Source organism: Acanthochromis polyacanthus, chromosome 3 (genome assembly GCF_021347895.1).
Source record: "Acanthochromis polyacanthus isolate Apoly-LR-REF ecotype Palm Island chromosome 3, KAUST_Apoly_ChrSc, whole genome shotgun sequence".
In the NCBI taxonomy this organism is placed as follows: Eukaryota; Metazoa; Chordata; class Actinopteri; family Pomacentridae; genus Acanthochromis; species Acanthochromis polyacanthus.
This window is the reverse complement of record NC_067115.1, coordinates 39,370,587-39,425,857: the sequence shown is the minus strand read 5'-3', so window position 1 is coordinate 39,425,857 and position 55,271 is coordinate 39,370,587. Positions and strand designations below refer to the sequence as shown.

Genomic DNA, 55,271 nt, shown 5'->3' with positions numbered 1-55,271 from the left:
TTTTTTGTTTAAAATTCGATGTTATGAATCTAGCGTTCCTAGCAACTTACTGCAGTAATTGGTGGGTTAGAATACAGCATCTGATTGATCTAATAGCCCTGATTTATGATGGAACTATTTTTGTTGTAGACAATTCTTTATCTCTGGCTACTTTTCTCACATGTTTAAGCTTTCCCAAAGAACGTGATTTATACACGTGATATAATAGTAATAACAGTAATAATAATGATAAAAATAATAGTAATAATAGCAGTAATAATAGTAATAATTGATATAATATTAAGAGTAGTAATAATAATAATTATTATTATTATTAACAGTAGTAATAATAGCAGTATGGCAAAACCTGCATTGTAAAAAAAATATCCGAGCACCTTGTATAGTAGCTACACGTGTGACGTTTCTAAAAATCACACAGTTTGGCAATCGGTCCAAAATTCGGCGAATAATTCCACTTTTAGATTCAGCAGTACCTCTCTCCTCCATAGATTTCTATGCACCGCTGCCTCGGCTGGCCCCGGTCCAAGATGGCGGCGCTGCAGGCACATCGCTCGAGTGGGCAGCCGCAGTCAATGAGGCGTCTACGTATATATGTCTATGTCTATGACCACACTAGTCATACTCAACCGCCCCATAATGCTTTGCGAGCTATCCACCGAAATGCAAGCCTCCGCGGGATCTGTGGCCGGACCGCGGCGATTTTTACTTTATGTGGTTAAGTAGTCATACTAATCACCCCACAGATTTGAGAAACAGGCGTTTTCTGACCAACGTTGTAAATTTGTCAGACGCCTCACAACGTGCTACTGAATGCTAGCAGCTAGTTGCAGCAGCTCGCTTTGCATACAGAACAAGTAGCAGCTACCTCCAGTAGCCTGCAGCTACAACTGAAACGATTCGCATAATCTGGCTAATAACTGCATGAGGAGTGCCGGCTTGAAATTGCCACATTAATTATGCTACTGTTTGTTAGCGTAAAATCGACCTGAAGCCAGCATTCAGCCGAGATATTTGATAGCCGTACTTCCGGTTTTTGTCGTCGGAGGTTTGAAATGCATTATGGGAAACGTAGTAGTATACTACAGTGTGAACGGTTGGCATTCTAATCATACTTATAGTACGTAGTATACAGTATATACTCATTGAGAATGTAGTATGTAGTACGTTAGTATGCCATTTCGGACACAGCCAGGGACTTCTCCCTGCCGCTGCATGTGAATCACGTCGTAACACTTGCGGTCTCGCGGTCTCCAATGCGTGTGCCTGTCTTCCAGCCCCTTTAGCCCGGTTGCGATGTGGCTTGGCATTTCTTCGCTGCTCCCGGCATCTTGCTCTCGGCGTCCTTGGCGCCTCTCCGCTGCTCTTCCCTTGGTGTCGGCCTCTCAACGTCTCAGCGTCCCTCTACTACTCCCATTCAGCTGCTTTATTCTCCCTGGCTTCAATCACGCACAGCTGAGAGCGACTGCCGATTGGGGAAAAACATCATGTGATTTGGGGTGGTCATGGCAACGGCAGGTAGGTGGCAACAACTAATTACACATGCAAATAACCCAAAAACACACAGCAACCCAACAAATCAGTACATGCACAACAAACCCAATAAACCATAAATATATGCAAAACAAACAAAGGTATAAAGAAAAACACAAATTAAATGCCACATCCCCTTGTGCCGGCTCACAGGACCTTGGTGTCTGCAGAAGGTGCAGAAGGTAATAGGATTGTTACTTCTTTTTTTTCAGCAAGTGAAGTACAAAGGTATTCGGTGAAGAAGTGGTTTTTAGTCTTTTTTTAGGACTGGGAGAGATTCTGCAGATGAAACTTACTGTTAAACAATGCAGTGAGATAATCTTATTTGGTCTCTTTTTATTATTTCTCATTTTATTGTTTGCATGTCTTGAATTGTGAGATTGTGTTGCTTGTTTGAAACAGCAGCTTCTGAAGGCAGGAATGAGAAATCGTTGGTTAAAATGTGGGTCAGATGGTTTATATAATTTCGTTTATATAATCGCGGCTGCAAACGCGATTATACAAACACTATACGCCGATGGAAAGCTTAGATTCTCATGAATCTGCCGGTATAAACCACTTTCAGATGTGATTACCACAGCGGGTAATATAAACACATTTGTCCAACAAACAACGAATATCCATCCATCCGTTCTCCATACACGGCTTCAACGTACACAGCGCGACTCACATTTCCGGGTTCATTATTACACACAGATGAAAATATTCCACAAAAAACGGCCATAATCCAACCTTGGACATCCAGACGACACAAGCCAGTAAAATACTTTGTCCAAAACATGTCTTGAAGTCGGTATATAATCCACGAATCGGTCGTTTTCAAGGAAATGCACCTCGCGATGCGCATCCAATATTTCCTGTATTTCTCATCATATTTTTTATTTACAAATAGAATATTAGCGATTTTTTGGTACTGAAAATGGCTGGAATTAACTGCAGCTTAAAGGGTTAAACCTGGTGCTATGTCTATTTCCTAACATTGGGTGGCCTCCAGGGCTCATGATTTGGCTCATTAGTTCCCACCCGTCATTGTTTATGGGGACACATTAGCCTAACGGAACTCCGGGGCTGCTGATGAATCCATTCAGAGATGTTCTTTGATCCATTCCGTACTGACGCAAAGCCGTGAGTGCATGTTAGACGCTATTTAACACTAGATTGACTATAGCGCATCAGTAGACTTGTTTTGTTTGATTATGACGGGTGTACGATAATTTCCCTCAAAATACGATAATTTTATGTCTCTGGTACGATTATCCTACATTTCCCACCTGGCAACACTGCCTCCACCATACCCAGTGCCCGGAGACGTTGTTCATGTGATGGACGCGGCATGATGCTGTTCACTGGACTAACAATAGTGACCTTTTTTGGGCCTTTATATAGGCCTTCAAAACCCATTCTCAAATTGTGCAGATACTCACTGAGTATTGCTTGCTGTGTATTTGGTTCACTTTTGCAAAGTGACCAACCCATGTGCAATGAATCATGACAAAATGACAACTCATCATTATCTTAACTACCAGGGCACTAGATCATCAGTAAATCCACAGTGAATTAAAGCGACAAGCAGCGATGGACGGGTCCTCGCATCCACGCTGGTCGGCGAATCCACGCACGTCCACCAGGTGGCGCTGTGACTGAGAGTGTATGTCGGCCTCTGAATCGCATCTGGACCAGAGTCTGATCATACATGTAAAATTTCAGCCAGACTGGAGCATGTTCAGAGCAGTGATAAAGCATTTCCTCTCTATCCACCAGGTGGCGCTGCGACTGAGAGTGTATTTCAAACAGTGGATGTGATGAGGATTGGACTCTGATCAGTCATGTAAAGTTTTGCCATTTTGCCACACACATGCGCAACTCCCATAAAATATCAAATTTTTCGCCAGTCCTGATGTGCACGCCAAATTTCACGTGTTTTGGAACATGATAAGGCCGCCAAAAAGGCAATTCATTTCCCGAGGAGCGATTAAGTTTGAAAAATTTACAGCAAATTGAAGATGGCCGACTTCCTTTTGGGTTCAGGGCGTGGCTGTGATTGACTTTTTGGTGTGTCCTGATGTTCTGCATATGCCCACCAAATATTGTAGCTGTACATGAAACATTGTGGCAGTTGGCCTAATGACTACTTTTTCAAGTTTGCAGGTGGCGCTATAGAGCCATTTTGCCACGCACATGCACAACTCCCATGAAATATCAAATTTTTCGCCAGTCCTGATGTGCATGCCAAATTTCACGCGTTTTGGAGTATGATAAGGCCGCCAAAAAGCCAATTTACTTTACGGGAGAAAAAAAAAAAATGAAAGCTGCAAGCAGCGATGGACGGGTCCTCGCATCCACGCTGGTCGGCGAATCCATGCACGTCCACCAGGTGGCGCTGTGACTGACAGTGTGTGTCGGCCTCTGAATCACATCTAGATCAGAGTTTAATCACACGTAAAATTTCAGCCAGATTGGAGCATGTTCAGACTAGTTATACAGCATTTCCTGCCCATCCACCACCAGGTGGCGCTGTAACTCAGAGTGTATTTCAAACAGTGGATGTGATGAGGGTTGGACTCTGATCACTCATGTAAAGTTTCAGGCTGATTTGACCATGTAGAGTCCAGTTATACAGCATTTACTGTCCATCCAACAGGTGGCGCTGCAACTGAGAGTGTCTGTTGGCCTGTAGATGTGATCAGGATTGGATTGTGATCACACATGGAAAGTTTGAGGCAGATTGGAGCATGCAGAAGGGAGTTATACAGCAGTTGATGTTTCTTGGCGAAGCATCAAAACTCTAATGGTCGCCATGGCCACGCCATTTGGCTTCTGGTTAAACTTTTGATAATTTTTCATCACCAAGTCCTGCTGTGTGGACCGACAAAATTTCAGGTCTCCTGGAATTATCCCCTAGGAGGTATTAACTCTCAAAAATGAGAAAAATCATCAAAAATCTCACAATTAATCCAAGATGGCCGACTTCCTGTTGGGTTTAGGACATGGCTCCAAGAGGCTTTTTTGTGCGTCCTGATGTGCTCTATAAGCCTCCCAAATTTCATGGATGTAGGTGAAACGTGCTGGGGGGGCTGTTTGTTAAAAATACTGTAGGGGGCGCTATAGCATGTGCAGTGCCGAGATGCACACGATGTCGTTCCTTGGGTCGATGGTGATGTGTGTGGTAATTTTAGTGAGCACTGGAGTATTCCTAACCTGTCAAACAGCACTTTGTTTTGCATGGCGATATTTGGTTGCTATGGCAACAGCGTTGCATGAAATGTCACACCCTTGACAGTGTGGGATTGTCAAGAGGTGAAGACTCGACTGACCAATTTTCAGCATGATATCACCACGTTTGGGGCCATTGTGCCTGAAAATATAAGGCCTTAAACTTACTATTACCAACAGGTGGCGCTATGACCTTTGCGGAATTTATGAGTGTGGATGTGTTCAGACTGGACCTGGTGTCCATCATGTGAAGTTTGGGGCAGATAGGATCTTGTTCAGCCGAGATATGAATCGTTACATTTTCATGGCGAAACATCGAAATTCCTTTGGCCGCCACAGACACGCCCTTTGATGACAAGTCACCATTTTCACTGGGATGCATCATCAATGTGTTCAGCCTGTTGTCACCGCATTTGAAGTGAATATGATCAACCGGGTAACATTAGGGCATGAAAGTGTAAAAGATGTCTGTTTCCTGAAACCACAAGGTGGCGCTATGACTGTCAATGAATATCCCTATGTGGATGACATCAGGACAGGACTGTCATCATACATGTAAAGTTTCAGGCAGATTGGAGCTTGTTGAGAAGAATTAGACACCACTTCCTGTTTCATGGCGAAGGATCAGTTTTTTGAGGCTCCGCCATGGCCACACCTTTTGGCTTCTGGTTGAGTTTTTGATAACTTTTCATCAGAAAGGTCTGGTGCATGTACTGGCCAAATTTCAGTTCTCTCAGACTTACCCCCTAGGAGCTATTAATTTTGACAAATGTACAGCAAATTCAAGATGACCGACTTCCTGTTGGGTTTCGGGCGTGGCTGTGTTGACTTTTTGGTGTGTCCTGATGTGGTGCATATGCCCACCAAATATTGTAGCTGTAAATGAAATATTGTGGAAGTTGGCCTAATGACCACTTTTCAATTTTGCAGGTGGCGCTATAGAGCCATTTTGCCACACACATGCGCAATTCCCATAAAATATCAAATTTTTCGCCAGTCCTGATGTGCACGCCATATTTCACGCGTTTTGGGATATGATAAGGCCTCCAAAAAGGCAATTCATTTGCCGGGAGAAATTAATTTTGACAAATTACAGCAAATTCAAGATGGCCGACTTCCTGTTGGGTTTCGGGCGTGGCTGTGATTGACTTTTTGGTGTGTCCTGATGTGGTGCATATGCCCACCAAATATTGTAGCTGTAAATGAAACATTGTGGAAGTTGGCCTAATGACCACTTTTCAATTTTGCAGGTGGCGCTATAGAGCCATTTTGCCACACACATGCGCAACTCCCATGAAATATCAAATTTTTCGCCAGTCCTGATGTGCACGCCAAATTTCACGCGTTTTGGGATATGATAAGGCCTCCAAAAAGGCAATTCATTTGCCTGGAGAAATTAATTTTGACAAATTACAGCAAATTCAAGATGGCCGACTTCCTGTTGGGTTTCGGGCGTGGCTGTGATTGACTTTTTGGTGTGTCCTGATGTGGTGCATATGCCCACCAAATATTGTAGCTGTAAATGAAACATTGTGGAAGTTGGCCTAATGACCACTTTTCAATTTTGCAGGTGGCGCTATAGAGCCATTTTGCCACACACATGCGCAACTCCCATAAAATATCAAATTTTTCGCCAGTCCTGATGTGCACGCCAAATTTCACGCGTTTTGGAATATGATAAGGCCCCCAAAAAGCCAATTTACTTTACGGGAGAAAAAAAAAAAAAAAATAATAATAAACCCTAGGGTTTCAATAGGGTCCTTGGCACCGCTGGTGCCTTGGACAGTCGGTGCCCTGGCACCGCCTGTCCTTCGCACCCTCGGTGCTCGGACCCTAATAATTAAAGCTGCAACCAGCGATGGACGGGTCCTCGCATCCACGCTGGTCGGCGAATCCATGCACGTCCACCAGGTGTCACTGTGACTGAGAGTGTGTGCTGGCCTCTGAATCACATCTGGACCAGAGTTTAATCACACGTAAAATTTCAGCCAGATTGGAGCATGTTCAGACTAGTTATACAGCATTTCCTGCCCATCCACCACCAGGTGGCGCTGTAACTCAGAGTGTATTTCAAACAGTGGATGTGATGAGGGCTGGACTCTGATCACTCATGAAAAGTTTCAGGCTGATTTGATCATGTAGAGGCCAGTTATACAGCATTTATTGTCCCTCCAACAGGTGGCGCTGCAACTGAGAGTGTCTGTTGGCCTGTAGATGTGATCAGGATTGGATTGTGATCACACATGGAAAGTTTGAGGCAGATTGGAGCATGCAGAGGAGAGTTATACAGCAGTTGTTGTTTCATGGCGAAGCATCAAAACTCTAATGGTCGCCATGGCCACGCCATTTGGCTTCTGGTTAAACTTTTGATAACTTTTCATCACCAAGTCCTGCTGTGTGGACTGACAAAATTTCAGGTCTCCTGGAATTATCCCCTAGGAGGTATTAACTCTCAAAAATGAGAAAAATCATCAAAAATCTCACAATTAATCCAAGATGGCCGACTTCCTGTTGGGTTTAGGACATGGCTCCAAGAGGCTTTTTTGTGCGTCCTGATGTGCTCTATAAGCCTCCCAAATTTCATGGATGTAGGTGAAACGTGCTGGGGGGGCTGTTTGTTAAAAATACTGTAGGGGGCGCTATAGCATGTGCAGTGCCGAGATGCATACAGTGTTGTTCCTTGGGTCAATGGTGATGTGTGTGGTAATTTTTGTGAGCATTGGAGTATTCCTAACCTGTCAGAAAGGGCTTTGTTTTTCATGGCGATATTTGGTTGCTACGGCAACAGCGTTGCATGAAATGTCACACCCTTCACAGTGTGGGATTGTCAAGAGGTGAAGACTCGACTGACCAATTTCCAGCATGATATCACCAAGTTTGGGGCCATTGTACCTGAAAATATAAGGCCTTAAACTTACTATTACCAACAGGTGGCGCTATGACTTTTTCAGAATTTATGAGTGTGGATGTGTTCAGACTGGACCTGGTATCCAGCATGTGAAGTCTGAGGCAGATAGGATGTTGTTCAGCTGAGATATGAATTGTTAAATTTTCATGGCGAAACATCGAAATTGGTTTGGCCGCCACAGACACGCCCTTTGATGACAAGTCACCATTTTCACTGGGATGCATCATCAATGTGTTCAGCCTGTTGTCACCGCATTTGAAGTGAATATGATCAACCGGGTAACAATAGGGCATGAAAGTGTAAAAGATGTCTGTTTCCTGAAACCACAAGGTGGCGCTATGACTGTCAATGAATATCCCTATGTGGATGACATCAGGACAGGACTGTCATCATACATGTAAAGTTTCAGGCAGACTGGAGCATGTTGAGAAGAATTAGACACCACTTCCTGTTTCATGGCGAAGGATCAGTTGTTTGAGGCTCCGCCATGGCCACACCTTTTGGCTTCTGGTTGAGTTTTTGATAACTTTTCATCAGAAAGGTCTGGTGCATGTACTGGCCAAATTTCAGTTCTCTCAGACTTATCCACTAGGAGCTATAAATTTTGACAAATGTACAGCAAATTCAAGATGGCCGACTTCCTGTTGGGTTTAGGGTGTGGCTGTGATTGACTTTTTGGTGTGTCCTGATGTGGTGCATATGCCCACCAAATATTGTAGCTGTAAATAAAACATTGTGGAAGTTGGCCTAATGACCACTTTTCAATTTTGCAGGTGGCGCTATAGAGCCATTTTTCCACACATATGCGCAACTCCCATAAAATATCAAATTTTTCACCAGTCCTGATGTGCACGCCAAATTTCACGCGTTTTGGAATATGATAAGGCCGCCAAAAAGGCAATTCATTTCCCCAGGAGCGATTAAGTTTGAAAAATTTACAGCAAATTGAAGATGGCCGACTTCCTGTTGGGTTTCGGGCGTGGCTGTAATTGACTTTTTGGTGTGTCCTGATGTTGTGCATATGCCCACCAAATATTGTAGCTGTACATGAAACATTGTGGCAGTTGGCCTAATGACTACTTTTTCAACTTTGCAGGTGGCGCTATAGAGCCATTTTGCCACGCACATGCGCAACTCCCATAAAATATCAAATTTTTCGCCAGTCCTGATGTGCATGCCAAATTTCACGCGTTTTGGAGTATGATAAGGCCGCCAAAAAGCCAATTTACTTTACGGGAGAAAAAAAAAAAAAAATAATAATAATAATAAACCCTGGGGTTTCAATAGGGTCCTTGGCACCGCTGGTGCCTTGGACAGTCGGTGCCCTGGCACCGCTTGTCCTTCGCACCCTCGGTGCTCGGACCCTAATAATAAACCCTAGGGTTTCAATAGGGTCCTTGGCACCGCTGGTGCCTTGGACAGTCGGTGCCCTGGCACCGCCTGTCCTTCGCACCCTCGGTGCTCGGACCCTAATAATAATAATAATAATAATAATAATAAACCCTAGGGTTTCAATAGGGTCGTGGCACCGCTGGTGCCTTGGACAGTCGGTGCCCTGGCACCGCCTGTCCTTCGCACCCTCGGTGCTCGGACCCTAATAAACCCTTGGGTTTCAATAGGGTCCTTGGCACCGCTGGTTCCTTGGACAGTCGGTGCCCTTGCACCGCCTGTCCTTCGCACCCTCGGTGCTCGGACCCTAATAATTACAACCAATAATTACAAACAATAATTATTTTGAAATCGGACTAAAATCTAAAGACATTCAAGCAGTGCTTAACAAGAGGCACGGCTTTCACATAAAAGATTCCGCTTTTCGAGCAAGCTGGTTCCAGTGCAAGTTCGGAGCCGGTGTATGACTTAGCACCAGTTCTTTGCGTTTCCACCAACTAACCACCGGCTCCTGGGGATGCAGCCATAGACTTTCAATAACTTCACTCTTACACACTGTACAGTCACCAAAGTCTCTGCAGTCATCAAATGGCTCCTGCTGGTCATACTAAAACTCTTGCTTTGGTGCTAAATTAAAAATCTGACTTTTAAGGAATTTTCATTTATTATTATTTTATTAGTAATAAAATTCAATAACTTCACTCTTACACACTGTACAATCACCAAAATCACTGGAGTCATCAATGGGCTCCTGCTGGTCATACTACAACTCTTTGTTTGTTGCTAAATTAAAAATCTGAATTTTAAGGATTTTTTTTTATTATTATGCTATTAGTAGTACAAAAATACCCCTTGGTCTTGTGTGTTGTGCAACAGCCAAAGCTGAAGAGGCTGTACACAAGTTAGGCTCTTATCAGATATAAGAGGGTTTTGGTCTGAGGTAAGGATCCAAAACTGTTTGAAAAATAATTCCAGAAAAACTGTTCATTGTTTTGTTGTGACAAATTTTTTTTAACAGATAAAAATGATCACCCACTGTTTTTAGGTACTCAGTTTTATTACATTTGAGTTGTTTACAATATTTAGTGTGTGTGCTTGTATGTGAAGTTTAAGGATTGAGTAAACTAGCTTGATGGCACTTTTCTTGATGTATGTGGTATATTTCATATAACACACAGGAAAAATGGCAGAGGGGCATAGTGCACTTGTATGTCCAAATACATAATTCTGTATAGTAATGGAATTTACAATCCTTAGCAAAGAGAGTATCAGTATTAATTTAGCAACAAAAAAAGAGTAGTATGACCAGCAGGAGCCCATTGATGGCTCCAGAGACTTTAGTGACTGTACAGTGTATAAGAGTGAAATTATTGAATTTTAATACTAATAAAATAATAAAAATTCCTTAAAATTCTTATTTTTAATTCAGCGCCAAAGCAAGAGTTATAGTATGACCAGCAAGAGATAATTGATGGCTCCAGTGATTTTGGTGACTGTACAGTGTGTAAGAGGGAAGTTATTGAATTTCATTACTTATAAAATAATAATAAAAAACATTAAAAATCCTTAAAACTCTGATTTTTAATTTAGCACCAAAGCAAGAGTTGTAGTATGACCAGCAGGGTGGAGGGTATACCACAATAAAATTGTCAATGTCTCATGACGTTTGGACAGAACAGCAGCCTTCAGCTGAAATATGGTGTCAAACTGTGTCCAATCAGGAGCATGATCACGGATGTGCCCAGGCAACAGCTGACCTCTTCCTCGCAATTAATCTTAAGACGGTCTATAAAGATAAACATAGATATTATCATCAGCTTATTGCGTTTGTTAAACCGCTATGTAATGGATGCAAACGTAGTTGAAACTAAGTAGCTCAGCTAACGCTAACACGTTCACTGTTAAAATCAAAACATCTCTGATGATTACCTGTCTTCTCAAACGTAGTCAAAGCTAAATAGCTAAGCTAATGCTAACACATTCACTGTTGAGAATCAAAACATCTCTGACAATAGACCCTGTGCATGATAGCATGTGCTCGTTCCGGTTGAAAAACTCCGGGTGCTACAGTTACTTCCAGTCCCGGTTACAGCGCTGTCAAAATGGAAGAAGCCAGCAGTACACTTTACTTTTCCAGATGCCTAGGCAACTTGCCTAAAATTTCTGTTGACGATGTTTATCGTCTCGTTGATGATTTTTCGTCAGCTCCTCAAAGCAAACGGGAAAAGGGATTCAGATTTTTTATATCTCAGTACATATATAACTTTGAAAGTAAGTGGCATCGCATCCTACATAATTAGCGCTAGCTTAACTGTAGGGCTTGCCAAACATGTACTTTATTATTTTATTTTCTATTATTTATACATTACTATTTTTTGCTTACTTAGCTACTAGAATCCACTTTACACTTTGGTGTTTGGTACTTAGTTGCGCTTCAGCGTCCCGCCCGCGGTACACTTTGAGATCTGCATAAAGCAATTTGCTAAATGTTTGAAACTGCAAATGCGATTATACAAACACTATACGCTGATGGAAAGCTTAGATTCTCATGAATCCGCCGGTATAAACCACTTTCAGATGTGATTACTACAGCCGGTAATATAAACACATTTGTCCGACAAACAACGAATATCCATCCATCCGTTCTCCATACACGGCTTCAACGTACACAGCGCAACTCACATTTCCAGGTTCATTATTACACACGGATGAAAATATTCCACAAAAAATGGCCATGATCCAACCTTGGACATCCAGACGAAACAAGCCAGTAACATATTTTGTCCAAAACATGTCTTGAAGTCAGTATATAATCCACGAATAGGTCGTTTTCAAGGAAATGCACCTCGCGATGCGCGTCCAATATTTCCTGTATTTCTCATCATATGTTTATTTACAAATAGAATATTTGCGATTTTTTTGTACTGAAAATGGCTGGAATTGACTGCAGCTTAAAGGGTTAGTCGAATTCAGCAAAACATTTTATATTTGTAGTTTTGTTTGAACAAAATGACAAATGCTTGGATTTCCTCTATATTTGATTAGATGTCAAAACGGAATAACAAATGATTGAAGAATGCACGGATTGTTGTTATAGTTTATCAGATATTTGCTGTTTGATCAGTGACTATGCACTAATATTCCCGATCCTCAGCTCAGTGTGAAACATTTTTTTTCGTCTAATTTTGGCAATCCACTGAGCCCGCAAATGCCGGTCTTTTGGAAAACGGTGAAGGCTTATAGAACCGTTATAAACACCAGAAGCCGAACATAATGGTACACTACAGTACCTCCCATATCGACCTTGAACACGCTGAAATCTGATTTTATGTTTTGCCGAGAAAACAATGTTTTTCTTTTTTGATTCCATGTTATCCATGCTGCGAATTAGCCTCCGGAAGGACCTGTAAGCCCTCCCGGTCAGAACCCGGAAGTTAGCATTTTGACGTGCACAGGGTCTATTGCCTGTCTCCTCAAACGTAGTCGCTGTTGCCCGTGACTACAATGAAGACAGGTAGATAATGAAGAGCAAATATCCAATAAGATCGAAGTGACTTTTGCGAGATCCCGAGAACGTTTTGCCAAACTGCAAAAACTTTTTCGAGATCCCTTCTCACAAAACTTTGCGAGATCTCGCAAAACTTTTTCAGGATTCGTCCTGTTTATTTTTTTGTTTTTGTTTTTTTTTCCTCCATGTCCCTTCCGGGGCTCTGTATCTTTCTTTCTTTACCAACAAAGTGAACCAACAAAGGGACTTTTCATGCACACTGTGGTAGGCTAGACACCAAAGAAATCAGTCACTGTTACTTACAAGTGCATACAAGCACATGAAAGACCTTTCTTTCCAATGAAAATTACATTTCAATATACACAAAATGGAATTTTCTGCTTAACCAACACAGAGAGACAAAGTGAGTTAAAAGTCTGAATCAGCTGTCACTGTCTAACAGATAATCATCTCACAGAAGAACTGTTTGCATGACTGTTGCATAAACACTTAAAATAAAAAGAGACTGTCAATTATGTGTGTTGTCTGTGGCAATACAAAGGGAACGTATGTAATAAAGTTTGCTGCAGAGTAGTATATTTAGAGCATTTTGATATAAAGATGTAGTGGCCAAACTCCTTCAAACAATATAACTACATTGACACTTTAGCAGGAAACGTTAATACGGGAACGTGCATACAAACAACAAGGTACAGTACATACAAACTCAAAAGGTGAAAAAATGGTATAATTTCACACTAAGCATGTGCCCCTCATCCTATGTGCTCCAGATAGTGAGTGACCCTGGAAGGAAGAGGTAGGAAGGGGAGCAACGTCAGTCTGGATTGTCCAAGCAGCTTCCTGATTTGGAGACGACACAACTGGCAGAGACTCCTTGGAGAAACTAGAGAGATATAGCGTGGGTTCTTACTGTTGCAATATAGCTCATGTAACTATATTTATAATAATTTCAGCAAAAGCTATTGCAGTACCTTCAAATGAAAGAAGCAGCTGTTGGGTTTTTCCACCAAGAGGAGCTAGCTCCACTGGCCGCTGACTGTTACTGTCTCTGAGGTTTACATCTGCTCCATAGTCCAGTAACTCAGACACCTGATCTGCACTGCCCTGTCTGACAGCTGCATGCAGAGGACTGTCACCTCCTCTGCCGACATTAACATTGGCTCCTAGACAAGGCAAGGAAAAACAGAATGGAAAGAAGAATAAAATGTAATAAATTCTAATGTATTGAATGTAGTCATAGTGTAGATATAGCACAACAAACTAAAACATTATTCATTTGCCCTCCATGCAGGGTCCCAAGATAATTCAGATGGATCGCAATATAATAACAGAGATAAGAAAGAAAAAACATGTACTTCTGTTGCACAGACATAAGTCTCTAACTTTGCTGTAACTCGAGGTTCGATTAGCAAAAATGGTGGAAATAATAATTGTTATTCTTTTATCAATATAATTTGTCTCCACTAAAAGTGTTTTTGCAGCAAAACCTCAAGACCTCATAAAGTACCAACTGGTTTTGAAATTTTGCAAACTATTTAGACATAAAATAGTAGTCATTGACCTCAAGGTGCTGCTTTAATAATGAAATTTACATTTTCATAATCATCTTCAAAATTCTACAATCAGTGTAGTCTCTCAATTTATCTACATCTTTCCTTGATCAGTCTTCACTTCCAATTTTTGATTTTTTTTATTCTGATTATTTTTCCATTTTCTTAGAAACCTATTTTCAGCAGTTGTCTCAAAACTGAGTCAGTCTTATCAACAGTTGGTAAACAAAATTCAATGTGTCAATCTATGTTTATTACATAAGTCAATCAATTTTTTAAATCAAAATATGTTTTCACAAATTTGCAATGACTAATGAATGTTCTGAAAAAAGCTTTCACATAAAAGTTAAATGCACTTTACATCTACACTCAACAAAAATATAAACACAACACTTGTTTTTGCTCCCATTTTTTATGAGATGAACTCAAAGATCTAAAACTTTTTCCACATACACAATATCACCATTTCTCTCAAATATTGTTCACAAATCTGTCTAAATCTGTGATTGTGAGCACTTCTCCTTTGCTGAGATAATCCATCCCACCTCACATGTGTGCCATATCAAGATGCTGATTAGACACCATGATTAGTGCACAGGTGTGCCTTAGACTGCCCACAATAAAAGGCCACTCTGAAAGGTGCAGTTTTATCACACAGCACAATGCCACAGATGTGGCAAGATTTGAGGGAGTGTGCAGTTGGCATGCTGACACCAAGAATGTCAACCAGAGCTGTTGCTCGTGTATTGAATGTTAATTTCTCTACCATAAGCTGTCTCCAAAGGCGTTTCAGAGAATTTAGCAGTACATCCAACCAGCCTCACAACCGCAGACCATGTGTAACCACACCAGCCCAGGACCTCCACATCCAGCATGTTCACCTCCAAGATGGTCTGAGACCAACCACTCGGACAGCTGCTGAAACAATCGGTTTCTACGCAAACTGTCAGAAACCGTCTGAGGGAAGCTCATCTGCATGCTTGGCGTCCTCATCGGGATCTTTACTGTGGGCAGTCTAAGGCACACCTGTGCACTAATCATGGTGTCTAATCAGCATCTTGATATGGCACAGCAAAGGAGAAGTGCTCAAAGATTTGTGAACAATATTTGAGAGAAATGGTGATATTGTGTATGTGGGAAAAGTTTTAGATCTTTGAGTTCATCTCATAAAAAATGGGAGCAAAAACAAAAGTGTTGCGTTTATATTTTTGTTGAGTGTAGATGCCATCATAAATGGGATGGAAAATTCCATGCTCTTGATGTGTTACAAAAGTTTGGTTCATTTTTTTAACATACACAAAGTCAAGTAAAATACATATCTCTACAAGTTTTCATACAAATGCTGCTGACAATTCACATCCACAATGAAGCCACAGCCTGTGATGAGAGGTAACAAATAAACATTGCTAAATTTTAAGAAGGAACAAGCCAAGAGGAAAACTATCAGCTTAGCATTATGTGTATTTCATTCATCATGCTAACCATTCAATACTATAAAATTAACAGCATTTTTTTTATGTGAAAGGCTTGCTAGTACCACATATTGAGAGTCATAACCCACTCTGCAGTAATTCACATTAGGTGAAGCTACTCTTTTCTGGATCAAAACAGGCCAAAAAGCCATGGACACCTGCTAACAGCACAAGATGTAACGCAAGTACGGTATTGGTTGAAATGTGAAAGTTGCAGTAACTGAAACACACCTCTGTGTAGCAGAATCTTTGAGCAGGCCGTATGCTGGTATAGACAGCTCACATAGAGGGGAGAGCCCAAGTGAGACACTTCATAGTTTGGATCTGCTCCATTAGAGAGCAGGGACTCTACACATTGGCTGTTTCCTGCACAAATGCAGACACAACGTGGAAACATGCATAAACCTAAAGTTAAACAATAGAGTACAAATTGCACCTGTTGCTTTTAATTAAATTTACACTATATTATTCTTTATTTTATAGGAGCAATATTTAACTTCCATATAAGTATTACGGCCGTATTTACCTCTCTTGCAGGCTTCATGCAAAGCTGAGGGATAGTGCGTATGTGACGAGCATGTGTGTGCGCCATTCTGCAGCAGCAGTTCCATACAACCAACACTCCCAGAGGTACAGCTGTTGTACAGAGGAGTGACACCATCGATGGTTGCTGCATTTACCTAGACACAAACAGAAATGTGAGCAATACAAAACAGTTGCTATTTATCCTAACATACAAACACATTGACATGTAAAAGTTTGGACATGCAGTGATTGAATGAACAATACTTACATTAGCTCCAGCATTTATTAATAATCTCACAGATGCCACATGTCCCGACAGACAAGCTTCATGGAGAGGGGTCACATGATCAATAGTCACAATGTTAGCGGAATAACCCTAAAAAAATAAAAGCACAGACATTGTACTTAGATTCGTTTAAGGTGCATTGTAAACTGCCTTGTTTGAACAAGGCTTAATGTCAAAATAAAGGTGTGTGTCAACTGCAAAATGTCCATGAATGCGGGTAAATAAAACAAATTACATAATGTAACCCAAGAGGCCTCTATCTCATTTCCATAGACAACACTATAGATAGATTAGATAGACAGACAGACAGACAGATCTATGATGATGGAGCTGCCTCACTGACCCAGCAACACTGTTATTAAAGTCTAATTGAGTGCAGCATCTGGAAACAACAAACATTCATAGAAAAAATGTGTAAACATTAATCTAACAAATGCAACACATGATGTGGATGTAATGTGAACTGCAATTTTGATAGAGGGACAATTCATTGAGTGATTTCAGAGGCACTGCAGTCCAAACTGAGAGCTTCTGCTTTGGAAAATTGCTCCACAACAAATGAGTGTCACTCCACTTCATCTGTCAGACCACTATTTTATTCAGTTCACTGTATCCTTACCAGAGGACTTTCCTGTTGTTCTGCAAATGGTCTCCTTCTGCCGCAATCTTTGGTCCCTCACACTGACCCAGCTTTCTAATAAGGTCTTGGCCTCCTCAAAACACATTCTCTTCACTCCAGGTTGACAAGGACACAGACACTCTCTGTTCCTCACTAGCCTCCCCTTTGAAAAATCTCTGCTCTCAAACATCAAGATCTGTTCGTATCAGAGTATGGTGCAAATCCAGAGAGCCCACTGACCTCAGAGCCTATCAAAATCTACTAACATTATTCTCCTCCAGTTTCATAATTGCTACCACCAAGTTCTAGCAGAACAAGATCCGTGTCACACCAGATGCTTGAAAAATATTTTCTGCGTATAACTTACTCCTCCACCCACCTCCTCCCCTACTGTCCACTCTGCTCACTGCAAGCATATTCGCCTCATTCTTCACAGACAAAGTCTCTGCAACCAATAACCAGCTATCTGAGCCTGACCAACTCACTGTGAACCTGTCACACTAATAGGGCCACACTGTCCTCGTTCTCTCCTCTGACTGCGGAGGAAGTCTCTATACTATTGCTGGACTCTCGTCCCACTACCTGTCCACTGGACCTGATACCATCCAACCTCCAACAAACCATTTCAGCAGCACTTTACCCTGTAGTAACACACATCATAAACTCCTCATTTGCTACGGGTGTGTTCTCTGCTGTATTTAAGCAAGCTCGAGTCACTCAAAAACTCTGTTCAATCTGCAGTCTTCCTCAGTCTTTAGGAAAATACTTAAAACCCAGCTCTTCACTGAACACCTTTGCATTTGACAGACTGCAACAACAACAAAATAGAATAGAATACAATAGCATATTCTTTATTATCATTATACAATACAATGTATAATGAGATTGCAGAGCTTATCCTTTTCAGTGCCAGGAAATCTTATAGAGATAGAGTGCAAAAACAGTCTATTTACATACATACAGTATAAATAAGGAGTGAATATAAATAATAGTGAATGAGGTAGTGGTGTATTTTGCACAGTTACACTACATTGTTGCTGGGTGCGAGACGTGAGAGTTCAGGGTCGTGATGGCTCTCGGAAAGAAGTTGTTTTTGAGTCTGTTTGTCCTCGCTTTAATGCATCTGTAGTGCCTTCCAGAGGGCAACAGATCAAAAAGGTGAGAACCAGGATGTGAACTGTCCTTGATAATGTTCTGAGCTCTGCTGAGGCACCAGGAGGAGTAGACGTCCATGAGGGAGGGGAGAGGACAGCCAACAATCCTCTGTGCTGCTTTGACTATCCTCTGCAGCCTCACTCTGTCTGCCTCAGTGCCGCTCCCATACCAGGTGGAAACAGTAGGTCAGCAGGCTCTCTATGGATGAGTGGTAGAAGGCCAGCAGCAGCTTCCTGTCCAAGTTGTTCTTCCTGAGGCTCAAGAAGTGTCGCCGCTGCTGAGCATTCTTTATGACAGCTGTAATGTTATCTGTCCAAGAGAGGTCATCGGAGATCTGGACTCCCAGGAACCTGAATGTGTGGACTCTCTCCACACACTCGCTGTTGATGTAGAGGGGGGGCGGGTTGGTTCTGTTCCTCCTGACGTTCAGGATGATCTCCTTTGTTTTTGCAGTGTTTAATGTCAGGTTGTTTTCTGAGCACCAGCTTTCAAGTTTCTGGACCTCCTCTCTGTAGGCTGTCTCGTCTCCCTCTGAGATCGGACCAACCACTGTTGTGTTGTCAGCGAATTTGACGATGATGTTGCTTCTATGGGTCGATCTGCAGTCATAGGTTCAGAGACAGTCCAGGAGGGGGCTCAGCACACAGCCCGGTGGTGTACCGGTGCTCAGTGTGCAGGTGGAGGAAAGGTGGGGGCCAAGCCTCACAGACTGGGGTCTGTTGGTTAAGAAGTCCTTAATCCAGTTGCATGTGAGAGGTGGGAGGCCCAGGGTGTCCAGTTTGTTGATCAGGATGTCCGGAATGATATCACGATAGCGTCCTCTGAGGATCTGTTCGCTCGATATGCGAAAAAAAATCCTATTACATCTGCACTGCCTATAGGTACCACAGTCCTATTATCACACTTGAACTTGTTTTATGGCACTTATCCAGGTTGTTTTCTCATGACTAGATCCTTGCTTGTGTTGTATCTACTCTCAGATGTGCATCACTTTGGATAAAAGCATCTATTAACTGAAATTGCAGAATTGTAGAAATGTTACATTTATAACCAGAGACAGAACCATATTGTTTTAGAAGTGCAAGTGCATACACCAACAAGCATTCTGGGGTGAACAAATACACTAATATGTCACCAGCAAACAGAGTTGTTCTGTTCACTATATTTTTTCTTTCATGTTTATGTTCTGAATAATCCACTGACTCAGGGTTTCGATAAAAATTGCACGCAAGAGAAGGCTAATACGATTAGGGTTAGGGTTTAATAGCCCTGGTCTCTGTCTCCTTGCAATGCAAAACATTGGGGCACTATTCCACAATAATCTTTATCTCATTTCTTGTTTTAGGCTTATCAACGAGGGCTAATATTTTAATAAAGATGCTATGAAAGCCAAATGTGTCCAAAACTCAAAATAGAAACAACCAATTCACACATTCAAAGGCCTTTTCTGTGTCCAGACCCACAGGTATTGCTTTTGAAATAAATTCTGTTATATGGTTTATTGCATGTAATGTTTGTCTGATGTTCAGTGGTCCAAGGAACACCTCCACAAAAGAGGGAAGAAAGACATGTACTTGTAAATAGGAACAATGAACTGTCTGTTGGACCAGTAAGAGGAAAACAACTGAAGAGCAGTTCATCTCATTTGCATTTATACGTAGCCCAATTCACAAAATATATAAAATCACAGGGCACTTCACATTGTAAGTTGAAGACCTTATAAAATTGTACAGAGATATCAAGCCAGTTTTATAGTTCATGAAAGGCAGCGGACAAGTAAAGTAAAACAATCAAAATCAAATAGAATTTTATCTTAATCTTTATGTATAAGAATGCTGTTTTTGTGTAGAAACATTTCAGTGGTATGTTTGTACAGAAGGGTCATTCCTTCCCCCAAAAAAATCAGCCTTCTGCTTGACCATCCCTGATTTACTGAAAACTTTTCTATTATTAACTATGTATATTTAGTTGGACCACAAAAACTGAAGTATTTACAGATAGCCTAATATAAGTTGAAGTCGTTCAGGATAGCTCAACTGGTTGTGTGGGCAAACCATGAACAGGAGCTAGTCTCCGATGCAGCAAGATGGGTTCAATTCCCGCTCAGGGCCCTTTACTGTATGTCTTCCCCCACTCTTCTCCCTACTTTCCTGGCAGATCACACAGGCGAGACCACGGCCCGGAGGTTGGTCGGGCAGGCGGGGTTGCTCCAGAGGATGGTCCGGAGGCTGGTCAGGCGGACGGGGCTGCTCAGGATGACGGTCAGGCAGGTGGGACCAAGGGATGAAGCCCTGCAAAAGGCCAGGTTGTGGCCTACAGCAGCGGAAGCAGAGCCCCTCGGGAGACTGGCGACAACGGAGATGGAATAGACCCTGTGCATGATAGCATGTGCTCGTTCCGGTTGAAAAACTCCGGGTGCTACAGTTACTTCCAGTCCCGGTTACAGCGCTGTCAAAATGGAAGAAGCCAGCAGTACACTTTACTTTTCCAGATGCCTAGGCAACTTGCCTAAAATTTCTGTTGACGATGTTTATCGTCTCGTTGATGATTTTTCGTCAGCTCCTCAAAGCAAACGGGAAAAGGGATTCAGATTTTTTATATCTCAGTACATATATAACTTTGAAAGTAAGTGGCATCGCATCCTACATAATTAGCGCTAGCTTAACTGTAGGGCTTGCCAAACATGTACCTTATTATTTTATTTTCTATTATTTATACATTACTATTTTTTGCTTACTTAGCTACTAGAATCCACTTTACACTTTAGTGTTTGGTACTTAGTTGCGCTTCAGTTGCGCTTCAGTGTCCCGCCCGCGGTACACTTTGAGATCTGCATAAAGCAATTTGCTAAATGTCTGAAACTGCAAACGCGATTATACAAACACTATACGCCGATGGAAAGCTTAGATTCTCATGAATCCGCCGGTATAAACCACTTTCAGATGTGATTACTACAGCCGGTAATATAAACACATTTGTCCGACAAACAACGAATATCCATCCATCCGTTCTCCATACACGGCTTCAACGTACACAGCGCGACTCACATTTCCGGGTTCATTATTACACACGGATGAAAATATTCCACAAAAAATGGCCATAATCCAACCTTGGACATCCAGACAAAACAAGCCAGTAACATATTTTGTCCAAAACATGTCTTGAAGTCGGTATATACTCCACGAATAGGTCATTTTCAAGGAAATGCACCTCGCGACGCGCATCCAATATTCCCTGTATTTCTCGTCATATTTTTATTTACAAATAGAATATTTGCGATTTTTTGTACTGAAAATGGCTGGAATTGACTGCAGCTTAAAGGGTTAGTCGAGTTCAGCAAAACATTTTATATTTGTAGTTTTGTTTGAACAAAATGACAAATGCTTGGATTTCCTCTATATTTGATTAGGTGTCAAAACGGAATAACAAATGATTGAAGAATGCACGGATTGTTGTTATAGTTTATCAGATATTTGCTGTTTGATCAGTGACTATGCACTAATATTCCCGATCCTCAGCTCAGTGTGAAACATTTTTTTTCGTCTAATTTTGGCAATCCACTGAGCCCGCAAATGCCGGTCTTTTGGAAAACGGTGAAGGCTTATAGAACCGTTATAAACACCAGAAGCCGAACATAATGGTACACTACAGTACCTCCCATATCGACCTTGAACACGCCGAAATCTGATTTTATGTTTTGCCGAGAAAACAATGTTTTTCTTTTTTGATTCCATGTTATCCATGCTGCGAAATAGCCTCCGGAAGGACCTGTAAGCCCTCCCGGTCAGAACCCGGAAGTTAGCATTTTGACGTGCACAGGGGTCTATTCCTCGGGAGGCTGGCTATGAAGGAGGCGGAACCCCTAGGGAGGCCACCGACAAAGGAGACGTAACCACTCTGGAGGCTGGTGGTGGGCAAGACGAAGACCCATAGGAGGCCGGCGTCGGACAAGATGTGGACCATTGGGCAATTGAGCTGGAGGCCAGCAAAGGCAGGACCCCTCTGGTGACCAGACTGGGAACCAGCAGAGGCCCTCTGTTGCAGGGTTGGCCACTGTGTCACCGGATTATGGCCCAACCAATTTATCTATAATCGGCCGATTAACTCTGCCGATTATAGTCCTTTTCGCAACAATCATCATCGGCTAGAGGTTTGCCGATTAAACAGCAATATATTCTTAGTTTCTCATAAAACAGTAAATGCTGCTAAGTGTCGGAGTCATGCAAAATGATGTCCTCATTTGTCCAATACATGGAGTGCTGAGTCTAATCAATCCTCAGTCCTCACCTCTGCCTTCTTAGTAACGTACAGGAGTAAGATAGAGCCAGGCAACATGACAGGAGAAGGCTGAGCAGAGTTTGGCGACAGATGAGTTTACAATGACGTTGTGAGATTAACAATGATTCAGCATGTCTCTCATTTCAGTTTAACTCAGAGTGGAGGGGTTTATTCAGTGCAGGCCCAAAAAGTTAACATGATTAACATTACTGTCTGTCTTCAGCAAGTGTCATGATGTCATATCATTTTACTTGTCGGTGACTGTGTTACTGTCAGAAATACTAAAACATGACAGACTGTAACAGCAACTGTGTCGTAAGTAAGTAACATTACTGTCATACTATTTGTGACCATTATATATTTCAAAAGCAACTTTGTCAAAGATGGCATGTTTTGACATCTGAGAAAGGCGTCTCTGGTTTTGATTTTGGTTAATGAGTCATGACTTCATGGCAAAGAAAATAATGGAGTTGAGAAAATGTGATTTAATGTTAAAGGGCATCAGATTGCTGCATAAATAATGTTTTGCCAGTAACTTCACTCATTATATTGTTTATATATAGCATACACCTATGGCTTAAATCAAAAGATGAATTCATTAGTACAATTGGTAGTCCATGCTCCATAGAAAGAAAAATGCACAATGCAAATTTAAAATAAAAGACCCCACATTACAGACATATTTGTTTGGAAAACATGTTGTTTTTACTGATGCTTATTATGTTTCTCTTCATAAAATCATACTTTTTAATTTTTTTTTCAGGTGGCACAACGTGGACAAAGCAAGGTGTGAGACTACAACACTAAGGACATTTCTGGTGATGTTGTCTGTAATATTTGTGCAGCTTCAGTAAGACAAGCATCAAGCCAACTAAATCAAATAACATCACAGACCTGTGGCAACACCTCAAACCAAAACATAAAGATGCTTCTGAGAAGCACAAGAAAAGGCAGCACAAATGTCAGAGCATTCTTCCCATGCTCAGACAAGTGTTTGATCGAACCACAAAATGGTTCCCAAATGATCCATGATCAAAAGAGATGGACCATACTGAAAATGGAAATGACTGCTACAGATATCCTGCCCTATGTGGTTGTGGAAGATGAAGGTTTTAAAAGACTACTGGCCAAGGCAGAACACCGTTATACTCCTAAAAGCGAAAAGTACTTGTGCACTCAGCTGATGCACGACATGTACTTAGAAGTTGCAAGAGAGTAAAGGAACTTCTCTCTGTGGAAAATGCAGGAACAGCATTGCCTTCACCACAGACTGTTGGTCTGGATCAACTGAGGCTCTCATGAGCTTGACTGCACATTTCATCGTCAAAAACTGGAAAGACTCCAAATTGTGCTGAATGTAAAGGCCATGTTTGGGTCTCACATAGGGCAATATTTCCTGACCTTACTGAAAAAATTAGACATTGTATGCTCAGCACATTCACCTGGTGCTGAGGGACATCGATGCATTATGATCAAAGGAATGAAACTTGCAGAGATGTCTGCCTGTGCTGTACTGCACCTACTCTCAGCTAACGATCGATGATGGCCTCACCTCCCAGAGGATGGTGGGTGACATACTGGGGGGACAACTGCCCAAAATGAAGAGTCCAACTGCAGAGAAGTGGGACATGGCAGCCAACCTGGTGAAGACACTGACACCACTGGAAGAAATAACATGCGAGAATGAGTAAAGAATTCCTCTACCTCCTGCATCATCCCATGTGTAGCATGCTCAAGGCATCTGCTTGAGTCAGAGAGAGCAGCTGCAGAGGAACAAAACACTGAGGAAGACCATGCTGAAGAGCCTGGAAAAAAGATTCTCCCATGCGCAAGAGACAAAAGAGGTGGTGCTGTCATGTCTCCCTCGATCCGCACTACAAGGAGCTCTTCCTTATGGCTTCTCACAAGAGACACTGGCCAAAGCTAAAGCCTGGCTCAACAAAGAGGTTGAGACTAACCTGCAGCAATGCAAAGCAGATACAAATGCAGCAGAAATTGCTAGTGATGATATGGGCCCAAAAAAACCAAGGGTGGAGGAGGGCAGAATGCCAAAGAATTGCACAGTCTTATGACACATGCTTCCTTTAACAAATTAAGATAAGTACCCATGGGGATCCTTGAGAGCTGAGCAGTACTTAAGTAGCCTATGATAGAAAGAAAAAGGGACCCACTGGGTGGTGGAAGGTAACAGTTGCCGCTTCAGTGGATTTTTCCCTTGACAGGAAGTACCTCTGTTGTCCAACAGATTAACTTTTTTTAAAGTACAGTTATTTATCTTTTCTCCACTGATTTAATTGCAACTTTGCACATAATTTTGCCACTTGATAAATTGTACAAAATACTATTGAAAATATGTTGATATCCTCACACACATTACCCCATGTTTACAATTCCATTAAAATGGTACTACCTGCATTGAAATTAACTTTTGATTGCACTAATGAGAGACTCTAAACTCAAAGGCAGATGTGATGAGATAATTCATAATTCATCTATGTAATTATATTTTAAATATGGTTATTTCTTTTAGTTTTGCAGATGTTACGGCAATTTTGTACATTATTTTGGTACTTGAAAGTTCTTTGTTCCTGAAGTTGTCGAGTAGAAAAAGAAAGGAGGCTTGTGAAACGGATGTTACCTGAGTGTTTTTGTTGCTTTCCCTTCACAGTTACCTGTTTACCACGTTTTTTAAAAAGTTTTTCGACCTGAACTGTAACCTACGTCTAATTTGCAGTAACACAAAGTACAACGCAGGCTGTATTCATAACTCATTTAGAGACTGACTCTTTTTTAAGGTAATATAATTTTTACAGTGTTTTAATGCTGCCCTGCGACAGACTGGCGACCTGTCCAGGGTGTCCTCTGCCTTCGCCGAGTCAGCTGGGATAGGCTCCAGCACCCCCGCGACCCATAGTGAGCATAAAGCGGTGTATAGAGAATGGATGGTTGGATGGATGGATGGATGGTTTAATGCTTTGTTGCACGTTTTTGTACTTGGAAATTCCTCTCTGTTGGAAAGCAAGACAAACATTAAAGGAAAAAGTATTGTAAAACAGTAACATGTTCTGCCTGTAATTCCAGAGGTGGGTAGAGTATCCAAAAATTGTCCTCAAGTAAGAGTAATGTTACTTCAAAATAATATCACTCAAAGTAGAAGTTAAAAAGTAGTCATCAAAAAATCACTCAAGTAAGAGGAAAAAAGTATTTGGTGAAAAGACCACACAAGTACTGAACAGCTGTTTGATTGTAATGTCCAATTTATTTTTTTAGAAATGATGTGATCAGATGGACAAAAATGGAAAATAATGTGCAAATTTGGTATTTCCAAATAAATAACAAAATGACAAGTTAAGCACAAGAAACACAAATTTCCAAATCTCAGTGTTTTACAATATAAAGCTTTTGAAACAATACTGTTAGTAAGGTAATAATTTTTATGTTTAAACGGTGCAAACTACTTCCAGTGACAAGATATACTGCATGCTCATAGACTGCATGTGCATGCCTCTATTTCACTCCCTTTTTTTCAAAAAAGTTACTCAAGTAAATGTAACGGAGTAAATGTAACTCGTTACTACCCACCTCTGTGTAATTCATATCTTTGCTAAGCATTAAGGGACCAAAAAGTAAGTTATTTTATTCTTTTTTGGAATTCATCAAATGATTCATTGGTTTTCGGAATTTTTTCTGTCAATTATCGGAAGTCGCTTTAGCCAGGGTATATGTCAGCACAACTCTGGCAACACAGTCTCTTAGCCCAGGGAATGGCCAGCTGACCCAGGTCATAGTCTCTTGGTCAGAAGGTTTCATCAGCTGACTTAGGCTTGTTTATGCTTGATGGTGCTGCTAGGTCCGCGTACTCCGCACAGACGAATTATGTAATTCAGCAACCACGCTCCCTCAAGCGGAAAATTTCCGCATCGCATATCTCCGAATTTTTCTAACAATTACAAATTAACCTGAGCATGTTTTTGGACTGTGGAAGCTGGAGTACCCTGAGAAAACCCACACATGGTGAGGCATGCACAGACAGAGAACATGCAAATTCCATGCAGACCCAGGCCGAAACGCAAATTAGTGGTGTGCAATACTGCAAAATTTGGTATCGATCCAATACCAAGTAATACAGGGCCAGTATCGCCGATATCGATACGATACTCCAGACTAACTTTTGCAGTAGTAGATTTTTAAGGCAATTTTTTTGCACAGTTACTTTAGTAATGTCAAATATGATGTTTTAATTCTCCCCCGGTTATTATCTTTGATTATAAAGTGTGACAGACTTCGTCGCACCCACCTGGTCCCACCTGGTAATAGGTGAAACAATCTTACGAGCTCAATATTTGCTTATCGAGGGGACATTTACCAATGTTCCCTGAATGCCTCACAGCGCAGACTGCGGTAGACGCTGCTCAGTGGCTGGGTGATCAGATGGGTGTGAGATAAAGTGTCCTCATTTCAGATTAGTCCAAGATGAAAGCAATTGATTTTATCCATGTGTTGTTCTCTGTGAGCGGAGAAAACAGCACACGTAAATGTACGTCTTTTAAGAGCACAGCCCATTTTTAAATTTTAAAGCCCACAGTCAATTGTTTTCTTATAGTGGTTAGAAGCTAAAAATCATGATTGTGATGAATGATTATTTAATTTTGTACAGCAATAGTCTTTATAATTGTCTCTGATTTAGTATCTTCCTGCCTGCAGTCTGATCTGAGCTGCAGGGCGTGGACCTTCTCCATCCAACCATAGATATGAATATATATGATCCACCCCACCGCAGAGAGTAATATAACCACCTTCGTCAAAACTGACAGCTTCCAATCAGAAGCTGCCACTTTGACAGGTGGCCCCGCCCCTTTTTTAAACCGGAAGTCCCGCCTTACCACGTGCTCTTTTACAGGAAGTCCCGCCTTATGACGTGTTATTTTTTACCACGTGATCTTTGTTTATTCCGGGAGACCCTTCCCCTTGGACGCCAAAGTCAGGTCTAAAGTGTCTCCCTAACCCTCAGCGGCTTATCTATTCGGCGCAGATGCGCCCCCCCCTCACCCTCCCCTCCCTCCCCTCCCTCCTCCTCCCTCCCGGGTCCTAACAGTCAAAAGTATTTATCTGATCTGGAGCAGTGCTGTCCGTGTAAAAACAAATTTCGGCGTTCTCATCCCTCCTATGACAGAGTTTTAGCATTCTTTGACAGAGAAACCCCGTGAAAATCAAAAATGTTTCTGTATTCTCTCTGTAATACCGTTCTCTGAACCCCATGCTGTTCTCCGGTATGTCTTGCATGCTTGCCGTCATGACTGCTGTCTGTGTGTGTGTGTGTATGTGTATGTGATCGCCTATCTCTCCCCAAGCCCCTCCTTAATCACCACAGGGTTATCAGAGACGCAGGGGGAGAGAAGTGGAGAATGTTAAACAAAACATTCTTTTTTTTTTACAGTCTGTTAATTCATAAACACAAGACACTCAACAAGAACTACCAAAAAAGAATAAAACTGTGCAGTCATCTGTTGAATATATACCGTTCGGATAAATAAAACCGCGCGATGTAACTGCTTTGAAATATACCGTACGGGTAAATAAAACTGAACAATGTAACTGTTTGAAATATATCATTAATAAAAACATGAACAGTTTGACTGTTTAAAAATAATTCAATCAGAAAAAATAAGTTCCATCAGTCTTTTTTAATCGGAAAGTTTCAACAATGTAGAAAAACATATAGTTTTGAAAAACTGTTTGTTAAACATTTTAAATGGAAACGTATGCAGATGAAAACTGATAGGGGTGTGGGATGAATGACCTCAAAGTGTGGAAAAAAAAAAACCTCCAGGGGTCGAAAGTCGCATCACACTTGTTTGTTTGAACAGATAAAGACGAGTCGGTGTTTTTTTTCTCCAACGTCCATTCAGCAATGCTGAATTTTACTCAAAGCTTCTGAAATTTTAAAAATATGGAAACGGTACGTGGTTTATTCATCTCGTTTGGCAATTTTTAGCATTATTTTTACACACTTTTTTTCTGATGATCTGTTGTTTCTAAAAAAAGCTGTGTTTTATAGGCGATGAGATCAACTTTGACTTTCTTGAGGCCTGTGAGTATTTCTTCTTCTTCTTCTCCTTGTTGTTATTCCAATAATTATTCCTAGAATTAAACAATTTACTTAATCATTCTGGGTTTTTTTTGTTTTTTTTAAGTTACCGAGGAAGAACTACGAGAAATCGAACTTCACATTGAGAACGCAGCTCGGAACGAAGCATTTAGCAACCAAGAAATTTGGAGCGAACATGGCTGGGATATAGAGGGCCAGGACGCAGCTACGTTGACACGACAAGTGATGCGGGATTTATCCAGCTTCAGAGCCAGGCAGTGGCAGACCGCGCCGAGTGTCTCCGGAGTTCGGGTTCTCTACACTCCGGGCGATTTCAGCTCCATCACGTTCCATCTCCCTTGACTCTACCGCCGGCGTCTCCTCTCTTCTCCATTGGATCATCACCTCTGACGTCTCCCGGTCCTCCAGCTCCTCCTCCTCCGTCTCCCGAGACCGAGGCAGAGGTGCCGGGTTCCACAGGTCCAGCAACGTGCCAGACCTTCGCCCCACCGCAGCTCCCCTGATTGGGAGCAGCAGTAGCAGCAGCAGGACCGCTGCAAACGCGTTCCCCGAGACCGATGCGACGGTTCCGGGTTCCACCATTACACACCTCCTGTACCACCACCACCACCAGCGCAGCAGCTCCCCTGATTGTGAGAAGCGGCAGGACCGTTGCAACCGCATACCCCGACACCGAGGCAGAGGTGCCGGGTTCCACAGGTCCAGCACCGACCCGGACCTACGCCGCTTCCGCTCGCACTCCCCCCACCACCTCCCTTGATCGGGAGAAGCATCAGGACCCCCGCACCAGCCTCCCCCGAGAGAGCCGCCACGGTGCCGGTCTCCAGCACCCCCTCTCCTCCGACACTGGGCCGGACCTACGCCGCTCCAGCGGCGGTGCGTGCTCATCCCAGGATCCTGACAAATAGAACCGCCAGACGGAACGGTAAGCACGTCTGAATCGTTTATGTTACAGGGTTAAAGTTTCATAACGATTCTAATTCTTTTAAAAATGTGGTTTAATCATGCGTGTTTTTGTTATTTTTATTCTCTCTCTCAGGCGCCATAAGAGGCTCTTTCACCAGACATCGCAGGAGGAGAAGGGACCGCTATCTGCTTGATACCCTCAGAGACGAGTTGACGTGTGCAGTAAATGAACTTTTATGCGCAGGATCAGCATATTTGCGGAGCTTACAAGAATGCAATTACATCGAAGAGGATTTCTGTTTTTCGCTGTTTTATGAGGTTTGTTTGGTTTTTTTTCTGTTTTTTTTTGTTGTTGTTGAGGTGAAAATATTGTAAAACAAAAAACAAAACCCTAAAAAAATCTGACATTAAACCCAGAATGGCTGAAAAGGCAAGCGACCGATCTAATGAATTACCGACCTTAAACCCTCAGCCAAACGATTTTTACAATTTATTAAATAACGCGAGTGATGTAAACCCACAATCCGCCACAAGCGGTGATTTTCAAGAGTTGATACATTTTGTACAAGGGACTCGTTCGGATTTTGATAGTTTGCTAAATGTAGAGCCTGAAACCGCTGCATCCGCTGAATTTCACAATTTAATAAATGACGCCAACCCAGAATTCATCACAAGCGTGGATTTTGAAGATTTAATACATTTTGTACACGGTAATCGCTCGGATTTTGATAGTTTGCTAAATGTAAACCATGAAAATACACCTTCATCACCACAACCACCTTCACCTCCTGCTGATCGCTGTTCAAACCAACTGGGGGGTCAAATTCTAAATACAGCCCAGCAGGAGCCTGACACTTCCCCAGCTCCTGCAGCCTGCAACGCTCTGAATGAAGTGCATAGAAATAGATTTAACAACGTAGAAATAAGACAGTTATTACAGTTTCCACCCCCTACGGGTGTACCTGATTACGGTTCATTTTATGGGGAAGTTATGGGAACCGCTCACGAATTGTTTCAAAGGGTCTCTTCACACGCTAGACCTCAGGACAAAATTCAGTTGGAACTGAGGGGGGAGAGTCTGACCAGAAATGTCACCAGCGTTTTAACCAACGGCGGAGACGACGAGAACCTTTCAGCATTTCATTAAGAAGAGAGCCTTGGAAAAATTGTTGCACAGCAAAATCCTTAAAAAAAAGAAAAGGTTTCTGTACATAGTACAAAACTCTGATGACAACATGTGCTTTTCCGTCAATGTAGCTCATCTGCTGTTCCCCTCTCTCACCGACAGAGAGGCTGCCGGGAGAGGTAGAGAGATTCAAATCGCTGCCGGTTTAAACGATCAGAACCAAGTGACCTTTAGCGATCTGTCAAAATTTGAACAGTTGTTGGATTGTAAAATTGTGGTATTTTACAGAACGGAAGACGCGCGCACTCTCTCAAAATTCCAAACAGGCTGTCCTCGATAAAATAAAACACTCTATTTGTTTCTGCACCAGAATCATTATTACGGCATCAAAGATCTCAAGGGGTTTCTCGGCTCCAAGTACGCTTGTCACTACCGTTATTCGGGTTACGACAACTTACTGAGTCATCACTGCCCCGTGCACTGTACAGTGTGTTTACACCCCGACTGTGTTCAGACAGAGTACAGAACCGTCCTGTGCTCAGACTGCAATCGCGTCTGTCGCTCCCAGAGCTGCTTAGTTAGACACAAGCAGCCTGTCAAGAGACCGCGGGCTCAAAAATCAGTCAGTCAGTGCCAGCTGTATAAACGGTGCGACAAATGCCTCAGATTGTATTACATCCCCGTGTCTGTTGAAATGAAACCTCACGTGTGTCAAGCTATAAAATGTAAAATCTGCGGCGAATCCACAGGGGACCCGTCGACCCCCCAAAACAGAAACACGCACCTGTGTTACATACAACCCGTTAAACCGTCCGAGGACCATTCAGAAAAAATAATATTTTACAATTTTGAAACGTTTACAGATGAACAAGGCGTCCACATTCCTTTTTTGGTCTGTGCTAAATCACTACAGGGTCAGAGGTGGCACTCTGAAGGGGTGAATTGCGCCAAAGAGTTTGTGCTGCGCTTTAGGAGACCTATGTATCAGAAAGCCATCTTTGTAGCTCATAATTCTAAAGGTTTTGACAGCTATATAGTACTCCGAGCCATGGTGGAGCTGGGTCTTAAGCCCTCTCTCATTATGCACGGGAGCAAAATACTCTGTTTCACAGACCCTGACTACAACCAGCGATACATCGATTCCCTGAGTTTTCTCACTATGCCTCTAGCGGCCATGCCTAAAGCTTTAGGCTTCCCTGACAAAAGCAAAGGTTTTTTCCTCACGCTTTTAGCTCTTTGAATCATTTAAATTACATTGGCCCTTACCCTCCTCCTCAGGCTTACCACCCGGAGAGAATGAAGCCTGAAGCCAGGCGTGAATTCATGGAGTGGTACGAGACCGTGCGCAGAGGAATTTTCAATTTTAAACAGGAAGCTCTCTATTACTGCCAAAACGACGTAGATGTGCTGGCGGAGGGCTGCATGATATTCAGAAACGGTTACATAGAAGAAACCGGCGTGGATCCGCTCCCCAGTAACACGATTGCAAGCACTTGTATGAAAACATTTGCATGTAACTTTCTGCAGCCTAAAACCTTAGCCATACCGTCGCCCGACCATTACACCCGACAATACAAAAGCTATTCACACGCCAGCATCCAGTGGCTGGAGTGGGTGTCTCGTGACCGAGGCGTCTTTATTCAGCACGCTTTGAACGCCGGTGAAAAGCGGTTGGGGCGATATTTTGTGGACGGCTACTCAGAGGCCGGAGGTGTTAAATATGTATGGGAATTTCTGGGTTGTTTTTATCACGACTGTCCCTCCTGTTTTCAGCCTCACGAGACCTGTTCTCTGACGGGGCGCTCGTTTGGAGAGTTACACTGCGATACCATGGCTAGATTAAACGCATTAGAGTCTAAGGAAGGGGTTAAAGTGGTGCTTATGAGAGAGCATAGCTGGGATGAAATGAAGAAATCAAATCCCTCCGTCAGGGCTTTCCTGCAAGATTATCGAGCTCCTGAGCCCCTCCACCCCCGCCAGGCTCTGTACGGCGGCAGAACGTGCGCGGTCAGGCTCAGGTATTCTGCAGCAGCGAACGAGAGCGTGGAATACGCTGATGTCACCTCACTCTATCCTTATGTCAACTGTAGCTTTCCCTACCCGCTAGGTCACCCTAAAATAATTCACACAGCTTTTAACAACCCTCAGAGCTACTTTGGGTTCATCAGGGCTGTGGTCTACCCTCCCAGAGGGTTATTTTCCCTGTTTTGCCTTACAGAACCGGCTCGGGTAAGCTGGTGTTTACACTCTGCCGCACCTGCGCTGAGCTTAACAATCAGCAGGGTGCTTGTAACCATGACGATGAGAGCCGCGCATTGACAGGTGTCTGGGTCAGCCCCGAATTTAACAAAGCTTTGCAGATGGGCTATCGGGTGGTTAAGGTGACCGAGGTGTGGCATTTTGAGAACCGGGACGACTCTGTATTCGTAGGCTACATACACACTTTTCTTAAGGGCAAACAGGAGGCTTCAGGATATCCTCCTGAAGCAAATGACAGTGCCAGCAGGCAGAGATACATCAGGGAGTATCACTCTCACCAGGGCATTCTGCTGGATGAGAATAAAATTCATCCTCACCCCGCTAAAAGACAAATCTCCAAATTGTGTCTCAACAGCTTCTGGGGAAAGTTTGCTCAGAGAAACAATCTGCGTCAGACGGCTCTGGTCACCGAACCAGAAGAATTTTTTAGCTACATGTTCTCTGAAAAATACAATGTAAATTACTTCTCTTTCCTCGATGACAGAACCGCTCTGGTTCAGTGGAGCCACGGCGGTCGTTATATAGCACCGCCTAACAAATCCGATAACGTTTTCATAGCGGCTTTTACCACAGCGTACGGACGATTAAAGCTTTACGAGTATCTAGAGGAGCTCCAGGGGCACAGACAGCATAATTTACGTCACCAAACAGGGAGAGAACCGACTAAAATATGGAAATGATCTGGGGGACTTAACGGACGAGTTAGACGGTGATAGCATAGAAGAATTCGCAGCCGCGGGTCCTAAAAGTTATGCTTATCAAACCAGAAACCGTAAAAAAGTGGTGTTGAAGGTGAAAGGTATCACTCAAACTCGAGAATGCTCTGAAAAAGTAAGCTTTGACACAGTGAGAGATCTGGTCGAAGGCTTTGTCCAGCAGCAGCAGCAGCAGCACGAGGTGCTGCAGCGGTCTCTGACCCCTCAGCAGCAGCTCCGGCGTTCGGAGGAAGGGGGGTTTATTGACACCCCGCAGCAGGGCATCGTTAGAGATAAAAACGGTTTTGTCCTAAAAAACTCTTCATTTAGCAAAAGGTTTCAGGTTGTGTATGACAAGAGACGGTTGCTGCGTAACAGTCAAACAGAGCCATTTGGGTTTTAATTTTTAATTTTTGTTGATTTTTTTTAATGTAAAAAAATGTCACAGGAAATAGATTTCTATCCCAGATTATGTATGCCTTTTTCAGCTATCATAGTCGGGCCTTCGGGCGCGGGAAAATATTTCTTTGTGAAACAGATTCTCCAACACCCCAAACATGTTTTGAATCAAATGCCTGAGAATATTGTCTATGTGTACACCTCCTTTCAACCCATGTACGCTGAACTGCAGAGAACGAAAAAGAGATTAAATTCGTTGAAGGTCTGCCCGATTCTTTCGACAACGAACATTTGTTTCCTCCTGATAAAAATCATTTAATAATACTGGATGATGTAATTTTTCAGGCCTGCGACCACCCAGAGGTGGCCAGAATTTTTACACAATATAGACACCACAGAAACATGAGCGTGATTTTAATGATGCAAAATATGTTTTTTCAGGGTAAACACAGTCATACCATCAGTCTGAACAGTAATTACCTGGTTCTGTTTAAAAACCCACGAGACAAATTGCAGATAAGTCTGTTATCTCACCAAATATTCCCCGGACAAAAATGCTTTTTTCTAGAAAGTTTTGAGGACGCGACCAAAGAACCCTTTGGCTATTTATTATTAGACTTGACGCCTAATTGCCCAGAAGTCTTTCATTTGCACGGCGGGATACTACCCTGTCAGTGGCCCGTGGTTTATCTGCCTAACAAGAAATAATTAATATGTCGGCGCGTATCAAAAGAAACGCATATTTGCTCAGAGTTCTGTCTCGAGCTCCTGTGCGCAAAAGACGAGCTATTCTCAAACGCAGCTCCTCAGATTTTATCCAAACTCTTTGCAAGGTCTCTTTAAACTTGTTAAAGGGTAACATACCTCTGTCTAGCAGTCAATATAAAAAGCTCAAACGACAGAAAAAAATAATCAGACTGCTGGCTGATAAAAAGGGCGGTCTGAAACGCAAACGGGGGGCTCTGATCAAACAATCCGGTGGATTTCTGCTGCCTCTATTATCCACCGTTGTTCCACTATTTGGACAACTTTTAGGCGGTCTGATGAATAAATAAATAAAAATTAAAGATGACTCAGAAAGCCGGTCAAAAGATGTTTTTACTGACGCCACAGCAGATGAGTCGTCTGAATCAGGCCGCCCAGCCCCCAGAGTTGCCTACTATCAGACAAGCGGCTGAAAATGATTTGGACGTAAAAATGAGGGAAGTTTTAAATGAAACGGGGTTAAACCCGTATGAAAAAATAAAAAAATACAACGCTCTGCTGCAAAGATACCTGACTCTCCTCAAACAAGGGGAGACGGAGATGGCTCGGCCCATCCCTCTGATTTTACATAACAATAATAATAATAATAAAGACTCTGAAGATGCTGAAAAAAAATAAGAACGACGGAGGATGAAACCACCGGGGAAGTGCTGCAAAGCCTTCCACCCCGCGACCGTAAAAATGCAGTTTATATCCTCAAGAAACTGACCGAGAAGACAGTGTGTATCCTTGTTCAAATTCCTCTCTGTTGATGCTCAGAGGTAAATCTTTCAGATGTCTTCCTGTCACTGAAAATATGTTGTAATATTCTCTGACCAAGGCACCTTGATTAAATTGTGGCTGAAACGCTTTTGCAGGCACCTGCCTCCCGTCCTGACACAGAGCTAGGTATTCCACATTGTTATGCGTAAAATTTGACGGGGATAAATCTCTTCTCCCCGTAAAAGCCTCGTGGTTCACCATGCCTAAAACGATGTATTTAGGCATTGTTCCCAAAAACAGATTCTGTTGATTAAAAACGCGTGAATTCTGAGGGATAGAATATGTTTTAAGATTCACCCGTGAGAGTGGATAGAGCGCATTTCCTCTTTGTAACCCAGCTGCATGGCCAAGCTTCACAGCGGGTGCCACAGCCACTTTCTTGATAAACAAAGCAGCAGCCACTATCTTTAAACGGTAAGTGCTATCAGCTGCACACATGAGGCTGGCTCGGGTGAGCTTAATTCTCAAATCCACAGAGTTCAAAAGTAGCCTTTCGCTAAAAAATATGTCAGCGTGGATCGGTCCTAACAGATGAACCTCTCTCGAATTCACAGTGAATCTGGCACGCTCATTCAATCCGGTGTTCGGCCCGTTATTGATAACAGTGCAGTCCATACCCCCGGCTGAATCTTTAAAAAAAAAGTCCGGCGCTGAACTGAGTTTTTAAAGAATTTTCTGAATAGTTGAGCAGGGTTTCGATCATAGCCCTGTAGGGGTGCGTGGCGCTGGCCTGAGATATCAATCTATCCCCCAGGATCACGTCGCATTGACTGAAAATTGTGTTTAGTGGGTAATTGATCAGACCCACGGGCGCATCGTTCGCCAGGTTGCTCCCGTCTGCGTTAGTGATTTTAACTTTTAAGTGTAAAAGAGTGTCGTTCAAATCGATATAGCGCTCGGAATCTCCAGAGATGTAGAATTCTATAGGTCCAGCATCTGTAATAGCGGACAGAGGCAGCACCTCTGTATAGATTTTGTCTTCTATGGACATCTGCGTCATGGGAGCTGAAAACAGATCCAATTCGGCCATACTGCATTCGGCTGATTTGTGGTGTAAGAGAGCCATCTTTTTTTTTTTAGTTTTTTTTTAAATTTATTTATTTATTTCTGTTTACGAAAATATATCAGCGGAGCCAGCGCTCTACTTCCTCCCTTTAACAGCGCTTGCTCTGACTGATTTTTTCTTTCCAAGGCGGGTGCGTTTTTTAGACCAGGCCGGTGGCCTCTTTCTGGACCTTCTGGCCAGAACCATAATACCTCCGGAGCCTTCTTGCACGTTCTCTCTCCTTCCTCTCACCGTATTAACGGCTTGGTTTAGCACATCAGACGCTATGTTTTTAGCGGCTGAAGCAAGGTGAAGTTTAGCTAAAGCGAAGCCTTTTTTCACCAGAGGCGAAACAAAGCGAAATAATTTTGAAAATATATAACCGATTCCTCTCCCGTACATCACGGGTGAGCCGTAGAAACCCGGTAGAGCGCCCCCGACTTGATTTTCGTAATAACTCACAAAACGGTGAGGGTCGTATCTGTTTTGCATCATGGTTTCACAGAGGAGATGAAGCTTTTTTTCAGGGGTTTAAAATGCAGTTTGACGATGGATTTGCCAAAGGTGAAATTAACGGGTGTGTTTTGATCCATTTTTAATTCAACGTAAATGGTTTCTATATGTGATTTAGCCACCGGTAGGTAGTAGGGCGGATTAAAATATTGCGTGACCACCTCTCCAAATGAACCTTTTACATCTGCTATTCTCAGGAGAGGAGCGTATGTGTCACCCACTAACTGATGGCTTACCACATCGCTATAACAATAAAGATGATAAAAACCAGCCTTTATATCTGCTGGAAACGGAGCCATCCTCTCATTAAAAGTGAACCATTCACCCGGTTTCATACCCACCATGTAAGGAAAGGGGGGTGGAAGCGCAGATGATACTGTCCACCAGCCTGAAATTCAAATCTTTTCTGAATAGCGCTAAAAACAAACTGCACGTCCGCGCTTATTTTTTTAAGAAAAGCGTTCATTTCTGCAGTAAATTGATTCACGCTCGAGTAGTATCCCCCTCTGATCTTCTGCCTGTGAATTTCGCTGTCAGGAGCTTGGAGTTTCCACTCAAAATAACCCAGTTCGATAGGAACATTAAACCAAGTATGAGGGTATGAGAGCTCCGTTAAAGCCACCTGCCACTCTCCATCAAGATCTAAAGGACGTGCTAAATCCACGTGGAAGCTGGAAATGGTGTTATTTTTAAATACATTTGCGCTGGCGTTGGAGGGAAGGGTGATGTAAAACCCTTCGTGGCTGACCGGGTTCATGCTCTGACCGGTGAGGAATGAGAAACGCTGGTGCTGCGTTCTGGAATGCAGGCGGTGGTGTTGGTGACGTGAGTGGTGCTCCCTGCAGTAGTAACAATAACGGATTGAAATCTGTCTTTTTATACATTTTTTAACTCCAACGCTCGCACCCAGCTGTTAAATTTCACCGGCCAATTCTTCCAACGCACCAAAAACTGTTTCTCCCCTCCGAGAATTCGCTCCTCTAAAATCCTCTCCACTTGATAGAGCTTACCCGGAGCCTGCTTTACTTTCTGCATCTCGGCTACGTAAAAAGTACCTGTTATAGGTTCGCCGTCATAATCTTTGAGTTTGTACACCGGAGGCATGCGAGGTATGCATTCAGACACGGTGAAAACCTCGTCGGTATAACTCTGCTCGTATTTTTTATCAAACACACCTCTCAGTTTGGATATTCTCACCAGATCCCCCTGTTTAAAATTCATCTTTAACTCATCTTTGTATCGTAGAGGGAAAGAACCGTACAGGTTTTGAAAAACTCGAGAGGTATTTTCAGCGTTCACCTGCATGGGGCTCATTTTAATACTGCTGTGATAACTTCGGTTGTAGCGCTTCACCAGATCCTGCAGCACTTCCAGGTATCTGCGAGTGTTTTTAGCCGTAAAATACCACCACATTCTAGTTTTCAGAGTGCGGTTAAATCTCTCCACCACCGACGCTTTTAGATCGCTGCCCGTAGCAAAATGTATTATGCCGTGTTTCTTCATCAGCGCTTGAAAACGCTTGTTAAAAAATTCTTTTCCCGCGTCCGTTTGAAGCTTTTCAGGGATCTCAGAGTCTTTAAAAATGGATTCAAAAGCCCTCACGACCTCGACAGCTGTTTTTTTCTTTAAAGCTCTAATGTAGGCTTTTTTGGAAAATACATCTGTCACGGTCAAGAGATAATTATATCCGTCGTTTTGTTTTGATAGGGCCTGCATGTCACACAAATCCGCTTGAAATTGATTCAGAGGTCTCGGCACAAACACTTTGTTTCTGGGGAAATGTATTCTAGCTATTTTACAAAATAGTGAAACATTTTTATAAAGCAGAATACTGAAAGCTGTTCACACCAAACACGGTCAAACTATTCAAACACAAAGCAATTTTAGAAAGCCAAAACTAGAAAATATTCAAGCAAAACCATTTTTTTTTAGAAACCAAATACTAAGAGCTATTCAAGCAAAAACTTTTTTTTAAATTTTTTTAAAAATAAAGCAGAATACTAAAACTATTCACACAAAACACATTCAAACTATTCAAACACAAAGCAATTTTAGAAAGCAAAATAGAAAATATTCAAGCAAAAACATTTTTTAAAAAATGTATATATTTTTAGAAAACAAATACTAAGAGCTATTCAAGCAAAAAACATTTTTTTTATTTTTTTTTTAATAAAGCAGAATACTAAAACTATTCACACAAAACACGTTCAAACTATTCTAGATAATGAAAAGTTACCCTGTTATGGTAGATAACGCTGATTTCAGCAGAGAACCTCCGCGCACTGTGTCGCGGATGACATAATGCAGCTTTCGCAATTCAAACAAGGTGTTTACAGGTGAGTGGTTCTGCACGCAGAAAGCACAAACATCTACAAATAAATCGTACAGTGTAAACAGATGGCTCACATGAAAAGAATCGATTTCTTTAACAATTTTGTCAAATGCATAAGACACAGAGTGATTACGGACCAGCTGCACTGTATCCTGTACAATCTCTCCCCAGTGCAGCGGCTCAGCGTGAAGTCGGACCGTGTTGAGCAATTTTTCCAACTGAACTGTTTCAGAGTCTTTGTGCACGGGTGTTTCACCGTTCGTTCTGTTTCTAATCACTCGATCCAAAACATCGATTAAGCGACATATGACAAGCTGGTCTTGTACATAGGTATATAACTTAAAACAGTGGTTTCCCATTTTTTTTTTAATTTTCTCTTTGTTTTCTGTTAAATATAAAAGAAGCTAATTCATATACCTCCACCCCGTAAAAAACACAGGCATCTCACTTTATTTTCAAAAAACTCCACAGCGTCGCACAGAACTTTAATTCGTCCCACGTCACCTTTGGTCAATCTGAAGAAAAGATTACTGAGTCTCTCATCGATGCGCCGGGTGAATTTCATCTCGTGTAGGAAGGCTTCGCAAAGACCGTAAACCTGGTGGTCGGAGACATGGAGAGAGCGTTTCTCCAAAGCTCTCTGGATAGCAGGAATAAAACGATGGGTCCAAAGTCTCTTGTTCAGCTCTTCAAAGTGCGTCTGGTAAAAAAAGTCCAGTAAATCGGTCAGACACTCATGCTGGATTTGGCTCGGATGATTCACCTGACAACCGTAACAGATTTCTTCACGGTATTTAGTCAGAACGCAGCTCAGCAGATGGCTCGCCACAGATTTCACCGTATTCATCAGAATGTCTGCTATCGGGCCGTCCGTTTGGTCGGATGTCGATGGAAACACTTTCTGGAAACACATTAAACCGCTCTGCGAGGAAGGCTGGGCCTCGTCCTCCGAGCTCTCAGAGGAAGAAGGCGAAGTAGCTAGTTTCTCGTCCTGGGATGCCTCGGAGGAAGAAGGCGAGGGTAGCGGTGAAGCAGCCCCGGGGTCACCCTGGCACGCCTCAGCTGATGAAGGTTGCGGCAGCAGGGAAACACTCCCGGTTTCACTGAGGCACGTCTCCGCTGAAGAAGGTAGTGAGTACTGGGAAGCTGCAGCAGCACCAGCAGCAGCACCGCCGGTCTCACCCAGCCAGGTCTCCGCGAAAGAAGATAGAGGATACGGGGTAGCAGCTCTGGGCTCAGCCGGCCAAGTCTCGACGAAAGAAGGTAACGGGCCCGGGGAAGCGTCAGTTTCCCCGTCCTGACTCAGGCACGTCTCCGCGGACGAAGACAGCTGTTGCGTGGAAGCGGCTTCGGGCTCCCCCAGGGAGGTCTCGAGGGAAGACGGCAGCGGTGAATCAGGACAGCTCTCCTCCAGCTCCTGACTGAACAGCAGGGGGGAAAGCGGCGGTGTTTCGAAAGGAAGAGACATGCTCGGTTTTTAGTCTGACACAAGCTCGTGAAAAACGCTATCTTTAAATTACAGAGGTAGGCTGGCGGACGCAGGGGGTGCGATGACGCTGGTCTTTTTTTGTGGGGGAGGAGGAGGAGGGGTCTAGAACTGGAGTCTTTTTTCACTACCATGACAGCTGTCGAGGAGCGACTGGTTTCAAAGAGATTTGAAATAGTTGCGCCATATTCCTTAACCATCTCAAACCAGTTTTCAACGGGGAGACGTAAAATTGTCTGAAATACGCCGCACTCTGTGCTGAAGTATTCCAGCACGAATTCGTCCAGGTCCTCCGCTGACGTATGTTGACGACTGGCTCGGTAAAACCAACGGCCTGAGGGAGAGCTTTTTGTCTCCCACACCAGACTGACCAGATCTTGACCCGGTCTGTGGTTCAATGCGGTTCCATCTTCGTTGCGTAAAGGTCTAGCAATCTGAGCATAGTCCAGTCTGTAGAAGTCAGCGCTGGTTTAAGAGTCACAGAATTGTAACTTTCTCCTTCCTCTATTTGGTAAAAACCTACTTCGTGACCAGTGTAGTTGAAGTCGTACCCCCATGCACCGCCGTTCTTCAACCCCCATTTCTGATGAAGAGAGCCGTTCGGGGGGTTCTGAAACCGAGACATGTACTGAACGCGTTTCTTTGGAGCTCCCCATCCTTGGTAGAAAATTGTCACCGGTACCTCGCTGACCAGGACGGGTTCCTTAACACTATTAGGGGTATCGGGATTTTCTGAATTATCAGGTCCTCCGCAATCCAAGCTTCTCTCCATTTTTTTTCAGAGTTGTTGTTTTTGTTTACACAGACACCCACACACTGATCACCGCTTCTCCCCCTGCGTCTCTGATAACCCTGTGGTGATTAAGGAGAGGCTTGGGGAGAGATAGGCGATCACATACACATACACACACACATAGACAGCAGTCATGACGGCAAGCCTGCAAGACATACCGGAGAACAGCATGGGGTTCAGAGAACGGTATTACAGAGAGAATACAGAAACATTTTTGATTTTCATGGGGTTTCTCTGTCAAAGAATGCTAAAAACTCTGTCATAGGAGGGATGAGAACGCCGAAATTTGTTTTTACACGGACGTCACTGCTCCAGATCAGATAAATACTTTTGACTGTTAGGACCCGGGAGGGAGGGAGGGAGGGGGAGGGAGGGGAGGGTGAGGGGGGGGCGCATCTGCGCCGAATAGATAAGCCGCTGAGGGTTAGGGAGACACTTTAGACCTGACTTTGGCGTCCGAGGGGATGGGTCTCCTGGAATAAACAAAGATCACGTGGTAAAAAAAACACGTCATAAGGCGGGACTTCCTGTAAAAGAGCACGTGGTAAGGCGGGACTTCCGGTTTTAAAAAGGGGCGGGGCCACCTGTCAAAGTTGTGAGGTGGCAGCTTCTGATTGGAAGCTGTCAGTTTTGACAAAAGGTGGTTTATATTAGTCTCTCACCCCTGTATTCTGCCCTGTGTCGGGTACTCGCAAGTACTAAGGTAAACTCCAGATAACTATCTTGTTCGGTATCTACTCCTTGATACATCGGGTTAATACAACGTTAATTACTCGCGAGAGCACGTCTCGTCAAGCACCCAGGCATCAGGTCAGAGAGTCAGAGGACTGTCGGCTTGGAAAATAGGGCAGCGACTTACCAGAGAAAAGTTAAAATAACTCATAACGGATTTTACAAGTTAAACAGACATTTGTAAAATATTAACGTTACGTAGCATATCGGTAGCTTCAGTTAATTGGGCCCGGTGCCAACTCAGTGTCACTAATGTGAGTAAACTAATTAATATCATTAAGCTAATATCTACACAACATTATGTAACTGCTGACTGCGTTTTCGGACGAGCTTGTTCAAGTATTGTAATTTTTTTTTTTTTTTTACATTCAACAGTTAAAAATCTGCAGGGATGTGTCATTTGTTTACGTGGCCACGGCTCCCGGAGAGCCTGCTGCCGCTGCTGGAAAAAATCTTTGAGGAAACATTGACTGGTATCATTCAATATCAATTCCAACACTGGGATCGATAATATTGATATTTGGATCGATCTGCCCACCTCTAACGCAAACCGGGGATCTCCTAGCTGCAAGGCAACAGTGCTAACCACCCTTCCAATGTGCAGCCCTTACTAACAATTACTCCTTTAATATCATATATATTAACAATTACATAATGAGTGAATAAATACAGTTTGAAACAGAAATAAACGAAAACCTGATGCTTATTTTGTATTATGATTTAAATAAATCTGCATGTGCTTCAGTTTGAGTATCTCTAATTTTGACCAATTATGAGTAAATGACAGTAACTGGAGTACGTTTCTCATATTTACAGATTTCTGTCATTAGAGGATGAATGTGTCTTTTGCGATAGGGTTACCTGGGCCAGCAAGGTGCGCAGGGCAAGCAGTCGACCCTGAGAGGCTGCTTCATGGAGAGGAGAACGATCTGCCCATGACCCTGAACACACACACACACACACACACACACACACAGTGAGTTTGAATGAAGTCAGCTGCAATGGAGCTAATGGCGATCAAATTAATAACAGTAATCTGATTATCTATTTATTCTTAGGCTAACAGAGAAAAATGTGGGCAAGGATACTACTGAGAGCCGCAGGGTATCAACTGTGCCTGTGTGGCAATGGCAAATGGTTTACAAGGCTTACAGGTCAGGTACGAGGCTTTTTAGCAGAATTTTACTTGAGCCATAGGACTAGCACTGTGTACGAGTAATTAAAAAAATTTCTAAATTACCTTTGTGTCATTTTGTATGTTTACCACTGCTTCAGGGTTTTGTTACATTTTTGCATCAATATGTATCGTTATTTACAAAACCAAGGTACCCCTTTCTGCATTGCTGCAGTTGCTTGGAACAAAGTAACTGAGAATAAAGTTATGAAGATTTGATTACTGTAGGTGTAACGACTGCCCTGGGATTAAAGACCATTATCAACCTAAAGTCAACTTGACTTTGACTTTAGACCTTTACTACATGTAATAAATATGTAATAAAGAAAATGCAAGTCTATCATTCAGTTAGCTATAAGTTAATCAGTAATTATTGATAAAATTATCATTTCAGTAATTTGTTATACAAATGTGTGAAACACATTAACCCTCAAGCGACCGAGTGGGGTCATTTATGACCCCAGCCATATAATTATATTTGCCGTTTTTGTATCTTTTATCTGAAAAATATTTCCTACCATGAATTTGTCAATCTACTTGTCCTACAGCTGCTCATAGTTTTTTGTAGAGATCGGCCAACTGGTGTGACAAGGATAATGGAAACTTGTCTGGGGTCACTTATGACCCCAGAAAGATGTATAGGTTTTTCACTATTGTAGGCCTTAGTTTTATTTATTTATTTTTACCTCTAATCGCTATATTTCAGTGTTTTGCAGTGCACTATAGCTGGTAGAGCCACAGCTGCCCTGGGGCAGACTAACTGGCTGCCAATCCACTCCTACAACCCCTCTGACCACCACCAACATTACACAGCATACACATTCATACACCAGTGTAAGTGGCAGCACTGGAGGTAAGGTGGGTAAAGTGTCTTGCATTGGACGAATGGCTCTGCCACCTGAGCCACAGCCGCCCCTAATCTAAATACTTCTCTGCATGTTACATTGCACACATACAGACAAGATGTTTGTGTAGATTTTGTTTTTCTGTACTTTTGATTTACTATTGAGGAAACAAAAGGAATACAGTTTTAAAAGAAGTGGCAGACAAAGCGTGTCTAAATAAATGTTGTTGCGTTCTTACAAGGCATCATATTGTTCATATGGTTTTACTTAAGCTCTGACTTAAAAATGATTAAAAATACATGAATAATAAAAGAAGGTTATTTTAGAATATCCATCTTAAAATGCAGTGGAGTGGAATAGGTAAGAAAGCACAAAAGAGTCACTAAAGTAGACATATTCCTGTGTAAAATATAGTGGGGTCATAAATGACCCCAGTCGGTCATTTTAGTCGCTAAAATAGCTTGGTTGCTTGAGGGTTAAAGACAACCCAATTATTTATATGTACTAAAAATGCATGACTTCACCCTTATCCTACCCTATGCTTACCCTACATTTGTCTTATCATACATTTACTGGACCAAAGAAAGAAAGAAAGAAGAAAGAAGCACACAGACAAACCAATTTTCATCAGGATTTTCTTATTTTTCTCAAAGGAAAAATGTCAAGACACAAAACAATGACATGCTAAAATCAACAATACTGCATAAGATACACTGAGTAATAATTAAAATCATGATAATTGGTTAGGGGTGCACAGTGGAGTAGCGGTTAGCCCTTTTGCCTTGCAGCAAGAAGATCCCCAGTTCAAATCCCGGCCTGGGGATGGAGTTTGAATGCTCTCCCTGTGCATGCGTGGGTTTTCTCCAGGTACTCCCGCTTCCTCCCACAGTTCAAAAATATGCTGAGGTTAACTGATTATTCTAAATTCCCCGTAGGTGTGAATGTGAGTGTGATTGTTTGTCTGTATGTGTAGCCCTGTGACAGACTGGCGACCTGTCCAGGGTGTCCCCTGCCTTCACCTGAGTCAGCTGGGATAGGCTCCGGCACCCCCCGCGACCCTAGTGAGGATAAAGCGGTGTATAGAGAATGGATGGATGGATGGTAATTGATTACCCACTTATTTTGAATGTAAGAAAAATATCCACTTGAAACCCAATCTGTAGGTTCAGCATTGCTCCGTGCAGTTATATTTAGTGATAGTTAGCTCTTTCTCAGCAGCTGTAGCAAAAATAGCTGCACAGCAGCATACGACTTATAAATACATACAGTCTTATCTTTAACATACCCATATCTCCGTCTCCCCAAGGCACATCCAACCATTGGTACACATATGGCATGTTGAATTAGATGGAAGTGAAAGGACCTCCACACCCTCTGGTTGTCCGTACTGCACAACACACCTCACTGGAGTGTTCCGGATTGTGGATCGTCTTACCATCTACACCGAACATTAGCAAGTGACTGCAAACACTAAAAATAAATACTATCTTGTTCACTAACACACTGAATAACTGGCTGGTTAACTGATGGGCTGCTTGTGCCACAGGCAGAGCTCTATTTTCAATGCATTTGTATCAAGCAAACTCACCTATTAAGCAGGTGATTCACTGTTACTGAGTGGTTTAACCACTGATGTCTATTAACTACCAAGAAAAAAAATTTTCTTCATATTTCTCATCTACTCTGTTTTTAAAAAGACAGTAGCCGAGGCAGCAAACCAAAGTAAAATAAAAATAATAATATTTGTCATTTTTCAAAAAATAACATAATCAGTCAGAAATGCCTCTGTGTTATTGTCATGTAAAAGAAATTCATATTGTGTTATAGTTTTTAAAATGCTCACCAACATCTAAGTGAGCCAAACATGTATGTGCTATGAAGTCTGACTAACAACTATTTAACTAGTTTCCAACAAAAGCTCCAAATTTCTAAACATAATCTCAACTGCTCACTGACATTTTGGAAGTCAACACAGTTGTGAACTGATCAGGGGAGGAATTATCAGTAAAATGTAACTGGACTGCATTTTTAGTGTCCTGAAGACATTTCACCTCTCATTCAAGAAAACTCAGTACTATATAGTATTTTACAATAAATGCAAGTTTCTAATTTGTCATAAATTAAAGAGAAACAGCTCTATGAAAAGAAATATGAAATGGTGAAAAAGGATGTCGACAACAAAATGAAAATAGAACATTTCTGTTTCATGTATAACAGAGAAGATGGTCGCTGTGTCCTTATTGCTCTGCAGAGGTCTGACATTTCCAACTGTCATCCTTAACTAAATTGTTCCCATTCGTTCTATTTTTACTTTTCCACTCCAAATAGATGTGACTGGAATTACCGTCAGTTGGACCCACTATTTTGCACGCTATGTTAACAAGTAGCACAGCACACTGCGATGCCGTAGTGAAAGTAACTGGAAGCCAAGGACTAAATAGTTCTGTCAAGAGTTGTAAATACAGTGAACCAAATTAGTGAAAGACCCCAGGATCAAGTACCAGCATATATAACATTGCGACTACGACCATGCATGAAATGTAATGTCGGTCAAACTGTTACATTAATTCTAATACACGAATTGATTGCGCCCTTTGACAAGAATGTCCTATTTTTTCAAGGTTTGAAAAATCTCTGAAGAACCTGTGATTTTAACCAGAGCACAACGGTACCAACCTTGGCTGGTCAGTATTCCCCAGCAGGCCCTCTTCCTCTCCGGTGCGTGCTTGATCAGTGGGCCTGGATCAGCTCCTCTTTTTCGAGACACCTCCGGAGGTTCGGACAGAATGTCTGGCATGTTCTCTCCGCTGAGGCTCAGGCGCTCTCCTGTTCAAACAGCATTGCACAAGCTGCAGAGCTGCAACTCGCGGAGAGGGTGTGGGGGTGTGAGGGTTGCTAGACTTGCTCTGATTGGCTGAAAGGCTTTGTTGTTGTGTCCACGGCATGTCACCACCTCACATGCGCGGCCATGTGTGGGAAGAGAGGTTATATTTTGCTGTGTGCACAGCCTGGCATCGGTGTTAAGGATATCTGGCAAGGCTGAGATATATTTAGTTAGATGTGCATGGGTTACATAATTAAATAAAAACAAAATAAATACATTTGAGTGCCAAATCATCAAGGGTAAAATGGCTTTCAAGGAGCTGTTTCCTTGTGTAGACACAATCCACTCATTGGCATTATGTGCTCAAAATATGAGTGTTGTTATCAATTAGTTTTCTTTTTTTCTTCAATTTGCAACATCTCCCAATAATATTTCCTTGTGAAATTTGACAAGACTCTCTGGCGTTACTGTACAGCAGGGGTGTCCAAACTTTTTTCACTGAGGGCCACATACATAAAAATATAGGAGGGGCTGGGCCACTTACTAGAAATTATGTATGCACAGCGGTGTGTACTCTGTGTGTTAACAAGAAAAACGCATATAAGAAAGTGGTGTGTAAAAGCAGGGTAGTAGCAGAACTGATGCTTTGTCGCATGTGTACCTGCACATGCATGCTTATTCCGTCGGTTGTAACTCCACACAGCTTGTCCCATTTAAGTCCCATTTTGTCAATTGAGTCTGACACAGCTTCAAAAATATCCATACCCATTGTTGTGCCTTTTAGACTCTTAAGATCGAGCAGCTCCTCTGTAACTCCAAAGTTCTTGTCCACTCCCCGCAAAAAAATTAGCAGCTGTGTCTGTGGCATCAGTGCTCTCATCGCATGCGATGGAGTAAAAATCAAAAGCACAAGCTTTATCAGACAGTTGCAGTTTAATGTTGGCTGACAAGTCTTCAATGCGTCGCACAACTGTATTTCTGGACTTTTTGAGCACGAAAAAAATACTGATGCTGACCCTGCAGGATAGCTACCATTTGCTTTACTTTCTGCTCTCGCTCAGCACCAGTGTAGGATGCATAGGCCTGATGTTTGGTTTCATAATGACATCGTACATTATACTCCTTCATAACTGCCACAGTTTCAGTGCAGATCAAACAGACACACTTCCCCTTGAATTCTTTGAAGAAATATTCACTCTCCCACCGTGTCTGAAATTTTCTGCACTCAATTTTTACTTTTTGCTTCTTTGGTTCTGCCATGTTTAGTAACTTGGGGTAAATTTCTTCTGTGATTGTCCTTTTTGGTGGAGCAACTGCCTTGATCAACGGTAGCTCCCCCTGGTGTTAAAACTAAGAAGTGCAATACACTCAGGCAAAAGTTGAAGTGCGGGCCATATTATGTTCTATTTATAAAATTTCTTGCAGGCCAATTAAAAACGAACCACGGGCCACAGTTGGCCCGCGGGCCGTAGTTTGGACACCCCTGCTGTACAGTGTAAACCACCACCTGCTTGTATAGTTGTTGAGGCAAGTGCTATATTTCTTTCTTAGCCTACTACTTTCAGTCTGTTCAGAGTTTGTTGACTTGGGTTGAAGTTAAGGCTAAGTGACCACATTTGTGAAACATCTGTGTCCTGATGGAAATCACTTTTCTATTAAGAAACAGCACGGTGGAGACGAATAACTCTTCCACCAGGCCCGAGCTATTTGGTCTTCTTCGTGTGTGTTAATCTTGGGTGAATGACAAATATCATGTGTATATCATGGCTTTCACTTGCACAGTGGGAGGTATCTGCGGTGAGGAACAGACACCTCCAATTGGAAAAATGACCCAGAGTGGAATATTACAGTTCGTCTACCACTTACTTCAGTCAAGAGAAATAGGTTGTTGTAATGGAATGCTATGGGGAACATTTATTACTGTAAAAAAAAAAACAGTTATTGCAAGTTATGCAATGTGGGAATGATGCTAGAAAGCTGTTAATCACGCAAGTCATTTTTTTCACCATTCATCTCCACCAGAATCTGATAAGATTCAAAGTGTCAACTGTGAGGAAAACCACACCTCTGCAGAAGAGAATTTGCATTCTTCATGATGACCTTCTGATCACCCTACCAAACACACAGAACTTGGTATGCAGGAATGAATTGAACAGTTTAAATCAGAACATAAAGGACCTGTAGCATCACCAGAGTGATGATCTGGACTCAGTCTCTGATTATACAGTCATGAAAAAAAAATTTAGATCACCATTGTCTTCTTCAATTTCTTGTTCATTTTCATGCCTGGTACCACTGAAGGTGGTAAAAAAAAAAAGTGCAGATAATTACATAATACTTTATGTCCTATTGACATTCTCAAGCTTAATTGTATTCACAGGATATATAAGTGGCCATTTCATGTCATAAGCAGCACTGCACATGCAAAGGCCTAGAGTGGTTTCCTGCTTACATTCAAACCGTAGCACAAATCAGAAGTTGTCAGCTCTCACATAATACCTAAAACAAAAGAATTAGATGAAGCCACAAAGGCAGCTGTCTTAACACTGCTGGAAATTGACATGAAAAAAAACTGCAAAAAAAACCTGAAGATCTACAAAACAGCCCTTCATTACACCAAGAAAAAACATGAGCCCAACATGGTACTATGGGTATCACAAGGATTGCACTGTTGATGATTGGGCTAAGGTTCTCTTCAGTGATGAATCCAATTTTCAGTTGATGACCACTCCAGCCAACTCACTGGTTAGGAGGAAGCCTGGAGAAGCCTACACACCAGACTTTCTTGCCCCTACAGTAAAACATAGGGGTCGATCAGTGACCATCCGGTGTTGCTTCAGTATGGGTGGAACAGGGCAAATGCAATTGTGTGAAGGGCAAATGAACCAGGTCATGTACAGGGCTACTCTTGAAAATAGTCTTCTGCCATCAGCTGGAAAACTCTGTCCTGCTTCCAATAACTGGATTTTCCAACAAGACAATGCCCCTTGCCACATGGCAAGGTCAATTAAAGCCTGGATGGAGAACCAGAACATTGGAACCATGCCTTGACCTGCTCAATCACCAGATCTAAATCCAATTGAAAACCTGTGCAAAATCATCAAATACAAAATGGAGAACCACAAGTCCAAAAACATAGCATATTTGTTTGAAATTGTGCAACAAGAATGGGCTGCTGTGACAGCAGAACAATGTCAGAAGCTGGTGGAGAGCATGCCAAGACACATGACTGCAGTCATCAAAAACAATGATTATGCAATCAAGTACTAACTCCAGAGTGTATCATGTAACTAAAACAGACAAATGAAAACATGGAATGCCTAAAAGCACAGTTTTTTGCAGTACAATGTAATAGCGTCAATGATTTTGGTTATGATCAAAAAAATGCATAAAATAGCCAGATATGAGCTCTTAAATTGAACTCTTATGAGCTACTCTTCTTGTTTTCATTTTGTTTGTCCAAACAAATGTACCTTTCATCGATGTATCGCCTTTTGGAGCATCATTTAAGCCGGCATGTTTAAGAGTCGATACGATCCAGGCGGTAATTGTTGAATTGATGAAGAGTTGAAGTGGAGTAGACCAATGGCATGTTCCTGTCAGAGGTGCCAGCATGGGGCTACTGCTAGCTCGGCGCCAGAAGCCAGGTCTGCACTTCTTTCTGAAGCTGGGCAGCTTGCCGAGCAGTCGGGACACGCCGTTATCCACTCAGCCAAAGTCCTGGTAGATGTACTCGGTGAAGTCTGTGGTGTGGATGAAGGTCTGGTAGTCGGTAGTACTCTCATCAGCTTCCAGAGGAATCGTAGGACGTCTGGTGTGTTTGGTACCCCATTGAGACCTTGTGCTGATGCAGCCCTTGCTCTACGCAGTTTTCTCTACCTCAATCCACCTGGGTGGGCAGATGTCAAGTTGGTGCACTGGTGGATCGAGTGGTGGCATGTTGGGTGGTATCGGTTGTCTGTGTTGGCCTTTCTCAGATATTCTTCCAGGGTGGCCTTCAACACTGAGAGACTTTCACTCTTCTCCATTGTGAACAGACCCTTCACAAATTTGAAGGGGTCCTTGTAGAAGCTTGATCTTGTTTTGCTCCTTCCTCCTGCACTTCCTCAGAAGGTTTTCTACTCTCAATATTACAAGTCTCCTTAGGATCTCTCCCCCTTCAGCAGGTTTATGCATTCCTTCTCCTCCTCTGTGGCCTTCCTCCATTGTTTGTTCAGCTGCCTCCTTTTCTTGACTAAGTGATACCTACTCACGAGTGGGGTTTGGGACCTTAAAAGTACTAGAAATACTGCACAGAAGTGTTCTAACACCCCTGGGTTCCATTCTACACCAACTTGTGTGATAACTTAGCAAACTGGAGCTTTCTTGGTACCTCAGTTTGGAAAATATGAGCTCACAAAGTTGGACGAGATTTTTGATTGGCTATTTTTGGTGGCAAAAATCTCAGTGTGGGACAGGTACCAGAGGCCCCAAATTTTTCTACAAGACAGTTCCATCTGTCTTCTATCACTGTACAAAAAGCAGCAGGGTTATATTTGTTACTGAGATATTCTTACTCAAAATGGCATGGGTAATGTCAAAATCATTTTTTGCTTTTCAGTACTTTAAATTGGGATACAAGTATTTGTAGTCACATTCCAATGACATTCCAATGGTAGTATTATGTATGTTTTGTTCTTTTTGAAATGTTAGTTGTTAAAGGTGACTACCTTCATAAAGTTTAATGGTATAACTTAGGTATACCTAAATTATAACTTTAACTCTGTAACTTCTCTCTACCTGCACACGGAGTCTTCGTCATCAGATGTGTTTGTGTCAGATCTCTTCTTTTCCACCAGCCTCCTCTCTCGTGATCTCGTGATCGCTTCGTCATTGGAACACAGTAATAGCATATGGGTCATAGCTAAATTGACTGTTTCACACGTCAGACAGGGAGAGACTGACTGAGCCAATGAGTTAGAAAAATGTCACTTCAATTATTAAGACGTCATTGTTATTGGTCCGTGTATATTTTTGTAATTGGATCTTCCGTTCTGAAGCAGGTATTGAAAAACAAAAAACGAGTGGTTATTTGATTTTCATTTTCAAAGGCAAAAATTAAAATTGAAATACAAGGCGTTTTTCCTTTTCACGATCAAAAAGGGATATACGAATTTTAAAAAATGCTTTGATTTTAATTTTTTATTTACGATAACAAAAATAAAATAAGTAAGAGACAGAAACGAAAAAAGGTCAGTTTTTTCGTTTTCTGAGACCGGAAGTGGTCATCAGCAAGGGTGCAGCCAAACAGAGTACGGTGCATAGACTGTAAATAAATGAGTTTTTTTTGTTAGTTTTCATGGTCAAAATGAAAGATCAAGTGGCCGATCTTAAAATAAACCAATATCGATTTTTTTATTTATTAAGTTTTGCGACGCAAGGGAGCGTGGTAACCTGATTGACAGTTTGTCTGGAATGACTGACAGTCTGGAGGATGTAGCTGAGACTCTGCTCTCCTGGATTGGATTAATTCTGATATGGTCACTGGTGGTTTATCGGTGAAGAAGCAGAACCTTTTCCACAGACACTTTTCCTGCCTGTTGGCTTGTTTTAACCATTTTGCTCCCTTCGGCGGATTCTACCAGCAGACACTGAAAGTTCGGTAAGTAGGCTAAATGTTTATTTTCTTATCGGTACCGCTTTTAATGCACTTCATATGCAACTTTTGTGAGAGACAGCAGGTCCGATTTGTGGCACTGGCAGCGAGCAGTGACACTTTTTGTGGCACCGCTGCCGTGCCACGGTTAATGCCACTGCCGCAGTGACACTTTTTGTGGCACCGCGCCGGATGCCACGGTTAATGCCACTGCCGCAGTGACACTTTTTGTGGCACCACGCCAGATGCCACGGTTAATGCCACTGCCGCAGTGACACTTTTTGTGGCACCGCTGCGGTGCCACTTTTAATGCCACTGCTGCAGTGACACTTTTTGTGGCACCGCACCGGATGCCACGGTTAATGCTACTGCCGCAGTGACACTTTTTGTGGCACCGCTGCAGTGCCACATTAATGTTAACGGCCAACCTGCGCACCCCCCGCAAAAAGTGCCATGCAGTCCAGATGTTGGTGGAGTTTATTTCTTTGTGTATTGACCAGAGAAGACAGTTAGCATCCAGTAAATATTAGCTTTAATATAAATTAGTGATGCTAACCGAGCGAGCTGCTCAGTCGTAGCTTGATTAAACCTAATGTAGCATTAAGCTAACAATGTTTGCATTGTGTTTTATGGAAACAGCTGAAGTGTGTTGTGTTAGTGTAATGTGGTACATTTAGTTAATAAAACTGTGTGGAGATGCTGGTTCACATTAATGTAACGTTTAGAAAACCTAAATGTGATTCAAACAGTAAGGTTAAGGTTCTGTGTTGTCAGTAGTCCTAAATATCTGCTGAAACTCTGAAGTTAAAACGGAGAAAACAGTAAATTTACTCTCTAGTCGTTAACATTGTTTAATGACTGATTCACATGTTGTAGTACATCTTAGTGAGGGTCTTCTGAGTGAAGCCAACAGAAGGAAAACCTCATCTGGTTGTGAAGAAGGAGACTGAACCCAGAGGAAAATTTTACTGCTCAAAGCTTGCTCTTCTACAGCTCAGGAGACAAATTTGAGATTCTCATGTCAGCCTCATTTTAGTTTCTATTTTGTCTAAAGGTTTCTCATACGTTTCTCCTAAAATTCACTAGGAGAAATAGGTGAGACAGGATAATTAGAGGGAGTCATACTTGAGACTTGTGGGAGATACCTTGCTAATCTCAATACAGTGTTTTTAATGGCTCCTTTATTTCTCCTCTGGAAAAGAAAATGAACAATAGTGGAGCTCCTACGGAGCAATATGTGAGACTCACACCTCCACATGAGGACAACAGACTTGGAATCAAACCACAACCTTCTGGGTGTGAGACAGCCACTCTACCCACTGAGCTATGCCACCCTATGTATATATTAATCTGCACACACACACCTTACAAATGCTGCAACAAATAAGAAGTTGCCAGGATACAGCCTAAACATCTTGAGGCACTTATAATAATATATGGTGACTTCAATCATGTCACCCTCTCCTCCCACTTGACTGGATTTATCATTCTAAACAACACGGATCATTCACTCATAATATCGTGATGGGCCTCTCTCTTGACTGCAGGACGGAGAGATATAGAAGATCTTTGTACCCACAGTGATCAGGCTTTATAATTCTATAGCAAATAGTAGATGAGCTGACAGACAAATGAATTTCCCTTTTGGGATGAATAACGTAATCTGAATCTTTATTAAATAATTAAAAAAAATATATCATGTGGATTACAATAATGTCAACATGCTAGATCAGGGGTCGGCAACCTTTAACAGTCAAAGAGCCATTTCGACCCGTTTCCCACAGAAAAGAAAACACCGGGAGCCGGAAAATCCTTTTGGCATTTAAAATGAAGACAACACTGCATATATGGCTTTTTTACCTCTATACCTTTGTTAATCAGTCGTGATTAATTAATTACAAAGCCTCTAATTAGATAGATTCCTTTATTTAATTGTGTCCTTCCACTAATATTTATCTTACTTGGTTAATGTCATTTTTGCTCCTGGACCTCATATGTTACGTAATGTTAGCTGGAAATCAATATTTTGTGAATGTATATTTAACTTGTAAAATCTATTTATCTTAAGCTAATAACTTTTCTCCGGTAAGTCGCTGCCCTATTTTCCAAGACGACACTCTGACTCTCTGACCTGCTGCCGTGTTCTTGCGAGTAACGTGTATTACCCTATCATGAGTACTTTTGACTCCAAGACGTGTCTTTCTTGGAGTGGAGCTTTAATATACAGGCTTGCCATTCTTGAGTACAAAACGATGTGAAACTACAGGTGTTGCTTCTCCAGGAGTAAAATTAAAAAAGGCATGAAACGTCTGGGAATCTGAAGCTCCGTGTTGTTTCTCTGCATCAATTTGCGCTCTCATGTCACAGGGGAAAACCCCAGCAACACATCCGGTGGAGTGACACGGCAAAATAAGAGCGGTAATTTCACAATAAAACTC

General features: G+C 42.3%; 2 protein-coding genes and 1 long non-coding RNA gene across 5 annotated transcripts; 2 read left to right on the top strand and 1 right to left on the bottom strand.

Moving 5' to 3' along the window:
• Positions 1-643: 643 nt before the first annotated feature.
• Positions 644-24,181, top strand: LOC110972703 (uncharacterized). 2 transcript variants are annotated; one of them, XR_007940940.1, is made up of 3 exons: positions 644-1,515; positions 20,313-22,305; positions 23,197-24,181. It is a non-coding gene; the product is annotated as an uncharacterized LOC110972703 (long non-coding RNA). The 2 variants fall into 2 exon arrangements; XR_007940939.1 differs by lacking the exon at positions 23,197-24,181 and having other exon boundaries at positions 20,313-23,115.
• On the bottom strand, positions 10,604-47,288 carry asb5b (ankyrin repeat and SOCS box containing 5b). Of its 2 annotated transcripts, XM_051945691.1 has the most exons (7): positions 47,051-47,279; positions 43,217-43,296; positions 16,364-16,471; positions 16,097-16,250; positions 15,802-15,936; positions 13,520-13,711; positions 10,604-13,431 (listed from the first exon to the last, which is right to left on the bottom strand). In XM_051945691.1, exons 1-7 carry the CDS (start codon positions 47,169-47,171, stop codon positions 13,301-13,303), a joined length of 921 nt encoding a protein of 306 aa, XP_051801651.1. In that variant the 5' UTR covers positions 47,172-47,279; the 3' UTR covers positions 10,604-13,300. The 2 variants fall into 2 exon arrangements, with proteins under 2 accessions (XP_051801651.1, XP_051801652.1); XM_051945692.1 differs by lacking the exon at positions 15,802-15,936 and having other exon boundaries at positions 47,051-47,288.
• LOC127533173 (uncharacterized) lies at positions 27,514-34,188 on the top strand. Its single transcript, XM_051945687.1, has 3 exons — positions 27,514-28,524; positions 28,628-29,467; positions 29,582-34,188. Exon 3 carries the CDS (start codon positions 31,871-31,873, stop codon positions 32,891-32,893), a length of 1,023 nt encoding a protein of 340 aa, XP_051801647.1. The 5' UTR covers positions 27,514-28,524; positions 28,628-29,467; positions 29,582-31,870; the 3' UTR covers positions 32,894-34,188.
• Positions 47,289-55,271: the final 7,983 nt, after the last annotated feature.

What these genes read in the sequence shown, in the direction of transcription:
- LOC127533173 (XM_051945687.1), top strand. Translation starts at nt 31,871, where the DNA reads ATGAAGCCTGAAGCCAGGCGTGAATTCATGGAGTGGTACGAGACCGTG.
- asb5b (XM_051945691.1), bottom strand. Translation starts at nt 47,171, where the DNA reads ATGCCAGACATTCTGTCCGAACCTCCGGAGGTGTCTCGAAAAAGAGGA. An exon ending in TGCGCACCTTGCTGGCCCAG is followed by an intron (nt 16,472 to 43,216) that starts GTAACCCTATCG and finishes TTATTTTTTTAG; the next exon opens with GGTTATTCCGCTAACATTGT. An exon ending in AAAGATTCTGCTACACAGAG is followed by an intron (nt 13,712 to 15,801) that starts GTGTGTTTCAGT and finishes TGCCTTGTCTAG; the next exon opens with GAGCCAATGTTAATGTCGGC.